The following is a 71,555-nucleotide window of genomic DNA, read 5'->3' on the forward strand; positions in this document are numbered from 1 at the left end:
CGAGCACTCACACACCGGCAACCGTGCTAGGAAATAGCTTAGTAGTCGGAGGATGTGAATACCTTTTACCTTACCTCCCCGGCAACGGCGCCAGAAAATAGCTTGATGTCTACGCACGCTTCTATTCCTTTAGACAGTGTTGGGCCTCCAAGAGCAGAGGTTTGTAGAACAGCAGCAAGTTTCCCTTAAGTGAATCACCCAAGGTTGATCGAACTCAGGGAGGTAGAGGTCAAAGATATCCCTCTCAAGCAACCCTGCAATTAAGATACAAGAAGTCTCTTGTGTCCCCAACACACCTAATACACTTGACAGATGTATAGGTGCACTAGTTCGGCGAAGAGATAGTGAAATACAAGTAATATGGATGATTGTAAGTAGTAATTGCAATCTGAAATAAAGATGGCAGCAAGCGAACATGTATCAGAACTTGTTGGAAACAGTGTTTCAATGCTTAGAAACAAGGCCTAGGGATCATACTTTCACTAGTGGACACTCTCAACAATGATCACATAACTGAATAAATAAATGCTACTCTCAAACACTCTCTTGTTGGATAACAAACACCATTCATTGTGTAGGGCTACAAAAGCACACCTCAAGCCGGAGTAAACAAGCTCCACAACGTCCGGAGTTCATATTAAAGTAACCTCTAGAGTGCATAATAGACCGTTGCAATTTAGACCGAGTACTGACATAGCATACACACTATCACCAATAGCTATGAAAGGGGGAATAGATCACATCAATACTATCATAGTAATAGTTAACTTCATAATCTAAAAGAGAGTACAATCATAACCTACGCCAAGTACTACATGATGCAGACACTGTCAACTTTACATCATGGAGGAGGAATAGACTACTTTAATAACATCACTAGAGTAGCACATAGATTAATAGTGATACAAAGCTCATGATCACATAAAGATCACACCATGGGAGAGAGAGATGAACCACATAGCTACCGGTAGAGCCCTCAGCCTCGGGGGAGAACTACTCCCTCCTCATCATGGGAGACAGCAACGGCGATGAAGATGGCGGTGGTGTCGATGGAGATGACTCCGGGGGCAATTCCCCGCCCCGGCGGCGTGCCGGAACAGAGACTTCTGTCCCCCGAAACGGAGTTTCGCGATGGCGGCGGCGCCCTTGGAGTCTTTCTGGAGTTTCGTCAATTGGTCTCGCGTTTTTAGGTCACGAGGGGTTAAATAGGCGAAGAGGCGGAGTCGGAGGGGCCAGGGGGCCCCCTCCCCATAGGCTGGCGCGGCTAGGGGGCCACCCGTGCCGCCTTATGGTGTGGGTCCCCTGCTGCCCGCCTCCGACTCTCCTTCGGTGTTTTGGAACCTTCCGGGGAAAATAAGATATTTGGCCTTTGTTTCGTCGAATTCCGAGAATATTGCCCGAACAGCCTTTCTGGAACCAAAAACAGCAGAAAACAAGAACTGGCACTTCGGCATCTTGTTAATAGGTTAGTCCGGGAAAATGCATCAAATCATTATAAAGTGTGAGCAAAACATGTAGGTATTGTCATAAAACTAGCATGGAACATCAGAAATTATAGATACGTTGGAGACGTATCAGTCCTCACCTCTCCGAGTCACCTCTGCTGACTTGCGCAGTTAGGCGGATCTGCAAACTAACGGAAGAAGGTCTATCAGGGAAGGACCTAACAATGTCCTGGTTCACCAAACGGATCCAACCACTTCAACATCGGGACCGCCTGATATTCCAGTACACGGGGCGCGACGATCCTATGCGCGCCTCTAAGGACAACCTTTCCGCTAACGTCATCGACAAGCGGATCCGACTTCTTATCAAGATTCCGCTTGATCTTTGGATTCACGTGTGTAACAAGGACATCCACACCAACGGCTCCGGGACCGCGGTACGTTGCCTTGACCCAACTGTCGATTCCTTTCGAATCTGAATTTTGTTTAAGTGTTGGCTGGATAATGTAGCTCGAAGCCCTTGAGGAGGGTGATCTCGGAACTCTCCTCCGGGTCCCTCACGTGGGTAACAACGACCTGGAAGTCGCATTAGACGCGGAAGCTCCCGAGGCTCCGCGCCCCTCCAAAAGAAAGAGGGCTGCTCCCTCCAGCCCCATGATACGTCTCCAACGTATCTATAATTTCTGATGTTCCATGATAGTTTTATGACAATACATACATGTTTTGCTCACACTTTATAACGATTTTATGCATTTTCCAGAACTAACCTATTAACAAGATGCCGAAGTGCGCCAGTTCCTGTTTTCTGCTGTTTTTGGTTCCAGAAAGGTTGTTCGGGCAATATTCTCGGAACTCGACGAAACAAAAGCCAAACATCTTATTTCACCGAGACGGACCCAGAACACCGAAGAGGAGTCAAGGAAGGGCAGCAGGGGACCCACACCATATGGCGGCGCGGGTGGCCCCCTGGCCGCGCCAGCCTATGGGGAGGGAGCCCCCTGGCCCCTCCGACTCCGCCTCTTCGCCTATAAAACCCCTCGTGACCTAAAAACTCGATACCAATTGACGAAACTCCAGAAAGACTCCAGAGGCGCCGCCGCCATCGCGAAACTCCAATTCGAGGGACATAAGTCTCTGTTCCAGCACGCTGCCGGGATGGGGAATTTCCCCCGGAGTCATCTCCATCGACACCACCGCCATCTTCATCGCCGTTGTTGTCTCCCATGATGAGGAGGGAGTAGTTCTCCCCCGAGGCTGAGGGCTCTACCGGTAGCTATGTGGTTCATCTCTCTCTCCCATGTGATCTTTATGTGATCATGAGCTTTGTATCACTATTAATCTATGTGCTACTCTAGTGATGTTATTAAAGTAGTCTATTCCTCCTCCATGATGTAATGTTGACAGTGTGTGCATCATGTAGTACTTGGCGTAGGTTATGATTGTAATCTCTTGTAGATTATGAAGTTAACTATTACTATGATAGTATTGATGCGATCTATTCCCCCTTTCATAGCTATTGTTGACAGTGTGTATGCTATGTTAGTACTCGGTCTAAATTGCAACGGTCTATTATGCACTCTAGAGATTACTTAAATATGAACTCCGGATGTTGTGGAGCTTGTTTACTCCGGCTTGAGGTGTGCTTTTATAGCCCTACACAATGAATGGTGTTTGTTATCCAACAAGAGAGTGTAGAAAGTAGCATTTATTTATTCAGTTATGTGATCATTGTTGAGAGTGTCCACTAGTGAAAGTAGGATCCCTAGGCCTTGTTTCCAAATATCGAATCTCCATTTATTTACTATTCTACTGCATGTTTACTTGCTGCCATATTTATTTCAGATTGTTATTACCACTCATATTCATCCATATCACTTGTATTTCACTATCTCTTCGCCGAACTAGTGCACCTATACATCTGACAAGTGTATTAGGTGTATTGGGGACACAAGAGACTTCTTGTATCGTAATTGCAGGGTTGCTTGAGAGGGATATCTTTGACCTCTACCTCCCTGAGTTCGATAAACCTTGGGTGATTCACTTAAGGGAAACTTGCTGCTGTTCTACAAACCTCTGCTCTTGGAGGCCCAACACTGTCTACAGGAATAGAAGCGTGCGTAGACATCACCCCGCAGCCAAACGTGCCCGCGAAGTGCTTAGCACCGCGGCTACCCGCAAGGCGGAGGCGGAGAAGAAGCGCCTCAAGCTGATCGACACCAGCAACCGAGCCCAACCTGACATGCACCATTTTTTGAAACCATCCGGGTAAGTGCTTGGTTTCCGCCTTAAAATTCCTGTCACCATAAATCAGAATGTGCTTAATTATTATGCCTTTCTTATTACACAACAGAAGCTCCGGAAGCCAGCCCCCCAAGATCCCCAAGAAGAGAACGGAGCCGTCTCCGGCTTCCATGGCAATCACAGCGGAAGTTGAGGTTCCGCCCAAAGCCTCTTCTACCGCCAAGCCGGATCCTAAGGACGTCATCAATCTCGACCTCCCTGAAGAACCCACCGCAAAAACCGGCCACGGCGAATCCGGCAAGGGTGCATCCTCCTCCGCACCTCCACCTGAGCAACCAAACGTCACCTCCGCTAAAGCTCCGGCTGAGGAGGTTGAGAAAAAGTTATTGCTAAGTCGTGCCACCGGCACGCCCCAGACTCATCCCCACCTCTTTCCAACTTTGCAAAAGGTCCCCCTCTCACAGCGCCATGCGGAGGTCTCCGCCATGATGGACAAAGTGTGGGGGGCCTACGAACACGGAAATGCAAGAGTTATCTGATCTCGAAGACTCCCTCAAGATCTTCTTCACTCAGCACAAGAACGTGCGCCAGGTAACTCTAGCCCCCAAGCATTGGGCTGGACATTTTTCCGAGTAACATGTGTGGGCCGATGCTTTTTAGATGTGCACCTTAGCGGAAATTTAAAAGTTTCTCAATCCAAGAATTTAAACTCCTCGCCAGCCCCCAGAATTTTGAATTTCCGGCTAACGTATGCCTGCTTCTCAGAACACGCGGAAGCTGCACGAAGACCTGTGCGTCCATGTGCTGGAGCAGATGATAGAAATTGAAGGGCTGCGCCAGAATGCTGAAAATAGCCAAAAGGCTATAACGCTCTTGGAGAGCCGCCTGAATGGTAAGAACTCCGGGTTGGATTCGAATCTTTCCATGAACAATCATGATGCATAACTTGTGCGATTTTCCGCCTACAGAAGAGATTGCCAAGCGCCCCGCCATTGATGCCCTGTCCGCCAAGGTCCAAGTGCTCGAGGCGGAGAATGAATCAGTCAAGAACTTCTGGAAAGAGTCCTCCGAGAAGGAAACTGCGGATAAGAAGGAGCTCTTGGAGAAGCACTCGCGCGACATGGCGGAACTTGCGGAGAAACTCAAAAAGAGCCAGCAAAGGGTGTCAACCTTAGCGGCTAAAAATAAGAGTCAAGAGGCGGAGGCGGAGGCTATCGACAAAATGATCTTCCATAAGAACCTTTGCTGTTTAGCTCCGACTTCCTCATATTTTGCTTTGTCCGCGGAAGAACTGATCATCATTTTCGCAGCGAGTCTTGGCTTTGAATGGACCAAGGATTCAACCCTCAAGAGGACGGAAGCATATGATGAAGCGCGGAGTTCGATCGACGACCTCTTCGAAGCCTGTCGTGGAGTCGCCAAGTCACTGTCCTTGAAGAGGGCCAAGACCACGGTGATCGACACCATGTCTAAGCTCATGAGGCAGGTGCCGGAGCTCATCAAGGACTGGCAAGAATCTTCTGCTCGCGGAGTCGCGTCCCTCGTCTTGGCCACCTGCAAAGCGCACTTCCCAACCATGAGGTTTGCGGATGTTGCGCGCGATACTCCCAAGGGCACCAACATGAGAGCCATCCTCGCGGAGACCCAAGGGTTCGATCGACTCTTTGTTGGATGAGTTAACCACTCATTCTGGTACAACAAATAGATCTCCCCAAGGGCTTCTCTGACGCGGAAGACGACGAGGAGGGTGCTGAGGAGGGTGACGCGGAGGGCTCCGGATCCAGCGCTGATCAAGTCGAGGAAGGCTACGATGACAACTCCGGCATTGGATCCGGCATCGGCTCCGGCGACGGCTCTGCCTACATAGCTTCTGAGGAGGAACAATCCTCCGAGTGAAAACCTGTGAAACAATCAAACTGATGTATCATTTTGGCCCCGGAGTGGGTTTGTAAGATAACTTAAATTCTTAAGTAGCTAGGGACGAAACATTTATGCATGGGCGGAAAATACTTATCCTGCTATCCGTTTGAATGTTATTTGCATGTTTCGTTTTGTTTGAAAGAAAGTGCCGGTTTCATATTTTCCGGCTTGCTCATTTGACCTTCCACGAGCCGGAAGACCGTTAGCCGGAAATGCTAGCGGTGACGAAGCCCAATGGCGGCCGTCAATAACCGCAGAAACAAGCCCCCAGCGCAGGTGCCGGAAATCGCTACCAGGAATCCATGAGTTTGCAACAGAAAATATTTCCGCCAGAAAACTTAAGCTTACGTCCAAAAGAGGACGATTTTGAAAATCACAACTTTCATACACGCCTAGGCGGAAATATCCAGCTCTGTGGTTTTAGTCGGAAAACGTACATGATCCAAAAATGAACAAGTAAAGGAGGTAAAAGACTCAAAGAGTGAACCAGAAGCTTTATTTCATTGATCATGCATAACTATTACAAGGTATGTAATTCTAAAATTTTGCTAAGTGTGGAAAGGACGTAGCTATGCAATGTTCCAGGGACATTCTGTTTCGTCGTATATGTCATCCGGATCCTCTCGCTTGCGTTTCCAGTACCAGTTAGCAGGTCTGTCCTTTAGCTCCCGGAAATCAACAAGGTAGTACGATCCATTATGGAGCACTTTGCTAACGACAAAGGGTCCTTCCCATGGAGATTGCAGCTTATAGTCTTTCACCTGACGAAGGCGGAGGACCAAGTCTCCGGCCGTGAATGAGCGATTCCGAACTCGACGGCTATGATGGCGTCGGAGTTTCTGCTGGTATATGGTGGAGCGTTGGTCAGCTAAATTCCGAGCTTCTTCTATCAGGTCCACATATAGCTGTCTGGCCTCGTCAGCAGTTTCTTCATTGTAGGAGGAGAATCGCGGTGAATCATGGATGATGTCGGAGGGGAGCACGGCTTAGGATCCGTATACCAGGAAGAACGGAGTAAATCCGGTTGACCTGTTTGGGGTAGTTCGTAAACTCCACAAGACAGAATCTAACTCATCAGCCCAAGCCCCAGCTGCGCGCCACAGCGGTTCTTCAAGGCGTGTCTTAATCCCTGATAATATGAGACCGTTAGCCCTTTCGACCTGACCATTGGATTGTGGATGAGCCACAGAAGCGAGGTCAAGCCGTATCCCTACGTCCTCACAATAATCCTTTAGTTCTCCTTGCGCGAAGTTTGTGCCATTATCTGTGATTATGCTGTGTGGGATACCGTATCTCATAACGAGGCTGCAGACGAATTTAGTGCCATAGCACCGTCGGCTTTTCTCACTGGCTTTGCCTCGATCCACTTACTGAACTTGTCAACAGTGACCAGGAGGTACTCAAAACCGCCAGGAGATGATTTCTTTAGTTTACCAACCATATCGAGCCCCCAGACTGCAAATGGCCAGGTGATAGGGATGGTTTTCAGCTCTTGGGCTGGAGCGTTTGGTTGAGTAGCGTAGTACTGGCAACCTCGGCAGGTCTTCACCAACTTGTCAGCATCTTCTTTAGCTGTGAGCCAGTAAAACCCAAGCCGAAAGGCTTTTGCAACGAGTGACCTGGGGGCGGCATGATGCCCGCAATCCCCTGCGTGGATCTCTCTGTTGATTTCAATGCCATCTTGTGAGGAGACGCATTTGAGAAATACTCCTGTTGCGCTTCGTTTGTAGAGCTGTCCGTCAACGATTGTGTAGGATCTTGCTCGTCTGATGATCTGTCGTGCAAGGACCTCGTCCTCTGGCAACTTTTGATCAATGAGGTAGTCCAGGAAAGGCTGTGTCCAGGCCGGAGTGATGACCATCACTTTCCTAGCCGGAGATACTGCCACATCTGGATTTTCCGAGTTAGCGCCCTTCACCGAGGGTATCCGTAAATGCTCCAGGAAAATACCAGGCGGAATTGGTTTCCTGCCGGATCCGAGCTTGGACAGCATATCTGCCGTTGCGTTGTCGTCTCTCCTGACGTACTTGACTTCGTATCCGAGGAAGCATTTTGCGATCTCGTCAACTTCGTCTCTGTAAGCCGCCATGATGGAGTTTCCGGCGTTCCAGGTTCCGGCTACTTGTTGTGCCACCAGGTCAGAATCTCCGCAGCAAATAATGTGCTTGATCCCTATCTCCTTAGCGATGCGCAGTCCATGTAGTAGAGCCTCGTATTCTGCCATGTTGTTTGTAGCTTCGAAGTGGATCTGCAGAACTTACTGCAGTTCTTCTCCGGTAGGGGACTTCAGGGTGACTCCGGCTCCCGAGCCTTGATGCTGCTTGTATCCATCGAAGTGCATAACCCATGTCTATGGTGCCGGCTCCAGATTTATATCCGGAGCTTCTGTCCAATCTGCGACAAAATCTGCTAAGATCTGGGACTTGATCGTAGTCCTGGCTTTGTAGTTGATGTTGAAGGCGGATAATTCAATGCCCCATTTTGTTGTGCGTCCTGTTGCGTCAGCGTTATTGAGAATAGTTGACAGCGGAGCTTTGCTCACGACGGTTACTGGATGCTCCTGGAAGTAGTGTCTCAGCTTCCTGCTACCTAGGAACACTCCATAGACTAGCTTTTGAAAGTGAGGATATCTTTGTTTGGATTCCGTAAGCACTTCGCTAATGTAGTAGACTGGCCTTTGGACTCCATACTCGTGTCCTTCTTCCTGTCACTCCACCACGATGACGAGGCTGATGACTCTGTTAGTAGCTGCCAGGTAAAGGAGCATAGGCTCTGACTCTTCTGGCGCTGCTAGGATAGGTGGGGAGGTGAGTATTTCCTTCAATCCTTGGAGTGCTGCATCTGCTGCATCGTCCCAGACAAATTTGTCTGTCTTCTTCAATAGCTTGTACAGGGGTAACGCCTTCTCGCCAAGACGGCTAACAAACCTATTGATTGCTGCAACACAACCAGTTAGTCGTTGCACATCTTTGAGACAAGTTGGCCTTTTGATGCACAGGATTGCCTTGATTTTCTCCGGGTTAACTTCAATGCCCCTGTTAGAGACAATGAAACCAAGGAGTTTTCCGGCTGGAACCCCAAAGACGCACTTCAGCGGATTCAACATCATCTTGTACCGTCGGAGATTCTCAAAGGTTTCTGTGAGATCGCTGATCAAGTCGGATCCTTTCCGGGTCATGACCGCGATGTCGTCGACGTAGGCGTGTACGTTCCGGCCAATTTGGTCCTTCAGGCACCGCTGCATCGTACGTTGGTAGGTGGCACCTGCGTTTTTCAAACCAAAAGGCATGGTAACATAGCAATAAGTGCCAAACGGGGTGATGAACGAGGTCGCCTTTTGGTCGGACTTCTTCATCCGGATCTGATGATACCCGGAATATGTGTCAAGAAAACACAGAAGTTCTGCCCCTGCCGTCGAATCAATGACTTAGTCAATGCGCGGCAGGGGGAACGGATCCTTTGGACAATGCTTATTCAAGCCGGAGTAATCGATGCACATTCTTAGTATTTCAGAATTCTTTTTGGGTACAAGGACGGGATTTGCGACCCAATCAGTGTGGATAACTTCTATTACAAAACCTGCCTCTAGTAACTTTGCTAATTCCATTCCTATGGCGTGGCGCTTCTTATCTCCAAAGCGTCGCATAGCTTGCTTCACCGGTTTAGCCCCCGGGTTTATGTTGAGGTAGTGCTCGGCGAGTTCCCTAGGTACTCCGGACATGTCAGAAGGCTACCATGCGAAGATGTCCATGTTAGCGCGGAGGAACTCGATGAGCGCGTCTTCCTATTTGGGGTCCATGTTGGCTCCGACCGAGACCTGCTTGGTAGCATCTCCTTCCTTGAAGTTGATCTTTTTGGTCTCTATCGCGGCCTTGAAGGAATTTTTCTATTCGGAGATCTGTTTCTTGGTGGTCTGCATCTCTGTTGGATCCACCGCGGCTCTGTAGCCTTTCAACTCCTCTCCAGATATCACAGACTCTGCGAAGGCGGCTTCGCCCAACTCGCACTCATGAGCCTTTTTGTAGTCTCCGGATACGGTAATCATACCATTGGGACCCGTAATCTTGAGCTTGTTGTAGATGTAGCACGCTCTTGCATGGAACTTGTGGTAGGTGGGCCTGCCGAAGATGATGTGGTAGGAGCTCTTGAAGGGCACGACCTCAAACGTGATCATCTCTTCGAGGAAATTATTAATATCGCCGAAGGCCACGGGAAGTCTGATGCTGCCGAGGGAATTTGCCTTTTTACCTGGAACCACGCCATGAAACTCAGTGTTGCTGTGTTTAAGCTGTTCCTTGGTAAGGTTCATCCGCTCCAAAGTCTCCAGTTACATGATGTTCAAGCTGGCTCCGCTATCCATGAGGCACTTGGAGAAGTCATAGTCGTCGATGCGGGGACTTACAACCAAGGCGTAGCACTCTTTTGGCACAATGGTAGGATGATCCTGCCTATCAAATGTGCACGGGACTTCCGACCACCTGACATACTGCGGCATAGCTGGAACTGTGGCGTTCAGGATCCGGAAAGCTGACTTGCTGGCACGGACTGTTGGGGTTCCGAGGAAGGTGTGGTACGCGCCCGCACTCTTTTTGACGAAGGGGTTGGTTTTGGCTGCGGATCCTTCCTTGGGATCCGGTGAAGCATCATCCTCATCCATCGCCTCGGAACTGTCTTCCTCTTTGTCCTTGTTCCTGCCCTTGCCTCCTTTGTCGCGTGGGCGTTGCTTCCGGGCTCGCTTGTATCCTGCTTCTGGGTCATTTTTCAGATCCTTGACCCACTTGCAGTTGCGGTTAGTGTGAGTGGACTTCCCCGTAGCCGGATCCAGATGGGCCAGGCAGGGCATGTCTCTGTACTCTTCGTAAGTTTGGGGAGCGCGGGATCCGGAAGCGGTGACCTCATCACTACGCTGCTGGCCCCTGCCAGCTCCGCCTCCGCGACTGCGGCCTCTTCCACCTCCTTGACCTCCGCGTTGAAAGGCCATGGCGACCATCTCAGATCCGCCACTCTTCTGGTCATCAGGGGGATTTTTCCACTTATGGCCGCTACTGTTTCCGTTATCACGGTTCTTCTTTTGCTGATGCAGGGGAATTGCTGTGGCAGCGAGATCTCCGCCTCCGTCGTCATCGGCGGCAGTATGATCGCTGGCAATGGAGATCATGTCATCCAAAGTCAGTTTGTTTGCGTTAGCCAAGCAAGTAAGCTTGTGCCGCAGCAATCCTCCTCTCTGCAGTCCACCTATAAAGGCGTGCATAGCCATGGTGTGATCAATATTTTCTCACTCGTTCCTAGTTGCTAGCCAACGGGTGAGGAAGTTCCTTGAAGTTTCACCCTTCTTCTGGATACAGGCTTGTAGATCACTTGTTGTGGCAGGTCTTTTGTAGGTACCCCTGAAGTGTTTTTCGAAGGCGTTCTTCAGGTCGAACCAGCAAAAGATGGAGTTCTTCTCGAGGTCGCTGAGCTAGATCCGGGCTAGACCTACAAGGTACAGCTGAAGCATGCGGCAGGCGATGTTAGGGGTTCCTCTGGCAAAGGTCACTGCATTGTAGTAATCTTCGATCCAGGTATCCGGCCTTTCGGTGCCATCATAGTGCTTCAGGTTTCCGGGTAGATTGAGGTTCATCCTTGGCTTTGGTTCCTCTCGAATCATCCTGCCGAAGCACTTTGGGCCGATGTAATCAGTTTTGTATTCATTGAGATGTTCCCGTGCGTCACGCGGGCCACTGCGAGGGGTTTTTGAACGTGAGCGAGATCTCCGGCCACCGTCTCCACCTCCGCCTCCACCGCTAGGTGGTGGGGAAGGAGACCTGCGAGGGGGCCGATGCGACCTTTTGCTTCTGCCTTCTGATTCCCCCGCGCTTCATGGTGCTGACTCCGGCTTCGGTGGCTGCCTTCACCATGGTGTTGGCTGCCTCCATCGTTCCGGATTTTGCGAGGCTCCGGGTCACGCTCTTCATTTCGGCTCCTCCTAGGCTCGGGCTCACGGTAAGTGTTCCGGCTTCGGCGAGGTTCCGGCGTACGCTCCCTGTTCTCATTCCTCGGAGGAAGCACGTTGTCGCGGATATTGATTCCACCAGGCCCATGGGGTCTGGTGTTTCCGGCTGGACTACGACGGCGAGGAGGTGGGGGATGCGGATACCCCTTGGGCGGAGGTGAGGGATTTCGGTACTTGTCCCTACCAGTGTACGTTGCATCCTTTCCCTTTCTTGGATCTGATGGAGGAGTCTTTGATGGTACAGGGATTGGATTTGGGTGTTCTCTAGATTTCCTTCTACGTTCCGAGGATCCGGTTCGCGATTCATCATCACGATGACGATTGTCGTAGGCGTCCTTCTGCGCGGTAGAGATGCAATGTTCCGGGTTGGATTCCAACTTGCGCGAAGTATCTGCCTTGCTGTGCTGCTTCATTGCTGAAGCGACGAGCGTACAGACGTAGGTGATGTCGATCTCCTCGTCCTTTTTCTTCAAGATCTCCGCAGCCTTCTTCATATTGTCCTTTGGAGTGGCGAACGGCTGTTGCTCAGTTGGAGTTGCAAAGGTGATCTTGCGGGGAGCTATGGTTTCTCGCCGGATCTTATCGACCTCCTCTTGAGCCTCAGTGATCTTGTCCTCCCAATGCTTCCGGAGTTGCTTGACTTTCACCAGTGATTCATCCACCTCACGTTCGCGCTGGAGAAAATTGTCCACGAAGTTCGCGGCCTCTTTCCTCTCGCCAAGCATTGCTGCTGCGGTGGTGGCAAACTTTTTGGCTGTTGCCAGCATCTCCTGCCTCTTAGCTTCTAGCGCTTCCGGGTCTACTGCATCTTCAGGAGTTATGAGTTTGTTGAGGATATCCGAGTGTGCGATTGCGTCCATGCCTGCTTGCGCGACCAGTTCTTCTGGGGACAAGACTTCCTTATGCGGTCGTTCCCGCGAGAGCGGAGATCCTGCATGGGATGGCTGTGGGTCGGAGTGGGTGTTCTCATCCTCTGATTCCCGTTGATCTAGCGCCGCCAAGGTTGCGAGAACCTGTTTAGGCTGGGCGGATTCAACTTCAGGCTGATCACCGTATCCGTATTCCTTCACCCTGCGATCGAACTCTTCAATATCCATGGAGGGGGCATCCCCGGAAATTGGGCTTAGGTTACCCAGGATTGATTCTTCACCCGGAGCGCTGCTTTCCCCGACAGCCTCCTGCTGATCCGGAGCAACGCTGTTTTCCGGTGCCTCAACCTGCTCGGGACCAGCTCCGGCTTCTTGAGGGGCGGTTCCGGCGGTATGGGCCAAGAAGTGTACGAAGTGACACCTGTGCTTCTCTAACACCTGGGAGACCCAGGCGGATCTGCATTGGTCTTCCACCTTTATTTCATGCTCAGGGGCGGATTGGGTGGGTTTGGATTTTTCCAGATCCAAGGCGGAATCTTTTTTAGGAAGCTCCAGCATCTCAGATCGGATCTTCGCGACTGCGTTCTGCTCAGCGGCGGTCGCGTCAGCGTTACTTACCAGTGGGTTTCCGTCGGAATCGACGGTTTCGCCGATGAAGATGTATGCCGCCGACTGGGACGATGGAGAGCTTGACGGGGATTGTCTTGGACGGAATCCAGCACTCGTCCGGAGGGACGATCGGAAGGTTTCCGGCGTAAAGGACGCGCCCCACAGCGATGTTGTCGTTGTAGCTTCCCATGGTGGAACCCTCCCGGTTCCGGCCTCCAGACGCCGCTGGCCCCACGGTGGGCGCCAACTGTCGTTGCCTATTCGACGGTACCTCGGAGGAGGGATCCTCACGAGGGGGAGAAGAAGTAGGGGCCATAGGGCGGAGTGCACACGGGACGGTGGTACGCGATTTACCCAGCTTCGGAACACCTGCACGATGACAGGGTCTACTGCTGCTTGTTTGGAATTATCTGGGCGCTTTCGCGTTGTTACAATGAGTTGTGGTTGTGCCTCTAGGGCTCCCGGGATCTGGCTTATAAAGGCGCACGGATCTAGGGTTTACATGGAGAGTCCTAGCCGGATTACAAGTTGCCTAACTACAGTACAATGTCTTGCCGTGTACGTCAAGGATCCGCCTTCCCATCTACGTCGTACTGGATCCGGGTTCCATATGGGCCTCAACGGATCCGGCTTCCTCCGAAAGTCGGTTGGGATCCGGCTTCCCTATCCTGGGCTGGACTTCATCCTTCAGGATCAACAGCAACTGGGCTGTCCGATGGGCCACATGCCACATCACCATCTATGGGCCACCCGGACTTGCCGGATCAAGGCACTGCCGATGGTACACCCATGAAGTATACCCATAACAATGTTTAAAGGGATACAAAGATCATCAGGGAATGTAAAAACTAAGCCTGACGTCACTACTGCACTACGAGCCATCAAATGTGTTACAGAGTTTGAAAGGCCATTCTCATACTTGAAGGCAGCATGAGTGAAGCTTCCCGCCGTCAATTTTATTTCTTCCATGATCATACTGTATGTTCCTCTGAAGGGTTGCTCCATACTATTGATCATACTGAGGCAGTCGGTTGCCACAACAAAACTCTGGAGGTTTAAGTCTGCTGCTAGGGCCAGCGCCTCCCGGCACGCGAGCGCCTCCATGATTGTTGTGTCAAAGATTCCATCGACAGTCAATATGGTCGCTCCAAGAAAGAGATCTTCCGCTGAACGACACACTGCACCTACGACACCGCTAGAGCCTGTTCTGGAGATTGCGGGAATCCACTTCGGGTGGCTAACAGTTACGCCCTTCTCCTTTGTCCGCACAGCTCCAGAGATCGACAAATCCCTTAGGTAGCTTTCAACAAAAGCAAAGGTAGAGAGCGGACTCTGAAATTCATCATCAAAAATCACCTTCCTTCTTGCATGCCAAATTGCCCAGAGGGTAATCGAGATCCTCGCAAAATCTTTCTCCGATAGGGACTCCATCATCAGGAATAATCATCAGGAATAGCCATTGCTTTGCAGAGGGTGATACGTCTCCGACGTATCGATAATTTCTTATGTTCCATGCCACATTATTGATGTTATCTACATGTTTTATGCACACTTTATGTCATATTCGTGCATTTTCTGGAACTAACCTATTAACAAGATGCCGAAGTGCCGATTCTTTGTTTTCTGCTGTTTTTGGTTTCAGAAATCCTAGTAAGGAAATATTCTCGGAATTGGATGAAATCAAAGCCCGGGGGCCTATTTTCTCACGAAGCTTCCGAGAAGTCCGAAGGAGAGACGAAGAGGGGCCACGGAGGGGCCACACCCTAGGCGGCGCGGCCCCCCTTGGCCGCGCGGCCCTGTGGTGTGGGGCCCCCGTGCCGCCTCTTGACCTGCCCTTTCGCCTATAAAAAGTCTCCGTGACGAAAACCCCAGTACCGAGAACCACGATACGGAAAACCTTCCAGAGACGCCGCCGCCGCCGATCCCATCTCGGGGGATCCAGGAGATCGCCTCCGGCACCCTGCCGGAGAGGGGAATCATCTCCCGGAGGACTCTACGCCGCCATGGTCGCCTCCGGTGTGATGTGTGAGTAGTCTACCCCTGGACTATGGGTCCATAGCAGTAGCTAGATGGTTGTCTTCTCCCCATTGTGCTATCATTGTCGGATCTTGTGAGCTGCCTAACATGATCAAGATCATCTATCTGTAATTCTATATGTTGCGTTTGTTGGGATTCGATGAATAGAGAATACTTGTTATGTTGATTATCAAAGTTATGCTATGTGTTGTTTATGATCTTGCATGCTCTCCGTTACTAGTAGATGCTCTGGCCAAGTAGATGCTTGTAACTCCAAGAGGGAGTACTTATGCTCGATAGTGGGTTCATGCTGCATTAACACACAGGACGATGTGAGAAAGTTCTAAGGTTGTGTTGTGCTGTTGCCACTAGGGATAAAACATTAGTGCTATGTTCAAGGATGTAGTCACTAGTTACATTACGCACCATACTTAATGCAATTGTCTGTTGCTTTGCAACTTAATACTGGAGGGGGTTCGGATGATAACCTGAAGGTGGACTTTTTAGGCATAGATGCAGTTGGATGGCGGTCTATGTACTTTGTCGTAATGCCCAATTAAATCTCACTATACTCATCATGATATGTATGTGCATGGTCATGCTCTCTTTATTTGTCAATTGCCCAACTGTAATTTGTTCACCCAACATCTTTGTTCGTCTTATGGGAGAGACACCTCTAGTGAACTGTGGACCCCGGTCCAATTCTCTTTCTTGAAATACAATCTCTTTGCCAATCTTTGTTCTCTTGTTTTCTGCAAACAATCATCTTCCACACAATACGGTTAACTCTTTATTCTGACAAGCCGGTGAGATTAACAACCTCACTGTTTCGTTGGGGCAAAGTATCTTGGTTGTGTTGTGCAGGTTCCACGTTGGCGCCGGAATCACTGGTGTTGCGCCGCACTACATCTCGCCGCCATCAACCTTCAACGTGCTTCTTGACTCCTACTGGTCCGATTAAACCTTGGTTTCTTACTGAGGGAAACTTGCCGCTGTGCGCATCACACCTTCCTCTTGGGGTTCCCAACGGACGTGCCAACCACACGCATCAAGCAAATTTACGGCGCCGTTGCCGGGAGATCAAGACACGCTGCAAGGGGAGTCTCCACTTCTCAATCTCTTTACTTTGTTTTTGTCTTGCTTAGTTTTATTTACTACTTTGTTTGCTGCACTAAATCAAAATACAAAAAAATTAGTTGCTAGTTTTACTTTATTTGTTATCTTGTTTACTATATCAAAAACACAAAAAAATTAGTTTACTTGCATTTACTTTATCTAGTTTGCTTTATTCTTGTTGCTAAAATGGCCAACGCTGAAAATACTAAGTTGTGTGACTTCACAACCACAAATAATAATGATTTCTTATGCACACCTATTGCTCCACCTGCTACTACAGCAGAATTCTTTGAAATTAAACCTGCTTTACTGAATCTTGTCATGCGAGAGCAATTTTCAGTGTTAGTTCTGATGATGCTGCTGCCCATCTTAATAATTTTGTTGAATTATGTGAAATGCAAAAGTATAAAGATGTAGATGGTGACATTATAAAATTAAAATTGTTCCCTTTCTCATTAAGAGGAAGAGCTAAAGACTGGTTGCTATCTCTGCCTAAGAATAGTATTGATTTATGGACTAAATGCAAGGATGCTTTTATTGGTAGATATTATCCCCCTGCTAAAATTATATCTTTGAGGAGTAGCATAATGAATCTTAAACAATTAGATACTGAACATGTTGCTCAAGCTTGGGAAAGAATGAAATCTCTGGTTAAAAATTGCCCAACCCATGGACTGACTACTTGGATGATCATCCAAACCTTCTATGCAGGACTAAATTTTTCTTCACGGAATTTATTGGATTCAGCTGCTGGAGGTACCTTTATGTCCATCACTCTTGGTGAAGCAACAAAGCTTCTTGATAATATGATGATCAACTACTCTGAATGGCACACGGAAAGAGCTCCACAAGGTAAGAAGGTAAATTCTGTCGAAGAAACCTCTTCCTTGAGTGATAAGATTGATGCTATTATGTCTATGCTTGTGAATGATAGGACTAATATTGATCCTAATAATGTTCCATTAGCTTCATTGGTTGCACAAGAAGAACATGTTGATGTAAACTTCATTAAAAATAATAATTTCAACAACAATGCTTACCGGAACAATTCTAGTAACAACTATAGGCCATATCCTTATAATAATGGCAACGGCTATGGTAATTCTTATGGGAATTCTTACAACAATAGTAGGAGTTCACCCCCTGGACTTGAAGCCATGCTTAAAGAATTTATTAGTACACAAACTGCTTTTAACAAATCTGTTGAAGAAAAGCTTGGGAAAATTGATATACTTGCTTCTAAAGTCGATAGTCTTGCTGCTGATGTTGATCTTTTGAAATCAAAAGTTTTGCCTAATGAGAATCATCATAATAAAATTACTACTACAGCAAATGCCATTCAAGTTAGAATTAATGAGAATATAAGATTAATGGCTGAACTGCGTGCTAGGTGGGATAGAGAAGAAAATGAAAAACTAGCTAAAGAGAAGAATATAGCTAAAGTTTGGACTATTACCACCACTAGTAATGCTAATGCTACACATGTTGCTGCACCTCCTACTCATACTAATAAAAGAATTGGTGTTAGCAATGTTTCCACTTCGAATGCAAAGCGCGAAAAACTGCACAGCTGCTAAAAGCTACTTTGAAACTGCACTGTGATAAAGCTGCTGAAATTTTTTCCAACATTGGGGATGATGATCCCATTGCTTTAGATTATAATGGTTTGAATTTTGATGATTGCCACATCTCTGAAGTTATAAAGTTCTTGCAAAAACTTGCTAAAAGTCCTAATGCTAGTGCTATAAATTTGGCTTTCACGCATCATATTACAAATGCTCTCATAAAAGCTAGAGAAGAGAAACTAGAGCGTGAAGCCTCTATTCCTAAAAAGTTAGAGGATGGTTGGGAGCCCATCATTAAGATGAAGATTAAAGATTTTGATTGTAATGCTTTATGTGATCTTGGTGCAAGTATCTCTGTTATGCCTAAGAAAATTTATAATATGCTTGACTTGCCACCGCTGAAAAATTGTTATTTGGATGTTAATCTTGCTGATCATTCTACAAAGAAACCTTTGGGTAAAGTTGATAATGTTCGCATTACCATTAACAATAACCTGGTTCCCGTTGATTTTGTTGTCTTGGATATTGATTGCAATGCATCTTGTCCCATTATATTGGGAAGACCTTTTCTTGACTGTTGGTGCTATCATTGATATGAAGGAAGGTAATATAAAATATCAATTTCCTCTCAAGAAAGGTATGGAACACTTCCCTAGAAAGAGAATGAAGGTACCTTTTGATTCTATTATGAGAACAAATTATGATGTTGACACTTCATCTCTTGATAATACTTGATACACACTTTCTGCGCCTAGCTGAAAGGCGTTAAAGAAAAGCGCTTATGGGAGACAACCCATGTTTTTACCTACAGTACTTTGTTTTTATTTTGTGTCTTGGAAGTTGTTTACTACTGTAGCAACCTCTCCTTATCTTAGTTTTGTGTTTTGTTGTGCCAAGTTAAGCCGTTGATAGAAAAGTAAGTACTAGATTTGGATTACTGCACAGTTCCAGATTTCTTTGCTGTCACGAATCTGGGTCCACCTCCCTGTAGGTAACTCAGAAAATTAAGCCAATTTACGTGCATGATCCTCAGATATGTACGCAACTTTCATTCAATTTGAGCATTTTCATTTGAGCAAGTCTGGTGCCATTTTAAAATTCGTCAATACGAACTGTTCTGTTTTGACAGATTCTGCCTTTTATTTCGCATTGCCTCTTTCGCTATGTTGGATGAATTTCTTTGATCCACTAATGTCCAGTAGCATTATGCAATGTCCAGAAGTGTTAAGAATGATTGTGTCACCTTTGAATATGTCAATTTATATTGCGCACTAACCCTCTAATGAGTTGTTTCGAGTTTGGTGTGGAGGAAGTTTCCAATGATCAAGAGAGGAGTATGATGCAACATGATCAAGGAGAGTGAAAGCTCTAAGCTTGGGGATGCACCCGGTGGTTCACCCCTGCATATATCAAGAAGACTCAAGCGTCTAAGCTTGGGGATGCCCAAGGCATCCCCTTCTTCATCGACAACATTATCAGGTTCCTCCCCTGAAACTATATTTTTATTCCATCACATCTTATGTGCTTTTTCTTGGAGCGTCGGTTTGTTTTTGTTTTTTGTTTTGTTTGAATAAAATGGATCCTAGCATTCACTTTATGGGAGAGAGACACGCTCCGCTGTAGCATATGGACAAGTATGTCCTTGGTTTCTACTCATAGTATTCATGGCGAAGTTTCTCCTTCGTTAAATTGTTATATGGTTGGAATTGGAAAATGATACATGTAGTAATTGCTATAAATGTCTTGGGTAATGTGATACTTGGCAATTGTTGTGCTCATGATTAAGCTCTTGCATCATATGCTTTGCACCCATTAATGAAGAAATACATAGAGCATGCTAAAATTTGGTTTGCATATTTGGTTTCTCTAAGGTCTAGATAATTTCTAGTATTGAGTTTGAACAACAAGGAAGACGGTGTAGAGTCTTATAATGTTTTCAATATGTCTTTTATGTGAGTTTTGCTGCACCGGTTCATCCTTGTGTTTGTTTCAAATAAGCCTTGCTAGCCTAAACCTTGTATCGAGAGGGAATACTTCTCATGCATCCAAAATACTTGAGCCAACCACTATGCCATTTGTGTCCACCATACCTACCTATACTACATGGTATTTTCCGCCATTCCAAAGTAAATTGCTTGAGTGCTACCTTTAAAATTCCATCATTCACCTTTGCAATATATAGCTCATGGGACAAATAGCTTAAAAACTATTGTGGTATTGAATATGTAATTATGCACTTTATCTCTTATTAAGTTGCTTGTTGTGCGATAACCATGTTCACTGGGGATGCCATCAACTATTCATTGGTTGAATTTCATGTGAGTTGCTATGCATGTTCGTCTTGTCTGAAGTAAGGGCGATCTACACTGAGTTGAATGGTTTGAGCATGCATATTGTGAGAGAAGAACATTGGGCCGCTAACTAAAGCCATGATCCATGGTGGAAGTTTCAGTTTTGGACAACAATCCTCAAATCTCAAATGAGAAAATTATTAATTGTTGTTGAATGCTTAAAGCATTAAAAGAGGAGTCCATTATCTGTTGTCTATGTTGTCCCGGTATGGATGTCTAAGTTGAGAATAATCAAAAGCGAGAAATCCAAATGCGAGCTTTCTCCTTAGACCTTTGTACAGGCGGCATAGAGGTACCCCTTTGTGATACTTGGTTAAAGCATATGTATTGCGGTGATAATCCAGGTAGTCCAAGCTAATTAGGACAAGGTGCGGGCACTATTGGTACACTATGCATGAGGCTTGCAACTTATAAGATATAATTTACATGATGCATATGCTTTATTACTACCGTTGACAAAATTGTTTCATGTTTTCAAAATCAAAGCTCTAGCACAAATATAGCAATCGATGCTTTTCCTCTATGAGGACCATTCTTTTACTTTCAATGTTGAGTCAGTTCACCTATTTCTCTCCACCTCAAGAAGCAAACACTTGTGTGAACTATGCATTGATTCCTACATACTTGCTTATTGCACTTATTATATTACTCTATGTTGACAATATCCATGAGATATACATGTTACAAGTTGAAAGCAACCGCTGAAACTTAATCTTCTTTTGTGTTGCTTCAATACCTTTACTTTGAATTATTGCTTTATGAGTTAACTCTTATGCAAGACTTATTGATGCTTGTCTTGAAGTGCTATTCATGAAAAGTCTTTGCTTTATGATTCACTTGTTTACTCATGTCATATACATTGTTTTGATCGCTGCATTCACTACATATGCTTTACAAATAGTATGATCAAGATTATGATGGCATGTCACTCCAGAAATTATCTGTGTTATCGTTTTACCTGCTCGGGACGAGCAGAACTAAGCTTGGGGATGCTGATACGTCTCCGACGTATCGATAATTTCTTATGTTCCATGCCACATTATTGATGTTATCTACATGTTTTATGCACACTTTATGTCATATTCGTGCATTTTCTGGAACTAACCTATTAACAAGATGCCGAAGTGCCGATTCTTTGTTTCTGCTGTTTTTGGTTTCAGAAATCCTAGTAAGGAAATATTCTCGGAATTGGACGAAATCAAAGCCCAGGGGCCTATTTTCTCACGAAGCTTCCAGAAGTCCGAAGGAGAGACGAAGAGGGGCCACGGAGGGGCCACACCCTAGGGCGGCGCGGCCCCCCCTTGGCCGCGCGGCCCTGTGGTGTGGGGCCCCCGTGCCGCCTCTTGACCTGCCCTTTCGCCTATAAAAAGTCTCCGTGACGAAAACCCCAGTACCGAGAACCACGATACGGAAAACCTTCCCGGAGACGCCCCCGCCGCCGATCCCAACTCGGGGGACCCAGGAGATCGCCGCCGCACCCTGCCGGAGAGGGGAATCATCTCCCGGAGGACTCTACGCCGCCATGGTCGCCTCCGGTGTGATGTGTGAGTAGTCTACCCCTGGACTATGGGTCCATAGCAGTAGCTAGATGGTTGTCTTCTCCCCATTGTGCTATCATTGTCGGATCTTGTGAGCTGCCTAACATGATCAAGATCATCTATCTGTAATTCTATATGTTGCGTTTGTTGGGATCCGATGAATAGAGAATACTTGTTATGTTGATTATCAAAGTTATGCTATGTGTTGTTTATGATCTTGCATGCTCTCCGTTACTAGTAGATGCTCTGGCCAAGTAGATGCTTGTAACTCCAAGAGGGAGTACTTATGCTCGATAGTGGGTTCATGCCTGCATTAACACCTGGGACAGTGACAAAAAGTTCTAAGGTTGTGTTGTGCTGTTGCCACTAGGGATAAAACATTAGTGCTATGTTCAAGGATGTAGTCACTAGTTACATTACGCACCATACTTAATGCAATTGTCTGTTGCTTTGCAACTTAATACTGGAGGGGGTTCGGATGATAACCTGAAGGTGGACTTTTTAGGCATAGATGCAGTTGGATGGCGGTCTATGTACTTTGTCGTAATGCCCAATTAAATCTCACTATACTCATCATGATATGTATGTGCATGGTCATGCTCTCTTTATTTGTCAATTGCCCAACTGTAATTTGTTCACCCAACATGCTGTTCGTCTTATGGGAGAGACACCTCTAGTGAACTGTGGACCCCGGTCCAATTCTCTTTACTGAAATACAATCTCTTGCCAATCTTTGTTCTCTTGTTTTCTGCAAACAATCATCTTCCACACAATACGGTTAACTCTTTGTTACAGCAAGCCGGTGAGATTGACAACCTCACTGTTTCGTTGGGGCAAAGTATCTTGGTTGTGTTGTGCAGGTTCCACGTTGGCGCCGGAATCACTGGTGTTGCGCCGCACTACATCTCGCCGCCATCAACCTTCAACGTGCTTCTTGACTCCTACTGGTCCGATTAAACCTTGGTTTCTTACTGAGGGAAACTTGCCGCTGTGCGCATCACACCTTCCTCTTGGGGTTCCCAACGGACGTGCCAACCACACGCATCAGAGGGCTCTTCTGATCGACACATATGTTCAGTAACAGACGCATCCATTAGCACCCAGACACACCGTGCCATTGAACAGCTCGGGAGTGAATGCCTCCATGAATCAGCTTCTCCACAAATGGAACATGCACTTGTCTCGGCCATGTGGCGGTGATGGCGCACTTCACCCGTTTGGCAGAGACTGATGGGCAAGATGCCATAGGAATACTCACAGCTTGGAGGGAACTTGTACTTTCCAAAGCTGCTGCCAGAGTTAGCCTTCCTTAACTGAATTTGAAGCAGCTGGTCTATTCTCCAGCCAATCTTATCCCCTCTTCTTCGTTTGCAATAACATATGGTAGACTGAGCGGACTGATAGAACGCCGGTCTTCTCATAATGCCATGACTAACAATTGGTCATCCTCCTTGTGCTTAGCGGAATAGCCCGAATGATGTCGCAATCCATTGGTAAGAAATACTCCTCAAGAAGGTTCCTTCGCCAAGTTGCTGATGTTGCATCAATAAACGATGACACTGGTATGAGTGGTTCGTCCTTCAAACACGCCAGTGTACGAAGCATGAAATCACGCGGGAGCCGGTTGGTATTACATGCATGTGTTGTTTCTCCTGTGCCTATCCTTCTGATCAGCCCTTGGGCCATCACATCTCTTCCCTCCACTATAGCTCGCAAAATCCGAGAGGGGGATGAGCCCAGTGTTGCTTCAAGGAAATTTGTCGATGGAAAGTACACCGCCTTGAGAACCCTTGAGCTGAGAGTATCCGGGTTCTGCAAAATCCGCCAAGTTTGCTTTGCTAACATCGCCAGGTTGAAAAGCTCAATGCCACGGAAGCCAAGCCCACCTGCAAACTTAGGTGTGCACATCGTCTCCCAAAAGATCCACGCTGTTTTCCTCTTTTCGTTCTTGCTACCCCACTAAAAACCCCGCAGCATAGAATTAATAGATTGACAGAGGCCTCTCGGTAATCTAAAACAGGACATCGAAAATGTGGGAATAGCCTGCGCCACTGATTTAAATTTTTTTTTGAGAGAAACGCCACTGATTTAATAAGTATACGTACATGTGCACGTTCGAATTTGAAGTCCCATGTGCAAACTTTGGATGGGCCTTGCATGCCCAGCTCTGTAGATGATGCCTGCATGGTCAAATCCAATACGTGTAGTTTTAGCCCATAAATCCTATAGACGTTTAGCCCATCTAAAAAATCTGGCCCACAGCGCCCGGTGCCTCCTCTTCTATCGCTCCGCCCGGAAACATTACTGTTCCCAGCGACGGCGGCGGCACCACCGTTGATCCCAGACTCCGACGCCGACTCATAGGAATCTCTGCGCCCGTGCGCCGACCAGGCTCCGAGCCTTCTTCCAACGCAGCACTCTACTGTCAAGGTACTCCTCTCTCGCAGTCCTCCGCTGCACTGGACTACCGGAAATGGAGATCTGGGCGGAGTTGGATTGATTATTTGATTTCTAATTTGTTGTTGCTAGTGGCGAACCCTATCGTGCTTTGCTTTGCTTGCTGCGTTATGGACTAGTGAGAGTAGTTTATATTCCCAAAAAATGATTGAACCCCCATGCCCCAAGTTAGGTCCGCCCCTGATCAGTAGGATTTATATGAACTTGCATTTGAGCAGACTGTAGTCTGTAGCTGAGGACATTCACATTTTGTGCAGGCCTACTTAGTATGACTTTTTTTCTATTGCTGCGATATTTTATAATCGATTATAGGCTTGCTGTTAGATTAGGTATATGCTCTGTCCATTTTCATAGTGGACCAAGTGACCAAACTTGTTGAAACAGTAAATCATGAGATTTAAGGATTTCGGTGGTTGTTTGGGGTAAAGAGAAACATCGAAAGTACTCCCTCCGTCTCTATGAATTTTTTCTGAGATTTGAATAAATTTGAATGTCTCTAGACACTAAATAGCTTCTAGATACATCGAAATTTTGACAAACCTCCGACATGTTCCATGGGACGGAGGGAGTAGCATAAATGTCTGAGATTTGATGCTAGCACAAATGATGTGGATGATCTCCAGTGGACCTTTGATAAAAATGGAGTATATCCATGAGTGCACTATATCTTTCCAAATGGTGTTTTTTTGTGTGGGGAGAACTGGTGTATAACCATGACCACATTATAGCTGTCCAAATAGTGTTTCAGCATTATCCTGTTGTACCGTTAAAAGGACTGATAGGTGCTTAGCAGTTGCAGTTCTTTCGGTTGTTTATTCGGGTTTAGAAATGAGGATACTTTCTGAGCTATTATCTACTCCCTCCGCCCCGTAATATAAGATGTTATTACAACAAGTAACATCTTATATTATGGCACAGAGGGAGTACCTGGCTATGTAACTCGGAATTCTTTGCTATTTGTATATGCGTAAGATCTGGCAAGTATGCCTCTACAATTCTGCTTGTCGTTCTTTGTTCTGCACCCTTGCCTAAGGCTGCATTCACGTTAGCATCCTCCACCTCTTGCACCTCCTGCAGAACATCTGCATCTACGATACTTAGCAATGTCTTTTCAGACATGATAGTGCTATTTGCCAGAAACAGCGAGTAGTTGCATGGTTAGCCACACGTGCAATTCAGTAGTTGGCTAACAGAGACGACATAACAAACTTAGCCACACCCCATCCCTATTATCTAATAGCAAATCATTCTGATCTCTAATATTTTCCAGAGGTATTGTAGGTTGCTGTCTCAAACGTGACATTTTTCGTTGTTTCCAACTTGGGATAAGCAATTTTATTGCTTCCAAATACTCTACTTATTATTCAGTATTTGAGTAGTTAAAGAAGTTGTGTACTGTTTGTGAGAATGGGATGGTTCTTGTTGATTCGCTTATCTCGTTTTGTGGTTTCCTAGAAAACAATTCATCCAAGAGTGATCTTGTCTTATATGCATGATGTTCTCAATACAATATTTATCTTCTGCTTTCACCTCGCTAATGGCAGTATTTGTGCATTGTCCAGTTGAATTTCCAGTGTTCTGATAGCAAATCTCGACTCTCATTTTTCTTTTGTGAAGGTAACTAGGCACCAAATATTTTACTGCTGGGCGAACCCTTGTTCCAGCCTGCAGATGGAGTCAAAGTTTTTCCGTTTCCTAAAGCTTGTCGGAGTTGGCTTCAAGGCAAGGACAGAGTGCCAAGGCCGCGAGCTGTTCCTGAAACTGGGCTACAGCCATGAGGTGCAGTTCACTGCCCCACCCTCTGTCCGCGTCTTCTGCTTCAAACCCAACATCGTGTGCTGCACCGGCATAGACAAGGACAAGGTGCACCATTTCGCAGGCGCTGTCCGGAGCTGCAAATCTCCGGAGGTGTACAAGGGGAAGGGCGTATTGTACATGGACGAAGTTGTGAAGCTGAAGCAAGGGAAGAAGCAGAAGAAGTGACTGACGAAATTTCAGGCTAAACCGTTTTTCCATTCTTCTGGAGTTCTGGTTTTGATCTCTTGATGTTTCTCTATCTGTAGCGGTGCGATGTTGATGTTGTTTTCTCGTGCCAAGGCGATTCATAGTTTCCTCCAACGCAACATTTTGGAATGCTTATATTCAACAGGTCCACCAAACGAAGCACCAGATTCAGTTCTGTCAGACTTGAGCTATGCTATCTTCTGACTTAGTGGGTATGATTTACTTTGAAGCTTTTCTTGTCTGGGGGAGATTGCGAAATGTGTTTCGTGACACATTGTTTGCCAGGGGAAATTTTTATCTTGTTGGTTTTAGATTTATGTTCATCAGACTAGTCATTACCCTAGTATCCCTTGTGAATATGAGCTACATTTCCACCAAAATTCTGCCAGGTTAAGAATATACGTAGGAAGCGTTTTGAAGGCCGCCATTTGTTTACATAGCGGAGGGGTGCGTTCGGCTGCCGGGAGCTGGAGCTCTACCAAATTGTGAAGCTACCTCTGCTGCTGTAGAATGTCTAGATGTCTGTCTGACAATTGTAAGAGTACAAACATGTTTACGTATACCCCTAGCTAGTTTATGGTTGCTATATGCAGTGTATTGATAAAAGTTACTGTGAAAATTAAATCACATCGCAATAAGAACTTTTTTTTTTTTTTTTTTTTTTTTTTTTTTTAAGAAAAGGCAAAAGATTTGCCTTAATTCATTAATAAAGAAGAAGCTTGGGAAGCCAAGATTTAGTTTAGTCTTACAACCACACCGAGGTCACAAAAGCCTACTCTCCCGCCATGAAAAAACCCAAATGTTTAGCACCGGCAATAACCCAAGTTCTAGCTTCCGATTTGATACGGTCGAAGATGATTGTAGGCATGGTGTCCACATGCTTGAAAGTCCTAGCGTTGCGTTCATTCCATAGCTCCCACGCAACCAACATGAAGAGGGTGGCCATAGCTTTCTTACGGCCTCCATGAGCTAGCACGGTGGAGGTCCACCAAAGCTCAACATTGTCAAACTCGTCCCATGAGGAAGGATGGAAGTCATGTATGTGAAGCCAATCCTTGACCATCTTCCAAATCCGTATAGAGAAGCGGCATTGGAAGAGAAGGTGAGAGGCCGTCTCGTCACGACACCGACAAAGAGGACAAACTCTCCCATTTGGCCACCCCCGCTTTGCAAGCCGGTCCGCCGTCCAAACGCATGAATTTACAGAGGGGTTTTGTTTGTTAACCAGAGTGATTTAAACTAGTTTTGGTGCAGATTATACCATAGCCAGTTACATGTAAAAGCAATCCAAACCACCAGGTTCCTCTTCTTTGAGATAGCCCACCAGGTTAGCATTGTTAATTTACTCACTCATCAACTTCCATACGTGGAGGGACACGAGAGAGCCGCACGGTCACCGTAACACGTGGCTTGCGACGTGGTGCAGCTTTGGGCGAAGCGTGTGCGTGCTTGCACACGTAGCACAGGCAGAGAAGGCGCATACAAAACAAGAAGAGGGAAGCACCGGTCGAGGAAGCGATCTAGGCGTCACTGAGGGCTGAGGCGATAAACAAACAAAAGATAGAAGTCATGGAGCAGCAGGGGAAGGCAAGCGAGGTCGACGGCGCCGTTGCCGGCCGCGGTGCGCCGAGCGAGCTCTCCGGTGTAGACACGGCGGAGGATCAACGAGGAGGAGGAGGAGGAGGGAACGATGGCGGCGCCATACAAAAGCTCATGGATGACGAGAAGAAGAAGACGACGACGACGGAGGAGAAGGATGTGAAGCCGCTGCCGCACAAGCAGGTTCCGCAGCCCAGCGACGTGTACAACCCGGAGCTCGAGCGCCTCTGAGAGGCTGAAGCAGCTCAGCTAGCTCCTTGCCTCTTTCAGAGTTCAGACCACCAAGCCATACTATATGTCTTTTTTTTCAATTCGCCACGGTATATGTTGCTTGCTTGCATGCATCTCTCCTTTCTGTTAAACTAGGCGCGCATAAAACTAGTACCCCTCCATCCATAAAAGGATGTTTTAGATCTATCTAAATTTAAATAGTGTATTGGTACATTTAAATTAAGATAAATCTTATTTTATTTTATAGACAGAGGTAGTAATTAGACAGACATGCGTACACGGCCTGAATGGGTTCTCAGATTCTGTCACACGTATTAGAAGCTGTAGTTATCCGAACATCTATCTTGTATCCGCGATGGTATTTGTACAGCCGATAGATATAAGAAGTTGTCATGATCGGTCCCTAAATCCATAAGGTTTTACATCCCTCCCTCTCTCATTTTACAGACACCTCCATCGTCACCATCTCCCCTAAATAAATACTAGCAAGAGGCACGAACGCTAGTCCACCAGTTCACAAACGAATGTAAATTACAGAGGTTTGCATAAAGCAGTCGTGGCAAATTACACAAGCTTGCACAAACGAACAACCACGGCAGAAACGAAGCCGATTGCTCTAAAAGAAAAATCATTTATGTTCAGAAACAAAGCAAGCAACCAAAAGCTTCATCATGCACGCGCGCATATATATGGTCCTCCATTCATCACAGCAGCAGCAGCAGTCCATTCTTGTTTTTGCTTTGGCAGCTGATGCAGACATTTCACTTACTCCCCGATCGATATGTACATACATTCTCACCCACAGACATATATAGACGCACACGTGTCATGTATTTGCTCTTTGGCAAGAGAAGGGTATGTAATAGTAGGAGAAGGAAACACTCGGATCCCCAGTAACATACCGGTGTGACTTGATAACAAGGACTCAAGGACCTTACTTCTTTGTGTTTATCAGGAATCCTGTTCGTGTGGTCAGAAAGTTAGCACTGTCATGTAAGACTTGTGTGGCTATTTAGGTGTCCTCCTCCGATCCAGGGCATCATTCAGACTTTGAAGTGCCAACTTTATTAGTTAGGTGCCCACCAACCAATGGTTAACCTAGCTGACCTCCCTTTCTGAAGCCATGCTACATGAACTCCTCTCACATAGGTAACTCTTGCCCCTCAAAAAAAAAAAAAAAAACGCAACTCTTGAGACAAATTCCCCTTACCATTAAGTGCCTCTTACTAGCTCCTACGCAAGCAGTAACCTGCTGGCTTTCCCTTGTCACTAGACCTATAAAAAACAACTGAATTATCATGTATACATGATATAATGTCAGATAGAAAAAGCAATGGCATGTCATACAAAATACATATGTTAAGTAGTTCAAGATAAATTACATGTCCCAAGTGCCAAGTGCATTTTTGTTACTTGAAAGACTTCACTACCCCTGGCCCGGTGTGGTTAAGTAGATCCTCACATTTTTTCCCCATGGAATGGTATGTGAAACATGGATGATAGCTCCGCTGCAACCTCCTCCCTTCTCAGCCATGCTAATATATGGGCACTATAACACTGCATAGACTTGCTAGCAAGCTCTATAGACAGGCAGTGAGCATCTTCTGTCTGCCCATAGACGGTAGGGGGAGAAAATGCAGGACTGGGCCGGCGTGTTCATCCCTCTGGTGCTGTTCATCCTGCTCTCGCCGGGCCTCCTCTGCCAGATCCCCGGCAAGTGCCGGTTCATCGAGTTTGGCAACTTCCACACCAGCGCCGTGTCCATCGTCGTCCACGCCGTCATCTTCTTCTCCTTCGCCGCCATCTTCCTCATCGCCATCGGGGTGCACATAGACCTCGGATCCTGACCAGTCTCTGAAGTCTTCGCATATGTGTATCAGTCCTCTCATCGGGGTGTAAATGTGTGGCCGTGTTGTTGTTTCCTGCTTTCGCGTTCAGTTCACAGCTGAGTTGAGTTATCTGAAAGTTCTCTCTTTGTTCGTTCTAGTGCAGTACAACTCACTGTATCGGTGTATGTCTCTGTGATCAATAATTAAACTGGTTCCTTGCTTATAACTAGATTCGTTCACTTGTATAAATAAAGTTTCTTTATGTGAATCTTTCCTTGTTCAGAAAATTAGCATTGTGACTCTGTCGAGATGCTGCTAGACTGACGATATGTTAGAGAGTGACAGTGAGATAAAATGAGAGGGTTTGGTGTGGAGTCGCAGTAGTGAGGATATGAGTGGTGCAGGAAAGCAAGAAGGAGAGCATGCAAGAATCCAAATCCAGCTGAGATGAGTGTGACCTCGTAGTCTGGTACTAAAGAAAACAAAGGTTAGCTCCAATGCTCAAATGGTCTGATGAGCATGATTCTCATACTCAGTCAGTAACCGAGCTTGGATTTGGTGAACGGTACCTGTCTTGGCTACACTGTTTCTAGCTAAAGCTAGTATAGGTTACTTCCTTGTTGCATCCTGCTATTGCCATTTCCCAGTGGTGAGCCTGTGAGAGGTGAGCATGCAGGCATGTTGCATGACTTGCATCTATTTTTGTCAGCATTAAGCTTCTGACAGTGACATATAATCTGCAGACACACACAAACACGCCAGTTAAACTTACAGTAGTAAGTAGCAGGAACATCACACATGTTCAGCTTTGGGTAGAACACAAGGCAAGATGATCACAGAACACAGGTGATCTTCCAAACTTGCCGGATCCAGTATTGCATGTACATGGACACGCATGCAGCCTTGGAGCCTCAGAACTGTGATGAATGCGTTTTGTTGTCCAGGTCCACTTAGAGCCTTTCTTTGTATTCTGGCCTTTCTTTCTCGGAAATCCACTTTTGAACATGGGAGTATATGCTCCCACTACACAGAAAAAACATTTTAAAATATCAGAAAAATCTAAACAAAAATTCGGCGTATATGTCGGCATTATATGTGTGCACGCTAAGTTTCGTGGAAAACTGAGATTTTTGTGTCATGTGTAAAGAAGACAAAGAAATGTCTCGTGAAAAACTTTTTTTAAGCACCAAATTTTGTCTTTTTTGCACACGACAGACAAAATGTCGATTTTTCGCGAAACGAATTTCTGAGTACATATGATGTCGAGTTGTACACATCCACTTTTTGTTCGGAATATTTAAACATTTCTGACTGCGCTTAAAAAACAATTCAAAAACCGGGAGCACGGGAGCCAAAACACCTTGTCATTTCTTTCTGGCCTTTTCTTCCTTCTAATTTGATTACATGCAGTTCTCCTGCATGGTTTGAAAAAAAAAGGTCTACTTAGAGCAACTCTAGGCGATACTAAAAAAATCCCATAACCATAAAGCGCTTTTTAGTATACTCGATAACAATTCTTTGGGTATGGGGTGGGTTGAGAGTCGAGGAAGAACATGTGCGCAAAAAATCCATACACAAAAAAGAAAGTTGACTAATTTTAACTCTCCTATGCAAAAGAACAATAGTTGACTTCAGTTTGACATGTAAACTGATCCGGTAATCTCACAACTCAATAAGGTAGAACAGTAACATTCTGAATGCATAACTCCAAAAGGCTAGAGCTTCCATAGACCTTCAAGGCTGAAACATTTTTTTGGGTGAAACATAAGAACGGCTGAGATTAAATGATACCTTCCTGAAATTAGGGATATGCTGGTTAAGATTAAACGATACCGGTATCGAGGGTTTATACTGTTTTAAGGCTTGAGGTCTATGGAATCACAAGCCTTCTAAAATCAAGCTCAAATTTATACATACTTTATAGACCAAATGCACCACCAATACATATAACAAGTAACAATCAGTACAGAGCAAGTTCAAGGACCAAAAGAAGAAGAGAATCCACGATCATCACGCAACACTGGCTTCCTCATCACCATTGTGGTTGCTGTCGCCGGTGAAGCTAGCCTATTCTCCCGCCTACCATTATTTTGACCCAATTCATTCTTGTCGCAAGATTTCAGCCCTTCTAATCTCTCAATATTGGGTAGTCTTCTCGATCATTCGATTTGGATCCATCATTGTGATCCGTTTCACCTTGACAATGATCTCTTGTTTTATCCCATTCTCCTCGAAAAGTCTACGCTCTTCGAAGTTGGTGGCGTCACGAGGAAAAAAAAAGATTCAGAAGTTTGTTTTTACCTTTCCTTCCCACATCCACATGTATAGAAAGTGGACCAAGTGTTTTCATCTCTGAGTGCACAAACCATGTACAGAGAGCGGACCAAGTATCTTGCATGTTAAGTGCTATAGGGGACATCTCCGTAGCAAAAATATTGTCCCCGCCAAAGAATTTCTCTGCTATTGAGCCGTGCTACATGATGTCTGAACGGGTTCTTACGGTTATATATATGACAGGCACTAAGTAGGCATTTTCTTAACCTAGGCACACCAATGTCTAGAAAGATGACCATTTCTCAACCGTGGGATGATAATAAAAAAGAAACGCAACATTTGTTATGTAGCATGACCGGACGAGAAAGCGATCCCAAATTCTTAATTCTTGACAGTAGCTGGGTGAGGACCTTTTCCAGCGAAACTGTCAATGATCTAAAAAGCATTTAATAGAGAACCAACCTGTGGTTGGATGGTTAGGAGGACAGTGGCACCCCCAGCCCACCAGAGTTCAAATCCCAGATTTGACACTTTGGTGTCTCATAAAGGTGGAATATTCTTCAGTGGGAGGCGACGTTCCCGTCGACAGCGAGGCGCCTGTGGTGACTTCGTCAATCTCAAGACCTGCCGAATCAGTTCTTCAACGCAGTCTCTTGAAGGTGCTCATAGGGGTAGGGTGTACGTGTGTGCGTTCATAGGGGTGAGTGTGTGTGCGTATGTATGAGCGTCTTTGATTGTACTGTGTTTCGCAAAAAAAAAAAGCATTTAATAAAACGGTTTTGCTGAGAATTAAGTGAGTGCTCAGTTATGTTCTATATTATCTGATTGCACGTTATTCGTGCATTAGAAGTTTTATGTTGGATTGAAATTTAGTTCTTTTAGCTGCAATTGAGAATATACTCCGGATACTCATGGTCCTTATATTTGCTTTGTGAGTCGTGATACTCATAAATTTCAACTCAGTTTCGATAATATTTTTTTTGCGAATGAAGTTTTGATAATATTATCTAACTAAAAGCTAAATTTGTGACCGCCAAATTAGCCACACCATTTAATAAAAATCAACACATGCAAGCATGAGATATTTGCTACTAGTGTCAATATAAAAAGATTTTCCTCGTTTGAAAACATTGTCTGCCTGTCCCTTCATAAACAAGAAAAGCCGGTGACGTCACTCCCTACGTAGAGAATGAGGAGGCCGCATGAGTGTGTTTTCCCCTCATCTCCTCTCCTCTCCGGCTCTCCGCTACAAGTAGTGCACTAGAGACTAGACAGTCAGCTACAGCTAGTCGATCGATCTGTTGAGGAGGCAGGCCGCCATGGCGATGCCGCTGCTGAAGGTGTACGCCGACCGCCTCTCGCAGCCCTCTCGCGCCCTCGTCATCTTCTGCAGGTTGTTCGTCTCCCCTCCCCTCCCTGTTATTTGATCTTGTTCACTTTTCTAATTAACGGCTATTGAGGCGCAGGGTGAACCGGATCGACTTCGAGGAGGTGACCGTCGATCTCCTCAAGGCCCAACACCTCACATCCGAGTTCAAGAGTAAGCCACCTACCTTATTCTCTTCCCCTTCTAAATCTTCACTTAATTTCAAGTCTCTCACTAGCTATAGCTTCAATACTAAATAAACTTGGTCTTCTCCAGAAATCAATCCAATGGGACAGGTCCCAGCGATCGTCGATGGAAGGTTCAAACTCTTTGAAAGGTCCGTGCATGCCTACCTCATCTTTCTCATACTCTCTGTTTCCGCATATACCTGTTCAAAGTCAGACTAGTTGCACTCTTGTCCTGCTACCTGTTCATCATCATCTAGTCTACTCATGTGTACCCTTTACATTTCTTGTAGCAGCTTGAATATACATCTGTTCACCATCATGGTCAATCACACGGCCTGTACTGCAGCCTGAAATATACTCCTGACCGAAGTCGCTAATTAGTTAGTAATATGAGGAGTGTACGCTATATATTTGTTCAAAGTCAAACTAGATTCTGGACGAAGGTGGAGGGCTTCTCCGAGGCTGTCAACTCCATCTGGAACGACCCGACGATTCAGGCAAACCCAAACCCGCTGTTGCGGCTTGACACGAAGCTGAGGGCCATGGTGAAAGGCCTGCAGCGGTGGAGCCAACAGAAGGTCGGCAATATCCGCGACCAAATTCTCATGGCTAATGAGGTCATTTTTCGCCTTGATGCGGCCCAAGACACGAGACAGCTTGACACAATTGAGATTTGGCTTCGGCGGAAGCTCAAGCTCCGCGTTCTTGGCCTGGCATCTCTCGAAAGGACTATCGCAAGGCAGCGTGCGAGGATCGCCGGGGTGAAGGAAGGGGACGCCAACCCGCTCTTCTTTCGGATCCATGCTTCTTCGCGCCGGCGACGCACGTTCTGTGCTAGGTTGCGGGACGGCGACCGGGTGGTGACGGAACAGGAGGACAAGGAGGATCTGGCAACGGCGTTCTTCACGCGTATGCTTGGGCAGGCCTCACCCCGCGCCCACGACATCGACCTTCAGGTGGCTGGCAGACCAAGAGTCAACCTATCGGGCCTAGAGGGGGCTTTTTCGGAGGAGGAAGTTTGGGCTGCGGTCAAGTCCATGCCAGACGATAAGACTCCCGGCCCGGATGGCTTCTCTTGGACGTTCTTCAAGCACTGCTGGTCCGTGGTCAAAGCCGACGTGTTGGAGGCGCTGAGGGAGATCTTCCTGGGTAGAACGCAGGGCTTCGAGAAGATGAATAGTGCATTCATCATTCTGCTTCCCAAGCGCGAAGGCGCTTCAGACTTGGCGGAACACAGGCCGATCAGCCTCGTCCACTCCTTCGCCAAGCTCCTGGCCAAGATCCTGGCATCTCGGCTTGCGCCAAGGATGAAGGAACTCGTGGATCAAAATCAAAGCGCCTTCATCCGGGGGAGGTGCATCCACGATAATTTCATTCTTGTTCAACAATCTGCGCGGCTCATGTCACGCCGACGCATTCCCATGCTCCTCCTCAAGCTAGACTACGCTCGAGCCTTCGACAGCGTGTCTTGGGCTTTTCTACTGATCGTCCTTCGGCAGAGGGGTTTTGGGCCCAGGTGGATTAGGTGGATTTCTCTCCTGCTTGGTACGGCCACCACGCAGGTAAGGCTGGACGTTCGGGCCGAGCTTTTGGCTCGGCCCGAGCTTTTCTTGGCTCGGCCCGTTTTGAGCTCGGCCCGCGTTAGACAGAGACCGAGCCGAGCCTGTTTTTCTGGCTCGCGACGGGCTGAAAGCTCGTCTGGCTCGGCCCGAGCCAGCCCGAAAGCTCGTTACTTCTTTTTTACGTAATAACAGAAATGCAATCTGGGCTGGTTTCTGGCCCAAAAACGTGTACGGGGAAGGATCAGGTCACCACAGGCCACAGCACGCACGAGTCGTTCTTCTCAGCTCTCCCAACACACGCACGGGCGCGCCGCCGCCTCCCGTGATGTCGCCTCCGGCCGCTCCGGCCGCGTCCTAGCCCCTCCCCCCTCGCGCCCCACCTTCCCTTGCCTCTCACCGCGTCCTAGCCCCTCCCCCCGACGCCGCCTGTGAAGAAGAAGGCCCGCCCAAACCGCCATGGCAGCCACTCCGAAGCTCACCCAAACCGCCATGGCTGCTACTCAGAAGCTCTCCCAACCTGCCATGGCGTCCTCATCACTCAGAAGCTCCACCAAGCTCGCTTGGTCGCCGGCGCATCACCGATTTACCTCACAGCATCGTCTCCATCCCTACCGCTAGCATGGGCCCACCTGGCAGTGACTAGTCGCTCTTGGCTCGCGAGCCAGCCCGAGCCAGCCCGAGTTTTAGTCGAGCTCGAGCCGAGCCCATTTTTCCAGCTCGTTGCATAAACGAGCCAGCCCGAGCCGAGCCCATTTGGAGCGAGCTAAGTGCAGGCTCGGACCGAGCCCAGCCCGAGCTGGCTCGTGTCCAGCCTTACACGCAGGTGATGATCAACGGCTGCCCAGGGCCATCCTTCCGCCACGCTCGGGGTCTGAGACAGGGGGACCCCCTATCCCCCCTCCTTTTCATCCTCTGCATGGACGTTCTCTCCGGCATGCTCAGGATTTCGGAAGAACGCGGCGTCATCGCCGATCTGGCGGTTCTGGGGCTTAGACACCGTGTTTCCCTATATGCGGATGACATTGTCGTCTACGCCAAGCCTACGGTTCCGGAGGTCACGGCCATCCGCCATATCCTGGAGTGTTTCAGAGACGCCTCGGGTCTGACCGTCAACTTAAACAAAAGCTCTCTCGCTCCGATCCGTTGATCTGACGAAGAAGTGGCGGCCGCCTGCCACGTTCTGGGCTGTCCTGTGGCTATGCTGCCGTGCAAATACCTTGGGCTACCTCTGTCGATAGCCAAGTTACGCAGGCAAGACGTGCAGCCCATCCTGGATCGGCTAGCCAATAAGCTAGCTCTCTGGAAGGCCAAGCTCCTTTCTATCGATGGAAGGGTGATCTACATCCAGTTCATCATGACTTCCTCCTTGGTCTATCACCTGCTAGCGCTCGATCTGGAACCATGGGTGTTCTCCTTCATCGACAAGCTGCGACGCAGTTTTCTCTGGGCAGGAGCGGCGGAGTGCAGAGGAGGCCACTGTCTTGTCGCCTGGCCCACCGTCTGCCAGCCGAAGCAACTCGGCGGGTTAGGCCTGCACAACCTTAAGCTGCTCAATGCGGCTCTACGGGCCAAGTGGATCTGGGCTTCCAGGACTGACCTGGACAGACCGTGGGCTCGGCTTCAAGTCCAACCCAACCAGCTTGCGCTGGACATCTTCAACGCATCCACTGCGATCTCCGTGGGGACAGCAAGCGCCATCCTCTTCTGGCAGGATCCCTGGCTCTAGGGTTTATCGGCAGGCTGTATCGCTCCGGAGATTATCAGCATGGTCCGACCGTCCATCATACGCAGCCTCTCTGTTCGGGACGGGCTTGTTGGCGATGCTTGGACCCGCGGCATTGCCGGCGTGCTCTCCGTCGACGCCACGGTTCAGTTCTTCAGACTCTGGGAAGCGGTGCGCCGCGTGACTCCTTCAGGCGATGCCGACACCTTCAGATGGAAGTGGACTGCTGCAGGGGTTTTCTCGGCTCGATCGGCTTACCAGGTGTTTTTCTTCGGACGGACAATTCTCCCTGGTGCGGCTCAACTTTGGAACGCGTTCGCGCCCTTGCGTTTCAAAGTCTTCGGCTGGTTAGCCTTGCGCGGAAGATGCTGGTCGGCAGACCGCATGGCTCGACATGGCCTCGCCTGCCACCTAACCTGCCCGCTATGCGGCATTGAGGATGAGACCCTCAACCACATCCTTCTCCAATGCCGATACGCGCGCGCGATCTGGTTCAGGTTCCTGCAGCGTCGTCTCTGGGAGCATCTGACCCCTCTTGCGGACAGCGTCATCATCGACTGGTGGCCGGATGCCGAGCAGCGGCTCCAACCCAAGGACCGCAAGAGCTTCAACTCCTTGGTGTTGCTAGTTACCAGATCCATCTGGCTCCAACGCAACGCCAGGATTTTTGACCGTGTCGACATGCCGGCGCACACCCTTTTGGAGGTAGTAGATAGCGAGTGGCTTGCCTGGCAAAGGTGTAGACGTGGGTCTTTGAGAGAAATTGAGTAGAGTAGACAGGGGTCTTAGACCTCGGAGGTGGTTGCCACAAAGTGGTTGTTCTGGATCCTTCTTGTACATGTTTTTTTCCCTGATGCTTAATTTTAAGACGCGCAGAGCTCCTGCGGGTTCTCCAAAAAAAAAAAAAAAAAAAAAAAAAACTAGCTACACCTCCCAGCCATGGGGACTGTTTCGTTGCATTTGTTATAGCTTTTTTTAATACACCCAGTTAACAGTATCAATTATCAATTCGAATGGCTCTTGATTTGCCAAAACTACGTTGCTGATAAAACTTGCTAATTAGCTAGTACTTGGAGAAATATGCTAATTGTTTCACCTCTTTTCTTTCTCTAAATTTCTGACCAAACTTGCACTTCTTTTGTGTGACAGCCATGCCATTTTGAGGTATCTTGCCACGGTCTTCCCTGGGGTTCCAGACCACTGGTGCGCTACTTCTTAGCCTTCCTTTGTAACTTCCTACTATATGTGACTGACAAGTACTTCTTTTCCTTCTAACAAGTAACAATTTGGGTTCCCTCTTCAGTATGCACTCATTTCCCTTGAACTAGCTTCTATCCACATGTTTCCATAAACTAGCCACCATCAGCATAATTAAAATAAACTTGCAATCCCGAACCTTTGTAATCAGTTTCTCTGACTAAAACTGCGCAATAGTGGTCAATATAGCAGCTTAGACTGGGGATAGGGAGTGATTCAAACAGTTTTGAATACATGAGGGGAATTCGCCAAAAAAGAAAAGATCCGCTAGCTGGTTCGTACTTTCAGCGGTAAAGTGAGCTGAACTCAGTTATTGGGTGGGTTATGTGGACTTGACTAACGTCGGTTAGTTCCGAGTTGGCGAGTTTTTGAGATGGTTCTCCATGCTATCTTTGTATTGTGCATGGAATGATGAGTTTTGAGTTGATGACTTGTCTACAAATGAAATGTACAGATATATCATCCTGTATCCATATAAATTTGACTTACTCTGGTCAGCTCTTAGCTCATAAGTTCTGTTACTGGTTTCCCATATTGGACTGGATATATGAATGTTATAGCCCATGGAGTTTTCTGACATACAGATTGACTGACCAACACTTGAACAGAGTTCAGATTCCTCTGTTGGTTTTCAGATATTGTGTTCTGGTTAGGATTTATCACCCATAGTTAAAATACGCCCACCTTTTTCAGTTATTTCTGAGCAGATGACTTTTGGAGCAGGTCTGTTTCCACAATAATTGACTTCTTTTATTGAACCTCTAGAGCCCAACGGGTCATTGTTAGGTATGCTTGGTAGTTGCTGAGTTAAATCATTGTCAGGTTTTTTTGCTCTAATAAGTGTCGATGTTTTCCTGTAAAGAGAAGCTAATTTTTATTCTCCATTTCTTTAAGGAGGGGGTACTTCATTGATAGTTTGAAGTCACTATCTTACTACTTTATTCACATGTAGGTACCCAACGGACTTGTTTACCAGAGCAAAAATCGAGTCCATCTTGGATTGGCACCACTCAAATTTGCGCCGTGGTGCAGGTGAAAAACCTATCTAATCTACTGATGGAGGGTCCTGCTAGGCTATCGTGTGGAGTTATCATTTAGCATGAAACATATGTTTTCCCACTAGAGTGTTTTGCAACCAACAGAATTAAGCATACTAAAAACTGAAACGAAGAACCCCTATTTAATCTACCGCAACAGAGTTGTGCTAGGATACTATTGTTCATCATGCAGAGTTTAGGGTTTAGCATTACATGTATATATCTTCCCTTGAGTTTTGCAATCCTAGGTCGAATGAGTTACCCGTCAACGCAACTAAATCATGCTGAAGAGCAGAAGGGAAATTTAACCATTGCAGTGTGTAGCACATAATCATGTAAATTATTTTCCTAATCATAAAGGGTAAAATTATTGTTGATGTAAGTTATTTATCCATCCATCAATAGCCCTTTGGTATCCTTGCGTAGTTGCATTTGAGGGATTGATCCTTGCATACTACGTCTGCAGCAACCTTTGTACTGCACACCGTGTTGGCTCCTTTTTTTGGTCTTACACCAAATCCCGAGTCTGCAAAAGAGGCCGAGAAACTGCTGGTGAGGTCACTGAAAACAATCGAATCGGAATGGCTCAAAGGTGACGCAAAATTCTTACATGGCAACCCGCAGCCGTCGATTGCGGATCTCAGCCTTGTGTGCGAGATAACGCAGTTGGAGGTACACCATATTTGCCTTCATATCATGAATGAATGTGATTTTTGCCATCTGTCAGATTTTTTAACAATATGAGGATGGGTTGCCTGCAGCTGGTGGGTGATGAGAGACGTGACAGGATCCTGGGACCTCACGAGAAAATCCTTGCTTGGATGGAGAACATGAAGAAGGCCACCAGCCCTCATTTCGAGGATGCCCACGAGCACATGTTCAAAGTGAAGGCGCGCTTGTCATCTGCTGCTGGTGTGAAAACGGCGTCCAAGCTCTGAACAGATTCAAACCTTGTTGTTTGCAAACGAAGAACATAGTACATATACGACGAGGAAAGGACAAGAGCACTAGTTGCATTGTAAGAAAATGTACCTGCCTCACTGCTGTCTCCTCTTTTGTGCCGGCTATGAATTTTGGGCAACGAAAGCTTATGACATTTACATGACTCAAAAAAAATAAAAAGCTTATGACATTTCAATTTATAGGACTCGTTTCCTGTCGCGTAAAAAAAATTTTTCACGCGAGAGCAATAGCGGTTGGGATACATCTATCTCTTCTGAGCAACCTCTTCTGACTTTGTGACACCTTGACAACAAATGTGAACTCATCAAAAAAATGTTCTGTTTCCAAAAGTAATATCACCAAGAGGGCTTATTTGAACACTATTTTCCTATGGTTTGGTCCTAAAACTACTAAAACATGACAAACCAAATAAACACATTGTTCTAAAAAATATTGACTTAATATTGTAATTAATACGATTCTCCAATCCATGTAGATAGAGGTAAAATATTTATTAGAAAAAATGACACATGATATTATAATGAATTTCAAAACAAAATATCCCTTTGTATAAATATCCCTGTGAATAGGACAAGTCGTCTTGACAAACCACAATAATTTCTTAGCATCCCTGATGCGGTGATGCCTCCGTCTACAACACATGTGGTAAAAAAATGTCTTGTGTCCAACAGAGATATTATCAGGAGGAGCTTATTCTAACATCCACGGATCCACCTACATAGCTTAGATCTTGTTCCTATCATCCCTGACACATAAGGACAAAATAAAGAGCAAATGCACCTTGCCTGGTAGTTCTTTCTTCCTTTCATCTGGCATATGAATAAGAGCATAGATTTCTTAAATTTCGAAACATGTTATGGTAGTAAAGCAGAAGCTGCTCTTGCTAATGGAGCGCATCTACAAAAAAATATGACAGATCATGTATAGATACATTTTGTTCCATAAGAAGTAAATATGAGCTTAGTTCCATATGACAAGAACATGTTGTGCAACCAAAGCATGTATGCGAATGTGACAATGGGGAAACTTGTTGCTTTCAATATGTGTGTCAGAAGAACAACCATGTGACCCGGTTATGCCCCCCACAAAACAATAACGATAGAGGCATCATTTTGTCAAGCCAACTCGTGGTGATTGTACCAATTTCCTGACAAGACAAAAAATCTTCTAAAAGATGAAACATTAACATGGCACAAAATAGATGTAGCAATGAAGGCAATGATCTACTGCAAACTATTGAAGAATCTTTCAACTCTAACAAAATCAAGTAACCGTAGGGTAAGCTGCTTGCAATTTCATTAGCAAAGAGACGACATACCACATATCAACAGATGAATGTAAGAGTTGATTATGTGCTTATGCAATGAACAATCACAAGTCATATTGCTGAATAAAATTTATTCTGCGCGGAGGCTTTCTACACACTTATCTTTTCTAGGACACATAATTACACATGAATGGACAGACGAAGATATATAGGCCTTCCCCTGCAAAGATGTGATCAGATTGGTAACCATAGTAACCAAAGAATTCATTATATAAATCGGAAACCATATAATAATAAAAGGTTGATAGGGGTGTATTATTCACTTGGTAGAATATTCATGAAGATAACATTATTTACTCTAAATAGGAAGTTAAGCTGAATAGTACTATACCTTTGGAGCTTCAGTGCTTCCATGAGTGATACCACGGCTAAAATAAATTATTCAGTAGTTATATTTACAGAGAGACGGTTCCAAGCATACCTACATTTTGCTGCAATAAGGACTTGTTCAGATGATCTCCTTTAATCATATATGGTGCACTTCTTATGTATTGCAAGAGTCAGATGGCTCACCATACACAGCCAACAACTCGTTATTTTAGCATATTCTGTGCATGGGAAATCCCTCATTGGCTCCTCATCCAGTATAATGAAAAACCATGAAGAAATCGTACCCCTAATATATTATCCAGATCAATACAAATACTATGATACACAAAATGCTTTTTTAAAAATCAAATATTATCAAGTTTGACCAAAAAAAATCGCGAAAACGCAAAAGATTTGCGTTTCGATGCATTGATAGATAAAGAAAGTTAGATATGTACATGCCCCTCCGAAGAGGGACAAACACCCCGCAGTACAACTCGACCCAAGAGAGGAGACCCTATTCTAGGGGAGTAGCTGGCGAACACCCCGGGCTCCCGCGTCCGCCCATTGCCGCGCCTCTGTCCTAATGTCGCTGAATAGGGAGGGCGCCGAGGGCTGTGCATTGTCGAAGATCACAGCGTTCCGATGCTTTCAGATCCACCACGCAGTAAGCATGATGAGCGACGAGGTACCCTTGCACAGCTGGCGAGGGGTAGTCCGCACCACCAGCGACCACCACTCCGCGAAGTCGCCCTTAGTAGGAGGTCCCGAGGTGGATCGGATCCACGAAAGGACCTCGAACCAAATCGTCCTGGAGAATGAGCACCCAGTGAGGAGGTGCGTCATGGTCTCCATAGACTGATCACAGAGCGGGCATCTGGGCGCATGCGGGAGGCCCCGATGCGCCAGCCTCTCACCCGTCCAACACCTGTCCAGACAGGTCAGCCATATGAAGAACTTAACCCTCGGAGGCGCCCAGGACTTCCAGTTTGACCAAAATTGTAGTGAAAAATATCAAAATCTATCTATACCTAATAATAAAGGAGCTAAGGTTTCTGCCAAAAAATTTCGTCAACGCTTTTTTTGGACTGTTTTGCCCTCTCACCAAACCGCATATTACGCACCAATGCCACCGTACCGGTTCAATTTATATGGTTTATTATGTCGGTCCAGGACTCCAGGCGCAAGCGCGCGTCGGCAGTTGAGGTCACGGCGCGCATCGGGACTCCTCTGTGTCCTGTGCGGAAAATAAATCAGCACCGACAGCCTCCCAGAAGCGGAATTTGTCAATCCGGCCTGAGACGGCCTCTGAGACGCGGAATCCGCCGATCTGAAGGATGAGCAGGCTTGCCACGTTGAATTCCCGAAGATGAGCAGCGCTTGGCGCACGGAATTCGCGGATCTAGAGGATGAGCTCGGCCGCGAGCAAACTTTCCTCTCCCCCATCCTCCGCCCTCCCTAATTTCTCATGATGCAGGGGATTGGGCACCTCACTGATCTACTTCTCCGACAAGCAGCGCGCAGTACGCCCTTTTCGCAGCCAAAACGCCGCTGGTACCAGCGCCGGCCTGATGGGCGTTGACTGAATTGAGGTGCCATAGTCGGCCGCTTGGCCAGGCTCGGCAGCCACACAGGCGCTGGACGATGGATGACGACTTGGCCAGCAGGCGCGCACGGTCATCTTACGGCCGCATCGCCTTCAGCTGGGAGGCGCGCGCCGGCAGCTGACGGGTGATGCGTGGCCTTGTCCTGGATAGGACCTGAAGTGCGTTGGTACTTGATACAGTATACTGTGCAATTCAGGGCGTGTTTGGTAGACCGGGGCTCCTCAGAAATTCTCATCCCAACCGAGATTTGAAGGAGATACTATGTTTGTTAGGCCGGCTCTTCCCATCTGCGCAGTGCTGAGGAGATATGAAAAATGCCCCAGAGCCGGGATGAGGAGCGAAGCCCAAATCGAGCTTCGCTGCTCATCCGGGATGAGCAAATCCCGCAAACCACTGTAGCAGCGGCCCGCGCACCCCCCAGACCCCAACCCGACATCTTCATTTTTCCCTTGGCTCCCGCATCGCTCTCGTGCCCCTCCTCTGCACCCCTCCACTGGCCGCCGCCACCCGCCCCATGGCCGCCATCCCTCCTCTGGCCGTCGGCCGGCTGCGCCCCCCGCCCATGGCTGCCTCTACCTTGCAGCGCGGCCTCTCCTTGGATGCCCCCTGCCATGCACGGGCCGCCGCCTCTCCCTGGACGCCCCTCGCCCCGCGCAGACCGCCGCCTCTCCCTAGACGCTCGCCGGCGACCGGACGGCTGGGAACAGGACCTCCTCGACGCGGCCGACCGCCCACTGCCGAGCAGTAGCTCCAATGGCCGCCGTTCCTCCCCAGTTCGCCGCCGGCAGAAGCTCCACTTGAATGGAATGGACCCAGTTCGCCGCCTCACGCCGCCAAGACGGCTCCAGGCCCCTCCTCCTCACGCCGCCACGCCGGATCCAGGCCCCTCTTCCTCGCCAGGCGCGAGCCACAGCTCCGGCCAGCCGCCATGACGCGCCGCCAGTCGCATCTCTGGCCAGCCTCCCCAAGAAAGGACCCGATTGCTTTTTTTATTCTGCTTAAGGACCTTTGTGTAAAAATTCGGACTCAGCACGTCTCAACGTATACAGCCTATACCAAACAACTTCTCTACTCACCATTTCTCAACCAGGCCGGGCTACCAAACACCTACAAAATCTTAGTTGGCCTTGTATGAGGTCAACATGTATGAGTGGAGATAGTTAATCTGAGGTGGCCCGGGCTACCAAACACACCCTCAGACTTCAAATGCAATACAACAGCAGCCTCGAGATTGAAAAGAAGTTGGCCGGCCGGAGATAATTGCCCGGGGCTCTGTATCGTTCTAATCGATGGCAATTACGGTTTGAGCATTTCTCTCTTCTCCTCTCCGTTTCTTCTTCCAATGAATTTTGACTGCGTGTAGATTGTAGTTAAATAGTCTCATCTCGCAGTTCCGTTGATTGGTCTGAAAATTTAATGATTTTGGCCAGGAAATATAAAACCCCATGTGCTGTGATGACCGCATCTCAAAACGGGAGTATAAGGTGTCAACCTAATTAAATGGGATCCCTGAAGCGGACGCATTATACTCCCTTCTTCTGAAGAGCCTCCCCGTATTCTAGGTCATTTGACCAACATAATATAAGGTACGTACATATTATAAAATATATATCGATAGAAAGTTTCGATATTCTACTTCCTTATGATGTTTGCGTTGACTAATTTATATTATATTGATTAAAATAATGATCTGGAGATACGCGCAACCCCTATGAAGCGTGAACCGAGGTAGAGAGAGTAATTCTATTGACAATAGTAAAAACATATAAGATACTGTATCGGTAGGAGGTAGTATATCATGAATTCTATATTTCAAAAGCAACATATTGATACTAATATACTATCATACATGCCGCTACGATTTTCTATGAAGCTGATCAAATTATAAGAACCTTACTTAACAAGAGCTAGATGTATACATATTCATGGATCGAATAAGTTTGTGGGCGTAGCTTGGTTGTAACTAAATAGAATTTCGGGAGAAACCATCTATGACCCACCTCTCCGGATCCACAAAGAGATGCAGCGAGTTTAATGGCTGGAACGACGTGTCGAGGATGGGATTAATTAGTTTTTTTTTTTGCATCTTTGTTATTTTTGTTAGCCTCCCTCTCACTTGTTACAACATATTTTGAATAGAGTACTAAAATAGTATTCTATAAACAATATTAATTTAGCACACTAAATAAGCCATTTCATTATCGGCGGTAAAGAAATTAACCCTTCTTGACCGTAGCTGCATTCCTGTCAAGAATAATTCATCCCATATGAAAGAAAATGACTGTTTGGCGGTAGGATTTTTGAAGAAATCCAAAGTGCACCTTCTTGACGCAGATTTTTTCTGCCCCCGGTGCAACGCACGGGCACTTTTGCTAGTAATATCAAATGTACATAGTGTGAAAATATATAGTATGATACCAAATGAACCTACAGAAACTAAATGATTTTTCTTGCAGTCAGCGTTCGGTGCCTTAATCAATCGGTTCGGTACTCGGTTCCCTACCGAACTGGCCTGTGGCCTGTGGCACTGCCTCGTTGGGCTGGGTTGGCCATCTAGCATGCGCTAGGCTAGTAGCTGACTAGGCTGCTGTTGGGCAGCGTGGGCTGTAAACAGGAAGCCAGCGAGACATCAGAAAATAAGGCAACCTAGAGATAACGCTGGGACAGGGCAAACTGCTGGAGTTTTTTGCAGAAATTTTGTGACCCTTTCCCCTGTTCCCTATCTTTTTTAACAAACAAGAATAAGATCAAACAATAACATTAAGATACTAAACAGAAATTGGACTTGAACGTAACAAATTCAACTTAAAACTTGACATTCAGCACACCAGAATAGTTTAGCACACACAAATCACACCGACACGTCTGAAAATCTTTACCTACTAATAAAGGAAGGAAGGTTTCTCCCCTAAATTTTCGTCCGTTTTTTATTTACCCATATTTTTCAAGCGAAATTACAAACAGTGCCACCGCGTGAGTTAAACGTTTCGTCCGCTGTGGCCGTAGAGTAGAGTACGATCAGAAAAGCGCCTCCCCAATCGATCGCTCGCTCATGTGAGCCCCCGATCCGCCGCCGCCTGACGCTACTCGTGATACCGATGAATACGCCGGCCCACGGCCGGGGCCTCCCTTCTCCTGCTGCGATGACAGAGAACTCGCGTGGAGACCATCAGCACCCTCCCGTCCTCTGCTCGACCGGCAACCCTCCCTGGATCTCCACACCACCAGCGCCCCTCCCTTAGACTACGCAAGGAAGCGACGCCGGCGAATTCCCTAAAGAAAATCTTCTTTGCAGGCCTAGGTGTGGGCAACCTGGCGGGGCCGAGGTCCTGCTGTATAGGTACGCAGCGCCGCATCATATCCCCATTCAGCCATTCAGGCGAGGAACCAGAGACGCCATGCCCGGACTTGCCAGCTTTACTCTGTGCGCCGCTGGGTTTTGCCATCCCAGGCGAGGAACAACATGGCCACGGGCCACCCCCACGAGTGTTGAGCTGGTTGAGCTCTGACTGTTGAGTCCTCTGCAGATTGGATCTCTGAAGTTGTGCATGCGTCTGCGAATATTGAAGCTGTACAATTATTGGTTACGATTTGGTGGCTCAGAAACTTAGGCCTTCAGAATTCTTCAGTTGTTATTGCCCAACGATTTTTTGTTCAGCCAAGACATTATACATGTCATAGGGTGTTGTGGGTTGTTCAGTGTTGACTCGGGTGTTCTTCTCAGCCAAGAAATTATACATGTCATAGGGTGTTCGGTGTTGTGGGTTGTTCAGTGTTGACTCGGGTGTTCTTCTCACATGGACTAGCTTGTTGTTGGTCTCCTGGACACCAAATTTCCATCAAGAAAACTTGTCCAACAGGTAGTATTTAAATCAGCAGCAAAAACTGGAATATTCTTCCCTTATAATCGCTCAACAAGTGCAATGGTAATTGTTGTCTGTAAAGAGACAAGCAGGCGCCGGTAAATCAAGCCTGCATGTGATAGCATGTGAATCCGAGTAAGCCTTGTTCTTTGTCTCATTCCCATGTTTCCTCTGTTTTTGTTTCGTGTAGCTGGAGAAATTTATAGCCATGAAGTATTGTACACTGACATTCAATATTTCGTGTTATTTGGAAACATTATGGCTCCTAACTGATGCCACTTGATCTGGACTGTGAGGCGACTAGAGCTGCAACATGTATTTAACGTGAAGTCACAAGGTTTTAGGCTTTCAGCTATATTTGGAGCAACAATACCATGGAGCAGTTTGATTGCTGTCTATGCTCGTTTTGAGTCAACGCCAGGTAATACGCAAAATATGATTTTGATATTGATGATTGAACTACAACAGATATTCTGATACATAGCAATACTATGCAAGAAAAGTGAAAAAGTTCATGCAACGATGCAGGAAATCCATTATCCATGTACTTCATGCTTCAATGTCCTAGATTTGATTTTTTTTGTTAAAACCAAATTCTGAATTATCATCTTTTCTTTAATTTCTAAATGGGCCAAAAAATGTAAAGAATATTCAATAAAACTCAACCCATAGCATTGTAACCTGATGTTCATGTGGGTAGAAAATTAAATTTATTCTACACAGGGTGATCAACTTTTTTTTTATTTTCACTGATGTGGGGGCAATCCTTCTCCCTTCCCGTTGCTACAACATGGCATTTTTATTTTAAATGTTACAAATAAGTTCTTTCCATTCTTTCTTTACCATGGAAGGAGGGATGCGAATTATGTCGCTCTTATCAGTTTTTGACTAGGTGATTTAAGATGCATGTGTTCAGTCGATTGGGATGTGCTAATCATCAGGCATCTACTGTTTTGGTACAAAAGGTAAGTATGAGATTGATATATGTGTTGATTACATATGAGATTCCATAGGGACACATTATATTTTACTTTGCACTTCTCAAAGATATGTAGTGATGTGGTATACAACAAAAGTAGTGTTGATGGAAATAGAAAACTCACCTGTAGTATAATGAGTTTTCTGGAGTATAGAATTTTGGAATGGTTGTTCCATATAGCTCTTTTTTACTTCATAGTCCTATTACTTTTTACAAACTATAGGATATCATTTGTGCCACTTTCATGGGCGGCAGAATTTATTTCCAGTACAAAAAATAGCACCTTACATCTTAAGGAATAATAGTTTCATTTACATGGAAAAGGCCAAACTCCTACCCTAATGTTGTTGCGTAAAAGATCATATGAACAAACTGAATCAATAAGAATAGGATCTATAATTTTAAATATGGATCTTCAAATGATTTAGGACACTGCCAATTTTGGTATGGTCTCATCGATCCCACTGAAAAATTTGTATTTTATATTGTAGATGCAACTTAAGTCAATGTCATCTGCTGTTTCTGCCTTAGTTACACAGTTTTATTGTAGAAGAGTGAATATTTATTCGCCCCTTGCGAGAGTAGGGGTTTGAGTTTGATGTGGAGTCGCATAGGCCAAAATTGTGCAAATCATATATTGCATCACAGCAGTGTACATATATGCTATCTTTGTCTGTTGTGTATTATATGTCCTGTATGAAACTGAGGAACAGAGTGTTTGACAAGAATTGCTGGACTGACTATCTGGAAGTCACCATTAAGAAATGACAGCCATTGTCCATATCAACAACTCTGTTCCAGTGGCATCTTGTCAATTTGGATACTTTTGCTTCAGATTACCAAGAAAAAAATAGTAACTGTAAAGTTAGTCATTATTTTTGATGATGATCAATGGCCCCTAATGCACAATGGTTGGCTATGACAGCGGTAAAAACCAAGATTATTGATGAGTTCAGAGAGAGGTTGTTGGAAGTTTGAGGGAACCTGGTGTTTCGATTAATGGGTAGATTAGGCTTTGTATGTTAGTTTGGTACGTCCTTGAGAAACTTCTTGAGTCTCATAGCCAAAAAAATTAACCCGTAGCAAAGCACGGGCATTTGTGCTAGTCACACTTAAGTTTACAAAAATGAAAAGGCAGCAGCAAGAGCGCATAGGAGCAGTAGCGCCGCACCGCTACCATCCGCCAATTCTCCATCTTCTAGAGTTCCATCTTTATGCTTATTCTTCAAACTTCATCAACCAGCTTTGGACGACTGTAACAACCATATAAAATATGATGAATATTTTATATTGAAAATGGTGAATTGGACAAAAGAACAATGACATTATTACTGCCTCCTCACTTGCAAAGAATAAACAAATGAACCCGCAAAGTAATAGACACAACCTAAATCTTTTATTTAGGGAAATAGTAAATATCTTAAAACTGATTATCAAGCATCTTTCATTTAGCGAAGACCTAGTGCAAATTAATGAATGGCATGGAAGAAAACATGTAAAACGATACAGTGGCATGGCAATGGATGATATGGTTCGTGCTTATTATTTCGGACCCATCAAGTTCTCTTATAATTTAGAGTTCTTGCATCATCTAAATCAGCCGCACAAACTTCTCACAACTCTGATAAATTAAGAAGCGCACCGTGCAGGCAGTCTCTGCAGCTACTAATTCAGTATACAAAGTTACAAAAAAGTACAATCGTGCAGGCTGTGTGTAGCTACTCGATCTTCCTCTCAAAGGTAATCAAAATACAGATACTAATCCAGTACACAAAGTTAGAAGCAACTACGCACATGCCTCAATCTTTCTGCGTGTATACAAATGGATCAATTTGCAGTGCCAAACCAAAAGCAATCCCCACAAGGACACACTCAGTTCAGAATAAAATGGCACGAACCTTGCAGCTTGCAGCCTAGCAGCATCATCATACGGCCCGGAAGCTGCATGCGCTTAAGCGCGATGCCATCCTTTTGAAGCTCGACATCACCAAAGCTTTCGACACTGTGGATTGGGCATTCCTTTTAGAGGTGATGTCCCGGTTAGGCTTTGGCCGTAAGTGGACCTCCATGGTGGGCGGGCGGCGGGCTGCTTAGCTCGGCTTCCACCCGCGTGTTGGTCAACGGTCAGGCCGGGACGCTCATCTTCAACCGCCGGGGACTCCGCCAGGGTGACCCCCTCCCCCCTTTGCTCTTTGACACGGTGATGGATGTTCTCCACCTCATGTTTGAGAGGGCGGCGGACGTGGGCTTGCTCACGGAGCTTTCCCCTAGTGGTTTTCGGCATCGCACCTCGATGTATGCCGATGACGTGGTCACCTTCATCAGACCCACCAGGTTGGATCTTCAGACCTGCGCTCAGATTGTGGAGGACTTTGGGGTGGCATCGGGCCTGCGCACTAACCTGGCCAAGTGCTCGCTTCACCCCATTCGCTGCTCTCAGGAGCAAGTGGACCTGGCCAGCTCAATCCTAGGCTGCGAGGTGGCCTCTTTCCCTTTCAAGTACTTGGGACTCCCCCTTGGACTTAGAAAGGTGACAGCGGCACAGCTACAGCCCGTGGTGGACAGTGCGGCCAATAGGCTGCAGCCGTGGTGTGCCAACCTTCTCACCCGTGGAGGGAGGACCATTTGGTCCAGACTACTCTCTCGGCGATCCCGGTTCACGCCATGATGTCTCTGGACATCCCTCCGAAGGTCATTGAGGCGTTGTTGAAGATTTGTCGCGCCTTCCTTTGGAAAGGGCGGCGGGAGATCTCGGGTGGTCATTGCTTGGTCGCGTGGGACAAAGTGGCTTCCCCAAAGCTGCTTGGGGGCCTAGGTATTCCGAACCTTCGCCTCCTCAATCTTGCTCTTCGATGTCGTTGGGCGTGGCTGCAAAAGGTGGACCCGTCAAAGGCTTGGGCGGAGTTCAACATTCAGCTCCCCAGCCTCTGCATGGCGATCTCGGACGCTGCTATTTGTTACACGGTGGGCAATGGCGGCCGGGCTAGATTCTGGACGGATCGCTGGCTTGACGGGGCCAAAGTGGCGGAGATCGCTCTGAACGTGGTTAGCATGGTCTCGAGGAGGAGAGCAGCGGCATGCTCGGTGAGGGAGGGCCTCTCGGGCCAGTGGCTTCGCGATTGTGGCCTTGATATGAGTGACGAGGCTCTCCCAGAGTTTTTCCTTCTCTGGCAGAGGCTGGCCAACTTCCACTTGGAGCCCGAGCGAGAGGATTTGCCTCTGTGGAGATGGTCGCCTGACGGTTGCTACTCCGCCAAGTCGGCATATGGAGCCTTCTTCGCGGGACAGGTGAGGGCTCCTATCTCCGATGAGATTTGGCTCTCCCGGGCTCCCTACAGTTGCAAGTTCTTTGCGTGGCTCGCCGCAAATAACCGTTGTTGGACGGCGGATAGACTTCAGAGACATGGCCTGCCTCGCCCACCGGCATGTCCTTTGTGCGACCAGGAGCCAGAGTCACTGCAGCATCTGCTCCTTGGCTGCGTGGTGTCGCGGGAGGTCTGGTTTTGGGCCCTTCGCTGTTGGGGCAAGGAGGACTGGCTCCCAGCGGCAGACACCGAGCTTCTGGAGTGGTGGTCTTCACGTACCTGCCCGGCGGCCCATAGGCGGGACATGTGGACCGTGATCATCCTAGTGTTCTGGTGTATTTGGAGGCACCGGAACGATGTGGTTTTCAACGGCGTGGCGGCTTCGCAGTTCACCATCAGAGACAGAATTAGTCTGGAGTTTGATAGGTGGCAGCTGGCCAAGCTCTTCCGTGGCACCCTTTTTGTTTTTCTTGATCCTAGTCTTCTCCCGTGGCAGCTAGGAGAGTAGGCGTGCGTGGGGAGCTGCTCCCCCTTGTGGGCAGCATCAACTTTGCCTTCTTTGGCTTTCTTCTATGCGATTGATACACCTTTCCATGGTGTATCCTCGAAAAAAAACTTGTTGGTGTGGATGCCTTCCACCGTTCCACGCCGCCTTTATCTTCCGGAGTGGGGTTCAGTCGAACGTCGACGTCGCCGCTCGGCCGCAGCTAGGTATTGGAGCGGGTCGAGCGATGAACTGACGCATCAACGATGGGATCCCGCCTCATATAAGGAGTTGGGGAGGCAATAGATCAACATATTTTGGAAAGTAAAAATCGGAAATTAAGCTAGAGCGAGATCTCTGGAGAGGGGATTTGTGAGGGGAATAGTACCACCTACTAGTATGATGGCTAGCAGGAAATGACGAATTGAACAAGAGAAGGATCTTAACTTGGAAGGGGGAGAAAAGAGGGAGAGAATTTTGTTCAGTTTCCTTTCTCATTCATCTCATCCCTTGATTCGGTTACAGCAGTTTGGAGATATACCCAACCACACACACGCAGCTGGCACGCAGGCCCACAACACACTTTACTAAACACCACTCCACTCTTTCGTCACCAGCCATTGAGTCCCTGGTGACGCGGCGTATGCCTAAGGCATGTTGTCCTGTGTGACAATTCCCCCTTGATGAGCACTTGCTTGTCCCCAAGCAAGCATCTCTGGAAACTTGGATGTAATTACCTCCCAGTCTTCCCATGTAGCATAATCTTCAGGTAATGAGGTCCATTTCAGAAGCACTTGGACAACTGGAGCATTACCTTTCTTCACCATGCGTCTGTCCAGAATCTTCTCCGGCACTGTCGGAGTCGTGTCCAAAGATGGAAAAGTGGGTAGGTCTTTGTATACTGGAGTGTAATCTGGACAGAACTCTTTGAGATGAGAAATATGGAAAACCGGGTGTACCAAACTCCCAGGTGGTAACTGCAGTTTATAAGCCACTTTCCCTATCTTCTCCAGAATCTCATAGGGCCCAAAATATTTGTATGCCAACTTAGGATATATGCGATTAACCACGGATTTCTGCACATATGGCTGAAGTTTGAGCAAATACCTTATCTCCAACTGGAAACTCTTTTTTAGTTCTGTTCCTGTCTGCTTTAAGTTTCATGCGATTGCTTGCAGCAGCTAGCTTGGCCTTGAGCACCTCCAGATGGGCAGAGCGATCTACCAACATGGCAGGGGCATCTTGATCTACCTCTATCGTTGGCATAGCGCCCAACTCTGGTTCATGCCCATATAAGGCTTTGAATGGCGACATACCAATGGAAGAGTGAGTGCACGAGTTGTACCAGAATTCTGCGAGGGAGAGCCATTGCTTCCAATTCTTCGAGTTTTCTTGAATGCTACAGCGAAGGTACATTTCCAGGCTCTGGTTTACTCGTTCCGTCTGGCCATCCGTCTGCGGGTGATAAGCTGTAGTGAATTTCAACTTAGTCCCAAGTTTCTGAAACAACTGCCGCCAGAAAATGCTTGTGAAGATGGATCCACGATCAGAAACAATTGACTTAGGCATGCCGTGAAGTTTTACCACGGAATCAATGAACACTCGCGCCACTTGCGGAGCTGGAAGCGGGTGTTTCATGGGCACAAAGTGCGCGTACTTGGTGAACCTATCAACAATCACCAGAATAGTATTGGCGCCTTCTGAGAGTGGTAAACCCTCCACAAAGTCAATTGTGATGTCTTTCCAAGGGCCCTCTGGCACGGGTAATGGCTGTAACAGTCCTTGGGGATGTTGGTTGAGATGTTTGGCATGTTGACACACATCACACTGCTTGCTTCTAGCGCTTTATCTTGATGTCTTCATGCCTGACCACACAAAGAGACGTTTCAGTCTTTGAAAAGTCACCTCCACTCCAGAATGTCCACCAATGGCACTAGCATGGAGAGCTGCAATCAACTTTGTCTGAAGAGCCAAATTTGCCCCCACCCAGACTCTGCCGCGGTATCTTATCAAGCCATTTGTCAGCGCATACCGTTGATTATCAGGGCTGATCACTGCTAGCTCAGTAAGACGTCTTTGTGCATCCAAGTCAGTGACGTAAGTATTCAGCACTTCTTGTAGCCAGACGGGTTTGATCTCCGTGCATGCCTGAATAGACATCAGATGACCCACCTGAGACAAGGCATCCGCTGCTAGATTTTCACTTCCTTTGCGGTATGAAATCCTGAACTGGAGCCCCATTAATTTTGCCATAGCCTTACGTTGCAGTGGAGACTGCAACTGTTGATCATCCAAATAGCTAAGACTGTGATGATCTATTCGTATGAGAAACTCCCCGCGTTGCAGATACGGGCGCCAACGTTCTACTGCCATCAACAGAGCAAGAAACTCCTTATGATAGATGGACAGTTGTTGGTGAGAAGCACTGAGTGGCTTACTCAGGAAGGCAATAGGATGATGTTCCTGCATAAGAACAGCTCCAATTCCCAAGTCACATGCGTCGGTTTCCACTACAAACTGAAGCTGGAAATTTGGTAACTGTAGAACTGGTGTCTGTTGCATTGCCTGTTTAAGTGCCAAAAATGATGTTGTAGTTGCCTCTGTCCAGAGAAATGCTTTCTTCTTCAATAGACAAGTGAGTGGCCTGGCAATAATAGCATAGTTCTTCACAAACTTTCTATAATACCCTGTAAGCCCGAGAAAACCCCTGAGTTCAGTTACAGTAGTGGGCAGTGGCCATTTTGTCATTGCTTCAGTTTTCTTGGGATCAGTGGAGACACCAGTAGCAGATATAATGTGCCCCAAATATTCCAGGCTTGTGCAGGCAAAAGAACACTTACTCTCTTTAACATACAGTTGTTGTTGTTGCAACAGGTGAAGTACTGTGGTGAGATGTTCTACATGCTCAGCAAGAGAGTGGCTGTAGATCAGTATATCATCCATAAATACCAGCACTGACTTCCTTAAACAAGGCTCCAGAACCTCATTCATGACACACCGAAATGTTGTTGAGGCACTGTGTAAGGGTATATTGCCCCTATGTGTGGTTTTGGTAATTAATGACAACCCCTATGGACTAATGTTTTCATTGAGTTTATATGAAGGAATATTCCATAGGTACTTCTTGTATTCCATGTGTTGGATTCAAGTATGGATATACCTTGTGTATTGGCATCAAGATCATCGATTTGAAGATATATTTGTGATATGATCAAGAAGAAGAAATGAAGATGAAGTTCTTATGTGGAACTCAATATTAGCCATGCTCTATCCTATGTGATAAGCAATGGATAATCAAGATCTTGAGAGCTTGATTCCAAGTGAAGAATTCTTTATATACACCTCAAGATATTATGATAGAGTATGGGAAGATACAAGGTTGAGTTGGGCAAGTTCAAGATGAGCGTCTCAAGTGGATCACATGCATGAAGCTTGCCGTCCATTTGGTGATAATGGACATGTGAAGATGTGCATCAATGGAGCTTTCCCATCATGGTGTATGGGGGAGCATTTGTGAGTCTTCACGAAGCAACGATGATCAAGTGAGGCATTCCGGCTTGAGTGAAGCTTGAAGAGTTATCATCAAGATCAAGCGGGATGCGCAAGGCAAAGGTATGACCTTGATAGGTTTTCCTTTTACCGGTCTCAAGGTGGTTGATGGGAGACCGGATTATAGGATAGATAGCCGCACTATTAAGAGGGGCTTTCGGTTGGGTAACTTGATCACATCGTCTTAGGGTGTTCAATCCTTTTCATACTTTGCATATCCCTATAGCTTCTTGGTGTTTCTCTGTGTGAGGTTCTTGAGCTTGTTGCTAGCTTTACAACAAGCCCAAGTTCATCGAAAACGGAATCCGCATGCATCTTCTATTGCGTTTTCGAGGTTGGGTATTTTACCGGTTATTCATGATATAAGGTTCTACCTTCTATATTCATGATAAAATCCCCTCCTACAGACTTGTGTGTTTTCACTTTCTATTGGATAGCATTTGTTGCTATCTTCCAAACAAAATTGGTTTCATTCGAATCGGAGTTCGGGAGCATTTGTTATTAAACAAAAAGGAAAAAGGAAAAAGAAGAAAAGAATAAAAAGAAAAAAAGGGGAAGGGGCCAGCCTGCCGGACCGGCCCAGCCGCCGGCCCACCCGGCCGAGACCGGCCTGGGCGCCTGTGCCAACCGGCTGGATCCAGTGGCCTTTGGCTCGTGACCGGCCGCAGGCCCGGTCCGCGACCGGCCTGCCCGGCGCACCTCCCGGCCCCGCCGGTATCCTCGCTGGGCTGCCTTTCATCCGCGCGGCCCACGCGGCCTGCGCCCCACCTGCGCCTGGCCTGGGCTATCTGCCGCCCCGTGCGGCGCGCCGCCCGCCCGGCTGGTTGGCCGGCCCGACCAGACGCCCGGCCAGCCTCCTCGGCGACAATTCCGGTCGGCCGGCTGGCGGCCCGGTGGGCCACTTTTACAGCCCCGTTTTTCCTGCGATTTTCACATGTCTTTTTCCCTAACGGTTATATTTGCTCTTGGGCTATAAATAGCCCTTCTTCCACCTTGGGCTGAGTTAGTTCTTCCATTCTCTCTCCTCCATTGTTGCATTTGAAGAACTTGCTCTCTCTCTTGTCTCCCCCCATGATTCTTGCTCATTCTTGAGGGATCTAAGAGAGGAGATCTAGATCTACACTTCCACCAATCCATTTCTCCTCTAAGTGAGGGGAACTCTTGGGATCTAGATCTTGGAGTCTTTTGTTGACTTTCCCCATTGTTCTTCCTCTCCAATCTCATCCTAGCATTTGTTGTTTGGGTGGGATTTGAGTGTGAAGGACTTGAACACCTCTAGTGTTCTTGCTTTGCATCATTGCATAGTGTTGAGCTCTCCACCACGATTAGTTCGAGTGAGAGACCGTGAGCTTGTTACTCTTGGAGGGATACCTCCTAGTTGGCTTGGAGGTTGGTGCTCCGGTGATCTCTTCAAGAAGATTGTGAAGAGGCCCGGCCTTCTCCTTCGTGGAGCTTGTGAAGAGGTTGTGGAGCTTGCCATCTCCGGAGCGGAGGAAAAGGTAGCCATAAGGAAAGGGCCATTATCCTTCGTGGGTGTGGTTCGGAGAATAGGGTGAGCCTTCGTGGCGCGGGGAATCCTTCGTGGACCTCCACTCCTCCAAACGTGACGTACCTTCTTGCAAAGGAAGGGAACACGGGAATACATCCTCGTCTCCGCGTGCCTCGGTTATTTCTATACCCGAGCTCTCTTTCCTTGTGATAGCCATCGTGCTTGAAGTACATATATCTTGCTATCACTTGTGCTACATATATCTTGTGCCTATCTTGCTTAGCTCTAGTTGTTATTATTACACTTAGTTGAGCTTAGCATATTTAGGGTTTGTGCTTGTAAACTAAACATTAGTTTAATTCCGCATTCTTACAAGACAAATCCGTAAGAGTTTTTAATTGCCTATTCACCCTCCCCCCCTCTAGGCGACATCTCGATCTTTCAATTGGTATCAGAGCAAGGTCTCTCCTTGTTTAAGGCTTCACCGCCTTGAGAGTAAAGATGTCGACTAGTAATATAGTGCACAATGACACAATAATCCTTGATGGCACAAATTATCTTCTATGGAAAAATTGCTTGCTTTATAACCTTCGCACATTGTGTCCAAATATAGAGCAATTTCTAGATGTAGGTTTTTCTCCTCCGATGGATCCTCAAAATCTATCTTTAGAGGATGAGAAAAACATACATCTTGAAGCTCAAGTATCTAATGAGCTTGTATTCTCCTTGAGACCAGATTTTCATAGGTTCTTGATATATATAAAGCGAAAATCGTCTCATGAGATGTGGATCAAACTTAAGGAAATGTTTGGTGGATCCACTTCTCATTTGGTCGGTGGTGACTCCGAGGAGCTCTCTTCCCCCTTCACATCATGAAGAGCTCCAAGTTGCTTCCACCTCCGGTCGTGATGAGTTCTCATCTTCTTCCACTTCACCAACATGTAGCAAGACACGAGGTAATGATATGGTGAGTGGTGAGGAAAATTGCAATGTTGATATTGTGCTCAATAGTGATGATTCTTCATCTCTATCCCATTGCAATGCTTCCTCTTTGGACTTAAACACATCTAGCATTGAAAATAATCTACATGCTTGTGTTGATAGTCCTTGCATATCATGTGTAAATTTCTTACATAGATCTCATGATGATATGCTTACCTTGTCTTGTTCCCATAATCAAAATGCCTCTATTCCCTCTAGTTTGTTGTTGACTAACAATGTAGAGGAAACCGAACACTCTATGGATCAAGACATGATTTCAAATGAGGATTCAAGAATATCTTCATCTTCATTCTCCGGTATGCACATGTGCCTTATGGCAAAAGGATCAAAGGTATCTCCTACTTTGACTCCTAACACATCCTCTAACGATGAGAGTTATGATGATAATGATGAAGAATATAATACCTTGGTGCATGATATGGGAATGGTATATGCTTCTCTTCATGGTAATAAAGAAGCTCGTGCTAATCTCGAACACTCTATGGAAACCTTGAATAAATACAAGGAAACCATAGTGGAGTTGGAGTCCCATGTTGAAAATGGGAAAATGAGATTCAATCTCCTCAAGCATGAGCTAAAAGATGAGAAGCATACTAATGTTATGCTTACACAAAAAATTGAATCCTATATGCATGAAAATGAGAAAACTATTGTTGATGCTTGTGCTACTAACTCTACTTCTTGTGAAGCATCTATCTTAGAATGTTGAGCTAAGGGCTCAACTTGAGTTGCTAACTAACAATTATAGGGAATTGGAAGAAAGTCATAAAAAGCTCTCGGGCTCTCATGATGATCTTCTAATTTCCTATGATGGGCTAAAGTTAGCTCATGAGGCAAGTATCACTAAGGTAACATCTTGTGAGCCTCATGTGGATGTTAGCACAACCTCTACTCAAAATGCTATATCGCCATGTGTTATGTAATCCATCTAGTCAAACTAGTGACACACCTTGTGTTGGATTACTTGCTTTGCCTTGTTGCTCTAACAATGAAGCTTCTACTTCCTCTAGTACTTGTATTTCTACTAACCATGTAGAGGAAATCAAAGAGCTCGAGGCCCAAGTCCTTTCTTTGAAGAAAGACTTGGAAAAGCATCATGAAGGGAAATCCGCACTTGACAAGATGCTAAGTGTGCAACAATCCCCCAATGACAAGAGTGGACTTGGATTCAACTCCAATAACAAGAACAACTCCAAGAGCAAGAGCAACAAGAAGAAGGGCCAAGACAAAGTCAAGGATCCGGCCAAGTTGGTTTGCTTCAAGTGCAAGGTTGAAGGGCATCATGTTAGATCATGCCCATTGAAGAAGAAGAAGAATCACTTGAGTGAGAAACAACAAGGGAAACGGCCACAAGGTCAAGGTCAAGCTCATGCTCGACCTCAAGTTGAAGATAGGCCACTTCCCAAGAAGAATCAAGATATTGTTCCCCAAGAGAAGAAATCAATAAAGAAGATAAAGGGGAACACTTGCTACTTATGCCGTGAGAAGGGGCACTTTGCTTCTTCATGTTTAAGTGGTACCTTATCCAACCCTATCATTGTTGATGATGATTATTCTCTTAGTAAGGATAAGGATGGCAATGTTTTTTCCAAGTTTGTTGGAACTCAAAGTGGTTTCAAGAAAAGAACCATTTGGGTTGCCAAGACTATTGTGACTAACCTCTTAGGACCCAACTTGGTTGGGGACCAACAAGCTCAAACTTGATCAATAGGTGCATGTGGAGGTCATTGGAGACTTGGCTACTTCATGAAGAATTAAGGGATCTTCATATATTATATTTTGACCAAGCCAAGTCGTATGGATCATCATCTATATCTTATATCCAATGTTCCTCCTTGCGGTAACTTATACTTCAACTCTTCACATTTATTGTAAGTTACTTGCCCCTTTGCATGTTTGGTTTTGTATCAAATATGTGTTTGTATGTGTTGAGTCTTACTTGCCTATCTTGTGTATTCAAGAATGTTTGTTTGACTCATCATATACTTGTGTATTGTTTTGAGCCTAATGCATCTTGATGATATCTTATTTGGCTCTCTTTGAGTGACTAATGGAACATCCCATTTTGCGGGAGTGATATGCATTGTGCATCTCTCTTTCTCTAAAATGTGTGTACATGGATATCACCACTTAGTATTGATATTGCAAGATTATCTAGTCACTATATGGTGTGTCATACTCATGAGAAATTCAAATTCTAATGTCCATGTAATCATCTCTAATCGAATTTTATTTGCCTCTTAACTAGAAGAAATGTTTTATCACATTATGGGGGAGTAATATGTTTTGTACATATCACAAGCCTAGAAAATGTGAACATATGAGGTTTTTCCACTTAGAGTTGATACTCTTAATTACCTTGATCCTAGGTGGCATGTTTGCTCACACAAGCTCCACTTTTATTAAAAATCTTTTATTGCTCATCTTATGGTTCTTGTTTGAGTAAGAAATTCTTGGTACGGTTTTCCTGAAATACCTATATCTATATCTTATTTGGGACACCGTTTGCTTCAAGTTATTCTAATCATTTCCGTGCGTGATTGTTTGACTAGTTGAAGCTATCGAGAATCTTCGATGGTGCATAGTGCTTAATCCTATATATTTATTCTATGCCTTTTGTTGTGAAGTTTATCCTTACTATCATTGTCAATACACCACCGGAAATTATTTCCAATATACTCATTGTCTTTGACAATTGATAACCATGTGTGTGTTTGAATTTATGGATCATCTTCATCTTGGATTGCTTCTTATTTCCTTACTTTATTTCCAAGAAATCTTTGTTGCTCCCATGTGTCTTCCTTGTCCCTTTGAAAAATCTTTTGATAAATTATTTTGATTCATATCAAGTATTCGTTTTGGAAGACAAACCTTTTCTTTAGGGTACATTGTTCCATTGTGAAAAGTGTAGAGGGTTTGGTTTATTTGTTCGAACCTTGCTCTTTTGGGAGTTTGCAATCTCATTCCTTCTTACATGTTTCATTTGCTTGAATGAGATAAATCTTTGAGCATGTGTGGCTTTATTCATATTTTATGCTCAATGATCTTTACTTAGTTCATTTGTTGAAATTGGTTGAACAAATCTTTTGTGATTTGCTTCTTTGATATAATTTGGACAACAAATTTGTTTGGTCACACCTTTATGCCTTCTTGAATTTATTTAGTGTTTTGTCCAAAGTGTGTCTTTCTTGGATCTTTAAAGTCTTTGTGTGTGCCTATATGTAATTTATTTATATTTATAGCATGCTTTCTTTCTTTGATCCATTATATAGGGTATACTCCATCAAATCCTAAATGGCTAAGATGTGCATGAAATTCAAATTTCATTTAAATATGCACATATTTATATGGAGTGTGTCCTATATATTGTGGTTAGTCTAACCATGTTGGACCCAATGAGTTTGGGGACCAAGATGTACTTGAATGTTGTTTTATGTACATTGGAGATGCAATGGAGGCTTGTCTCATCTATAAGGAAGGTGTTGTCACCATATGATAATTGGAGTCAAGCTAGGATGATCGATGAAATCTTATCTACTACATCATGCCATTGCTATCTCGGTAACAAGTATCTTATTCATGCATTCTCATATAGCATCCAACCTCTTATAGGTTGTATCTTGGCATGAAATTATTCATTTCGAAAATATTGCGGTTCTTGAAAAATCTTTTTTAAAAGTAAAACTTCTTATTGTACATTTGAGTAATTTGAGAAGATGCATATGTTGGTAACATATATATAAATAATGTTTATGATTCACCTACCCAAATATGCCCTCTAGCAATTTATTGCATATCAATTCCTCAAAGAACTCTTATGTGCAATTTTGATAAAAATTGTGAAATAAATCCCTATTTGTGATATTTGTTGCCTCTCTCAAAACATTCCAACTAGCTTTACTTCCCTTACTGTTAGTTGTGATGTTTTTGAGATTTTCTTGGTTGAAGCTCATTCATATACCATAAGTGGAAATTGGAGCCATTGGCTACATATGCTTTTTAAGCAAACATCCTTTGATATATTTAAGACTTCATCTTGGATATCTTGTCTTATTTATTTTATTAATCTCTTGTGTGTGCATGTTTCTTTATGGATCACATTGTCCACTTTAGAAACTTATATACATGAGAGTGTTAATCCATCACCTTGATATCCTTGTTCTTTGCCAACCATCTTTTACCCTTTTGTTTCTAGTGGTGTTGGTAAAGAAGATTTATGAGTGCTTGGTTTATTAGTTTTTTTATGCACTCATATCTCGTAATTGTTGGACTCAAGTTATTCTTGATAAGCATATTATCTTTATCTTGGTTGTGTTCTAAATGATATAGAAGGAGTGAGGATTCCATGTTTATGCATATTGTATTCAAATGCAAACATTATAAATTATGCACGAACCTTGGGGAGCTTCCTTATTTTATTTAGAGCACTATATCTCTCTTATCATGATATCTTTGTTTGTCCAATTGGTTCTTTGATTGCTTGCTTTATTTGTTAAAGCTTCCTTCACCATGTTATCCTTGTGCAATCTTTGATCCTCAATATAGTTTGACTTCCTTCAAGTATTCATCATTGGATATGTGCATTTGATTCCACTCAAATTATGAGTAGTGCACACAGGAGGAACTCACATTATATTGGCTTTCTAAATTTTTCACCCATTTTGGCACTCGATGCCAATGGGGGAGAAGTTTAGAGGGTTTAAGGGAATGGTTTTATACTTAAGTTTGGTTTGTGCTTAAGTGTTTTGCCTCTCATGCATTCCATATTTATATGTCTTTCATGGTTGTATATATATAGTGGAAATTGTCCCAAAGGTTAATCTTGACAATGTATGCAATGAATTTATGTTCATCACACGTGCATACATTGTGGGGGAGTTTGCTCTATATATATTGGTTCTACTCACATCCCTTGCATTAGTTGTAGTTGTCTGAGTAGAGTTGATTTTGATATGGGATAGTAGCTTTGTGTTACTTGACCATATCAAATACAATCTCTTGTATACAACTTATTCTCGGATAAGTTGCGTACTTGTCTCTAATATTCATTATATAAACCCTCTTAGTGTGGTTGTCATCAATTACCAAAATGGGGGAGATTGTAAGGGTATATTGCCCCTATGTGTGATTTTGGTAATTAATGACAACCCATATGGACTAATGTTTTCATAGTTTATATGAAGGAATATTCCATAGGTACTTCTTGTATTCCATGTGTTGGATTCAAGTATGGATATACCTTGTGTATTGGCATCAAGATCATCGATTTGAAGATATATATGTGATATGATCAAGAAGAAGAAATGAAGATGGAGTTCTTATGTGGAACTCAATATTAGCCATGCTCTATCCTATGTGATAAGCAATGGATAATCAAGATCTTGAGAGCTTGATTCCAAGTGAAGAATTCTTTATATACACCTCAAGATATTATGATAGAGTATTAGAATATACAAGGTTGAGTTGGGCAAGTTCAAGATGAGCGTCTCAAGTGGATCACATGCTTGAAGCTTGCCGTCCATTTGGTGATAATGGACATGTGAAGATGTGCATCAATGGAGCTTTCCCATCAAGGTGTATGGGGGAGCATTTGTGAGTCTTCACGAAGCAACGATGATCAAGTGAGGCATTCCGGCTTGAGTGAAGCTTGAAGAGTTATCATCAAGATCAAGCGGGATGCGCAAGGCAAAGGTATGACCTTGATAGGTTTTCCTTTTACCGGTCTCAAGGTGGTTGATGGGAGACCGGATTATAGGATAGATAGCCGCACTATTAAGAGGGGCTTTCGGTTGGGTAACTTGATCACATCGTCTTAGGGAGCTCAATCCTTTGCATACTTTTGCATATCCCTATTGCTTCTTGGTGTTTCTCTTTGTGAGGTTCTTGAGCTTGTTGCTAGCTTTACAACAATCCCAAGTTCTCGAAAACGGAATCCGCATGCATCTTCTATTGCGTTTTCGAGGTTGGGTGATTTTACCGGTTATTCATGATATAAGGTTCTACCTTTTATATTCATGATAAAATCCCCTCCTACAGACTTGTGTGTTTTCACTTTCTATTGGATAGCATTTGTTGCTATCTTCCAAACAAAATTGGTTTCATTCGAATCGGAGTTCGGGAGCATTTGTTATTAAACAAAAAGGAAAAAGGAAAAAGAATAAAAGAATAAAAAGAAACAAAGGGGAAGGGGCCAGCCTGCCGGACCGGCCCAGCCGCCGGCCCACCCGACCGAGACCGGCCCGGGCGCCTGTGCCAACCGGCTGGATCCAGTGGCCTTTGGCCCGTGACCGGCCGCAGGCCCGGTCCGCGACCGGCCTGCCCGGCGCACCTCCCGACCCCGCCGGTTTCCTCGCTGGGCTGCCTTTCATCCGCGCGGCCCACGCGGCCTGCGCCCCACCCTCGCCTGGCACGGGCTATCCGCCGCCCAGTGCGGCGCGCCGCCCCGCCCGGCTGGTTGGCCGGCCCGACCGGACGCCCGGCCAGCCTCCTCAGCAGCAATTCCGGTCAGCCGGCCTGGCAGCCGGCTGGGCCACTTTTCTGGCCCGTTTTTCCTGCGATTTTCACATGTCTTTTTCCCTAACGGTTATATTTGCTCTTGGGCTATAAATAGCCCTTCTTCCACCTTGGGCTGAGTTAGTTCTTCCATTCTCTTTCCTCCATTGTTGCATTTGAAGAACTTGCTCTCTCTCTTGTCTCCCCCCATGATTCTTGCTCATTCTTGAGGGATCTAAGAGAGGAGATCTAGATCTACACTTCCACCAATCCATTTCTCCTCTAAGTGAGGGGAACTCTTGGGATCTAGATCTTGGAGTCTTTTGTTGACTTTCCCCATTGTTCTTCCTCTCCAATCTCATCCTAGCATTTGTTGTTTGGGTGGGATTTGAGTGTGAAGGACTTGAACACCTCTAGTGTTCTTGCTTTGCATCATTGCATAGTGTTGAGCTCTCCACCACGATTAGTTCGAGTGAGAGACCGTGAGCTTGTTACTCTTGGAGGGATACCTCCTAGTTGGCTTGGCGGTTGGTGCTCCGGTGATCTCTTCAAGAAGATTGTGAAGAGGCCCGGCCTTCTCCTTCGTGGAGCTTGTGAAGTGGTTGTGGAGCTTGCCATCTCCGGAGCGGAGGAAAAGGTAGCCATAAGGAAAGGGCCATTATCCTTCGTGGGTGTGGTTCGGAGAATAGGGTGAGCCTTCGTGGCGCGGGGAATCCTTTATGGACCTCCACTCCTCCAAACGTGACGTACCTTCTTGCAAAGGAAGGGAACACGGGAATACATCCTCGTCTCCGCGTGCCTCGGTTATTTCTATACCCGAGCTCTCTTTCCTTGTGATAGCCATCGTGCTTGAAGTACATATATCTTGCTATCACTTGTGCTACATATATCTTGTGCCTATCTTGCTTAGCTCTAGTTGTTATTGTTACACTTAGTTGAGCTTAGCATATTTAGGGTTTGTGCTTGTAAACTAAACATTAGTTTAATTCCGCATTCTTACAAGACAAATCCGTAAGAGTTTTTAATTGCCTATTCACCCCCACACCCTCTAGGCGACATCTCGATCTTTCAATTGGTATCAGAGCAAGGTCTCTCCTTGTTTGAGGCTTCACCGCCTTGAGAGTAAAGATGTCGGCTAGTAATATAGTGCACAATGACACAATAATCCTTGATGGCACAATGAATTTCCTCTGGAACAGATGCTGATTGGACATTCTCATCAGGTTTAACCACGGCCATTGCCCATACCATACCTCGTTTCCTGTGTACCATTTTAATAGTTGCTCCACTCGTAGTTCTTGGATGGTTGTGTTGGTTGGTGCTGCTACTCCCTTCAACTTGATGAACTTGTTGTTATGCTGAAATGCCAGGCAATGGTTCGCCCAATCTGTCACCATTGGGCTGTGTTGATTGAGCCAATTGATGCCAAGTATAGCATCATATGCTCCAAGCTCCAATACTCGCTTGGAAGTGGTGAAAGTCTCGCCCTGACACCACCAAGTGAACTATTCCACTCTTTTGCCGCATTGCATGAACTCTCCGTTTTCCATTTTCACCGGTATGGGGTCTGTTGACTGCGCTACACAATTTACTCTAGACAGCATATTGGCATTGATGAAACAGTCACTACTGCCAGAGTCCACCAATATCAACAGAACTTGATTTCCCACCATGGCTCTCAGATTCAAAGTTTCTGAGCCTTCAGTTCCCGACATTGCATGAATTGACAAGCTGAGTTGCTCTGCTTGGGCTATATCATGAAGCTCCATCAGATTCAGAATCTCTTCAGACAGAATTTCCGCTTGTGCCTCTGCCTCAAGTGCATGAACTTCAGCGCCTTGCTTCTTGGTGCATTTGTGAGTTGGGTCAACAGGATCCCCACATCGGAAGCATTGGTTGTTTGCTCGACGATACTCACGCAACTGGCGGTCTCTCCACAGGTTGTGACCGTTGACCTTCAATGTTGTTTTGGCTGCTTCATATCTAGGAATTGGGGTTTCATGACGGTACCCGCCGTGTCTCTTCTTTTCCCAAGGTTTGGTCTCTGCCAAAACTTCCTCTTGGACCCGAGCCAGTAATATGGCTCGCTCCACTGTGTCAGGTACCTGAGCTTCCACCGCTCCGCGGAGCTCTGTTTTCAGCCCTGTGATGAACTTTGCGACGAAGAATTGCTCATCATAGTGTGGATTCTGAATGGATACTTGATAAGAGAGGGACTCAAACTGTAGTTGATACTCCTCGACCGATCCACGTTGCTTCAAGGTGAGAAACTGCTTCAGATAGCGTCGATAATCATCTGCTCCGAATTTTTCCATCACTGCTGCCATCAACATCGGCGAAGTGGTGATGTCGTGTCTCAATCGATACGCCTTGAGCTACAAAGCTGCATTACCATCCATATGCAGCATCGCTGATACCAGCCAGAGCGCAGGATTAATGTTGAAAAGCCTGAAATAATCCAAGCACTTATCCTTCCAAATTCTGGGATTCTCACCATCAAATCGAGGAAATGACATCTTCAGGTTGTGCCGAGCATTTGCGTCTCCTGGAGCGTTTCTACCGCCACCAGCACCTCCGAAATCACCGCCACCAGCGCCACCAGGTCTACCGCCACCAGCGCCACCTGGTCTACCGCCACCAGCGCCTCCGAAATCACCGCCACCAGCGCCACCAGGTCTACCGCCGCCAGCGCCACCTGGTCTACTGCCACCAGCGCCTCCAAAACCGCCGCCACCAGCGCCTCCGAGATCACCGCCACCAGCGCCACCCGGTCTACCGCCGCCAGCCCCCCACATCCACTACCGCCCGCATCATGATTGTTGCCTCCCAACAGCCCGTCCCCATCGCCACGCGGGGACGCCCCTGGGTGATATGCTGATGACATGCTCGCTCCTGCCGTATCTCCCGTCCATGAGACATGAGCTTTGGTTACCTTGCCACAGCCGGTGATGATGGCGTCGTCGGGGTCCGCATCGTCCTCCTCCGGTGAAGGTGAGCGCCCATGGAGTCGCAATCGCCTCCTCGAGCCTCCTCTCCATCGCCTCGAACTAGCGTGCGTTGGCCGCTTGTGTGAGCGACCCCGCCTGGACGGACTCCGCGATGATACTCAGCTGCGCGACGAGCGACTGCTGCGTCGTGTCGACCACGGCGAGACGCCCGTGGAGCAGATCAACCGCCGAGCGCACCTCCTTGATCTCGGCCGCCGAGGTCGCAGCTGCCTCTCCCATCGCCTCCAGGACGAGCTGCGTCTGTGGAGATGGCTTCGATACCTTGGCCTTCGCCGTCGTGACTCCTCACCGGCTGATCGGGCAGATCGGCGGCGATGAACTCGAAGGAAATCGCGCCGCGTCACTGGACCGCAGAGCGAATTGGGAGCACCCCCGGATCCCTTGGCTCGAATTGTGACTACTGATACCAATTGTACCACCTACTAGTATGATGGCTAGCAGGATATGACGAATTGAACAAGAGAAGGATCTGAACTTGGAAGGGGGAGAAAAGAGGGAGAGAATTTCGTTCAGTTTCCTTTCTCATTCATCTCATCCCTTGATTCGGTTATAGCAGTTTGGAGATATACCCAACCACACACACGCAGCTGGCACGCAGGCCCACAACACACTTTGCTAAACACCCCTCCACTCTATCGTCACCAGCCATTGAGTCCCTGGTGACGCGGCGTATGCCTAAGGCATGTTGTCCTGCGTGACAGGAATCACTGAATCAGGGGATTGCTGATTTTTTGGGAAGAGATGGGGAGTTAACGCTGTGGGCGTCTGTGCCCGTGTGGATCTCGTCGCTACTAGCGTCCGCGTCGGTTTCTCGATCACTTTGGTGCACCGAGGTGTTGGACCGAAGTCACCGAAACAAATTCGGTTCTGCTAACCAAGATTGGTACCGATGAATTCGGTTTCGGTTTGTTCGGCTTCGGTTCAGGTTAATACGGTTCTGTATATCGGTTCTCGGTTAAAGCGCCCACCCCTAGTGCCCGGTTGGCCCGACCCGACCTACCAAAGAACAAAAACTGAAAAAATCTAAGATGAGATGGGAAAATCTGAGTCCACCCAGCCTGCCAAACACACCCTCAAGCTGCTGCATGGAGGTGGCCCAAAACGTGTAGTTTGTTTGGGCTCCAGCTTCCACAGCCCAGAAGCTGTTGGAGCGGCTGCTGGCAGCCCAAACAAACACACCCTTAGCATGGTACTATAGGAACCAGTCAAGGTGCTGACGGACAGAAACTGTTGGCACATGCCATTTTGGCCGTTTGCATAAGCTGTGCCGACCGACCATCGTCGGCATAAGGCCATTGGCACAATACTCTCTCGGTACAGCTTATTTAGCCGTCGGCACAGCCACTATCGTCGGTATAGCTCTCAGGTGGGCCCCGTGGAGTCCAAATGGCCGTTATCCCAAGAAGGTCCTACCCTTGACACAGGTGCAACATTTAAAAAACAATTCAATTTTTTCAAGGTAATTTAAAAAAATGTTTGACGGTTTAATCTCTAAGCATGCTTAATATTAGGTTAAATTACTTATTAATAGTTAAACTTCTCATTTGGCCACTCATCCTCAAATTGCTTCCACTCTAGCACACTTAACTTATTCGTTCATTTCGGCATATGAGTTATTCTTTGTTGACAATAATACACTGTCAATCCTATCACCTCTTGGGACATGACATTACACTTCTTTATTATTTGAATTCCAAACAATAATTTAACTAAATAACAATAAATACATTATTGTGTTTTAATAATAAATCTCGAAACAATAAAATAAATTTGTATTTATATTTATTTTTTCATCAAAATCTAAAAGGTGAAAAGGTCATATTTTCTTTTTGATTTTGAGAAATCTAAAAAATCGCTACAGCCGTTGAAATCGGATGTAAAAAATTTTCGTTGATATATTTTCATCGGAGGTCGTGTGCAACATGACGCTATTTTACATAATATATCGAAATTCATGTGTGTTAACTTTCCTAACAACTAGAATACATAATACATGGTCATCTCAAAATATTTATTTTTTGAAATTTTTAACATTTTCTTATACTCCCTCCGTTCCTTTCTATAGCGCCTATAGATTTTTGGCATTTGTTTCACAATATAAGGCTGTAGCTTGGTTTTTTTTCAACTGCCCCCTCCACCGGTCAACTCCCACACGACATGCATGGAAAAAATCTATACAAAATAGGAAACAATTAATTGAGATTCCTAATGCATGGCCCCAAGGATTGCTTAGATTTAGGAAGCAATATTTTTCTTTCATTAATTAAATCTAGCTGCACATATATGGAGAGTCAACCAGACAGATTTGTGGGATTTGTTATATGGTAAGTTAGGAAGTTATCGATTTCCCTAATTTTAGTTTGATCTCAAATCGTTCAGCCAGGGGGTCTTGTGTAAAAATACTCTTGCGCTAATTTCCGTGCCAAAAATCTATAGGCACTATAGAAAGGAACGGAGGGAGTATAAAATTTGAAAACTGAAAAGGCTCTTCCCGGGGGTGCGTGGAGAAAAAAAAAAGCTTATGCTGACGGCCAAGCTATCGGCATAGGGCTGAAGAGGAAAAAAAAAGAAAAAAATTGAGCCGTCGACATAGTCCTCAAGCCGTTACGCCCTTGCCTCTCCGTCACGCTGCAAACCCCTGTGCCGACGGCCTTCCTGTTCCGACGACTTCCCTGTGCCGGTAGCCAAGCCAGGCCTGTATCGATGACCTTTTTTCTGTGCAAACGGGCCCCATCGGCATAGGTTGCCCTATGCCGATAGCTTTCTAGTGCCGATGGCTTGCTTCGCGGCTTGCTGTTTGTGCCAACGGCCTCGACAAAAATTCGTCGGCACAGATCCTCGCCGTCGGTACCTTGACATTTTCCCGTAGTATGCACAACAACAATAACTACTCTCATGACGTGTCTATTTTAGAGTGTTAATTAAGCGGAGGGAGCGTCATTCCTTTTTTAGTACCACGACGATCGGAATAAAATCATTTCTATGGATCTGGATTTTTTTCATGCATCCAATAAAAGAAAATAACAAGAATAATTAATATATTTAGAGCAATAATTAATCTTTATTATTAAATCAGAGTTTAAGACCTTTCATATGTACCAGATCTCACCAGATTTGACAGTATAAAAAATGCAAGATCTGAAGAAACGTCATGCAACCCCAAAGTTAAGGACCAAATGCCCAATTAAATGGATTCCTTAATTACCATTTCTAAAAATATTACTCTCATTTCCTAAAGATACTCTCATTCAATAGTAAAGATATATAGGGGTTGCCTTGTAGTACTAAAATTAGCACATTACCTATTTATTATAGTGTCAAAACCAATTTTCCGTCTCTACAACATGGATTTTGTTCCTTCTATGTGTATAAAATAATAAAGTGCCATCATTCTCCCAATACAATTTTGATCCAATAAAAGAAAATAACAAGAATAATTAATATTTTTTGAGCAATAATTAATATTTATTATTAAATCAGAGTTGATACGTTTTAAACGGAAGCATTAAGACCTTCCATATGTACCAGATCTCACCAGATTTGACAGTATAAAAAATGCAAGATCTGAAAAAACGTCATGCAACCCCAAAATTAAGGACCAAATGCCCAATGAAATGGATTCCTAATTATCGTTTCTAAAAATATTACTCTCATTTCCTAAAGATACTCGCATTCAATAGTAAAGATATATAGGGGTTGCCTTGTAGCACTAAAATTAGCCCATTACCTATTTATTATAGTATCAAAACCAATTTTCCGTCTACAACGTGGATTTTGTTCCTTCTATCTTCTATGTGTATATAAGAGTAAGGTGCCATCATTCTCCCAATACAATTTTGACTTATATTGTAAGAATGGACTCACTACGAAAGCTGTACTTGCACATCATCATGGCGTTGCTGCTAGTCGTGGCTGCAGGTAAATGAAACATCCATTAGCTTAATAATTGCTTTATCATCAGTAAAATTGTTATTGTTCGGTTTTCAGAT

General features: G+C 45.8%; 4 protein-coding genes and 1 long non-coding RNA gene across 6 annotated transcripts in view; all 5 read left to right on the forward strand.

The window, feature by feature from the left end:
- The first annotated feature begins 23,905 nt into the window (after positions 1-23,905).
- LOC127299414 (large ribosomal subunit protein uL6m) lies at positions 23,906-26,352 on the forward strand. Of its 2 annotated transcripts, none has more exons than XM_051329377.2 (2): positions 23,906-24,092; positions 25,737-26,352. In XM_051329377.2, the coding sequence occupies exon 2, from the start codon at positions 25,791-25,793 to the stop codon at positions 26,100-26,102; it is 312 nt and encodes a 103-aa protein (XP_051185337.1). In that variant the 5' UTR covers positions 23,906-24,092; positions 25,737-25,790; the 3' UTR covers positions 26,103-26,352. The 2 variants fall into 2 exon arrangements, with proteins under 2 accessions (XP_051185337.1, XP_051185338.1); XM_051329378.2 differs by having other exon boundaries at positions 25,784-26,352.
- A 1,267-nt stretch (positions 26,353-27,619) lies between these two features.
- LOC127299415 (uncharacterized) lies at positions 27,620-28,355 on the forward strand. The gene has a single exon (XM_051329380.2). The coding sequence runs from the start codon at positions 27,693-27,695 to the stop codon at positions 27,951-27,953; it is 261 nt and encodes an 86-aa protein (XP_051185340.1). The 5' UTR covers positions 27,620-27,692; the 3' UTR covers positions 27,954-28,355.
- Positions 28,356-29,512: 1,157 nt separating this feature from the next.
- On the forward strand, positions 29,513-30,011 carry LOC127299416 (uncharacterized). The gene has a single exon (XM_051329381.2). The coding sequence runs from the start codon at positions 29,588-29,590 to the stop codon at positions 29,798-29,800; it is 213 nt and encodes a 70-aa protein (XP_051185341.1). The 5' UTR covers positions 29,513-29,587; the 3' UTR covers positions 29,801-30,011.
- Positions 30,012-33,246: 3,235 nt separating this feature from the next.
- On the forward strand, positions 33,247-40,331 carry LOC127299413 (glutathione S-transferase T1). Its single transcript, XM_051329376.2, has 7 exons — positions 33,247-33,449; positions 33,523-33,596; positions 33,699-33,759; positions 38,045-38,098; positions 39,105-39,184; positions 39,656-39,861; positions 39,951-40,331. The coding sequence occupies exons 1-7, from the start codon at positions 33,376-33,378 to the stop codon at positions 40,125-40,127; spliced, it is 726 nt and encodes a 241-aa protein (XP_051185336.1). The 5' UTR covers positions 33,247-33,375; the 3' UTR covers positions 40,128-40,331.
- Positions 40,332-71,406: 31,075 nt separating this feature from the next.
- LOC127304703 (uncharacterized) overlaps positions 71,407-71,555 on the forward strand; it is a 533-nt gene continuing 384 nt past the window's right edge. Inside the window, exon 1 of the long non-coding RNA XR_007853499.1 lies at positions 71,407-71,484. This is a non-coding gene — a long non-coding RNA (uncharacterized lncRNA). The remainder of the gene's footprint in view (positions 71,485-71,555) is intronic.

This window comes from Lolium perenne, chromosome 5 (genome assembly GCF_019359855.2).
Source record: "Lolium perenne isolate Kyuss_39 chromosome 5, Kyuss_2.0, whole genome shotgun sequence".
NCBI lineage: Eukaryota > Viridiplantae > Streptophyta > Magnoliopsida > Poales > Poaceae > Lolium > Lolium perenne.

Excerpts from the sequence above, each read along its gene's own strand:
- LOC127299414 (XM_051329377.2), top strand. The coding sequence starts at position 25,791 with ATGGAGTCAAAGTTTTTCCGTTTCCTAAAGCTTGTCGGAGTTGGCTTC.
- LOC127299413 (XM_051329376.2), top strand. The coding sequence starts at position 33,376 with ATGGCGATGCCGCTGCTGAAGGTGTACGCCGACCGCCTCTCGCAGCCC. Across the intron at positions 33,450-33,522 it reads GCCCTCGTCATCTTCTGCAG|GGTGAACCGGATCGACTTCG; the intron begins GTTGTTCGTCTC and ends ATTGAGGCGCAG. Across the intron at positions 33,597-33,698 it reads CCTCACATCCGAGTTCAAGA|AAATCAATCCAATGGGACAG; the intron begins GTAAGCCACCTA and ends GGTCTTCTCCAG.
- LOC127299416 (XM_051329381.2), top strand. The coding sequence starts at position 29,588 with ATGCAGGACTGGGCCGGCGTGTTCATCCCTCTGGTGCTGTTCATCCTG.
- LOC127299415 (XM_051329380.2), top strand. The coding sequence starts at position 27,693 with ATGGAGCAGCAGGGGAAGGCAAGCGAGGTCGACGGCGCCGTTGCCGGC.